Genomic DNA, 68,788 nt, shown 5'->3' with positions numbered 1-68,788 from the left:
AGACAGTCACTCTCTCAGCAGGCAACCTCGGCCAGTCACTTACTTCACCTCTCTGTGCCCCAGCCTCCGAGGACGGTAACAGTAGGACCTACCTCCTAGGGTCTTGAGCTGATGGGGGAACACTGCCCACACACAGAAGGGGCTTGGCGGTAACCCTGGCCACTGGTCCTTCCCTTCAGACCCTGAACTTTCAATGGCTCCCATCCCAGCTCCTTAGGCTGGCCCTCTGGCTTCTCCTGCCACCGTGTCTCATGCCCAGCCACCCTCTTTTCAGCCCCAGCAAGCCAAGTATACTCGGCAGGGCCTGTCCCGGGCGCTGCTGGGACTGGGCTTTCTCGCCCTGGTGGAGAGGTCCATCCCCCAGTCTAGTCTCCACCTCCCCAAGGTCAGCCAGGTGGTCTGCACGTCCTCCAGGTTCTCCCTCACAGCTTGGGGGGCATCCCAGGCCTGGTGCTCAGGCACGAGGTGCTTAGACTTGAGGTTTCTTAAGTGGGGTACCAGATTTGCCCCAGCGGCGGGAAAGGGGAGAGGTCCCGGATGGAGAGGGTGAGAAGGGCTGCCTGGGGCTGCTCACCTTTGAACAGGGGGCAGATATTCCACACGTTGATGCTGCCGGCCTTCATGAACTGGCCCAGCGAGATCTCCAAGAAGAAAATGGGGATTCCTCCGACCAGGGCGATCAGGATGTAGGGAATAAGGAACACACCTGGGGGATGAAGCTCAAGGTGGCCACTTGCACAGGGTGGCCCCTTAGCCAGGTGGGGACTTGACCCAAACTCCTCAGCCAGGCCAGGCCAGCCAGCCTGGCTTTCAGAAGCCCTGGGAGGTGGGTGGAGCCCCAGCTTCAGGCTCCGCCCGGGCCCCATCATAACTTCCCACTGAGTGAATCAGTGCAAGGGGTGGCTGCTGACTCAGGGGCCCAAGGTGAACAGTCTTGGGGAGGTGGAGTGTCGAGGGGCCTACGGCAGCCTCTGGGCCCTTAGAGCCCTGTTTCCTGGGCTGGGGGTCCCCTACAAGGCTTCTGCCCCTACTCACCTACGGTGACCTAACTAATGGGCACGGAGGACACACTCACTTGTGGACACAAGCCACTCCGTGGCCGGCGCTCAGGCCCGGAGACCTGACGAGCTTGGGTGAGGGGAGGGGAGCCCTGGCCTATCCCGGCACCCAGGCTCTTGCCTGCAAGTGTGAAGGTCCAGGGGAGAGGGTGGGTGGGTAGGTGGGTAGCAGTCGTCTGCTAGTAGGAGTGGAGTGGAGGGTGTCTGAAAGGGCATGTGAGCAAGGACAGAAGGAGACAAGGTTGGGGGAGGCTGGCAGGGACCTCAGGCTGGGGGTGGGGGAGTCCTTCTCCTCTCCAGGCCCCCTACCCTTGCCCCCGCTTGGCACTCTCCACTACTCAAAAGCTAAGCTTGGTTGCAGCTTGCTTGGCTTCTGGTCTCAGCATCCTTCTTGCTTGTGACCTTGGGCAAAGGCCTTCTCTCTGGGCCTCAGTTTCCCACCCGTCATCTAGTCACTGCGGCTTCCCACCAACCCTGGTGCTGCTTTGCAGTCACAGGACACACGCGTGCCCATCGCTGTTGCTAAGCTGGGCTGGGGCGGGCGGGCAGGCGGGCATGGGGTGTGCATGCAGTGTGTCCAGCGGCGGCGCCAGGCGGCCCAGGCTGCAGGCTTCCCAAGCCTGGCTCAGACACCCAGTGTTCCAGGCCCAGGCTAGAGGGGAGGGAGGGGAGGGGAGGGAAGGGGAGAGAGGGGAAGAGAAGAGAGGAGGGAAGGGAGGGGAAAGCAGAGGGAGGGACAGAGTGGCCCATTGTGTGTGTGTTCGTGTGTGCACACGTGGGGGGCCCACACAATGTGCCACTTGTGTGCCTGACCTGCGGGGGCAGCCAGGGCTCCTCACCTCTGGAAGCCCCCCCCCCCAAGGGGGAGGCCTCTCCTTGCCACCTCGGTGGCCAATCACTTCGGGGCCCAGAGTCTGTGGGGGCAGCTCGGCGGCTTCGGCAGGAGGCTCGCCGGCCCCCTCCCCCCACACGCTGCCAGGCACATGACCGGCGGGGGGGGGGGGGCGGAGACCGCCCGGCTGGGCCACCGCGCGGCGACGGCGGGCGAGGGGCAGCCCCCGGCCGTCCCGGGGGGGCCTCCCCACCCCCTGGACTTCGCACGGGCGCCCCGGCGGGGCCGGCGGCAGGCGGGGGAGGGGCCCGCGCTCACCTCCGCCGTTCTTGTAGCACAGGTAGGGGAAGCGCCACACGTTGCCCAGGCCCACGGCGAAGCCCACGCAGGACATGATGAAGTCCATCTGGCGCGTCCAGGTCTCGCGTGGCGGCACGGCCAGGTGGCCGCCGGGCGCCCCCAGGCCCGCGGGGCCGTCGGCCTTGGCCGGGGCCCCGTCGGGCCCGGGCACGATCAGGGGGCCCTTCTTCTCGTCGCCGGACACGCTGTAGATGCCGTTCTTGGCGCTCTTCTTCGCCATGGCCGGGGGCGCGGCGCCCCGCGGGAGCGGGCGGGCGGCGGGGGCGCTGGCGGCACTGGGGGGGAGGCCCGAAGGCGCGGGCCCGCCGGGGGCCGGGGGCGGCCGGACCGGGGGTCGGGGCGGCGGGCGGGCGGCGGGCGGGGTGCGGGACGGCGGGGGCGGCGCGGTCAGAAGCAGTCCACGAAGCACTTGAAAGTGAGCCTGAAGAATCTCATGTGTGTCGGGGGCCTGGGGGCGCGCGGGCGGCGGCGGGGCCCGGCCGGGCGGCGGCGGCGGCTCCCGAGGCTCCTGCCCGCAGCTCCCGCGGCGGCGGCGGCGGCGGCGGCTCGGCCGGCCCGAGGCTCAGCCTAGCGGGGCGCGGGTGGCACCTGGAGCCCACCGGAGCCCACTGTCTGCAAGCGGCGGCCGGAGCAGGGGCCTGCGGCCCGCGCCCCCCGCCCCGGCCCGGACCCGCGCGGCTGCTCGGCTCGCCCGCGGATCCCCCGGCGGCGGCCTAGGCGCGCTCGCCCCTCCTTCCCGGCGGCGGCGGCGGCGGCGGCTCCAGCCGCTCTGGGGGCCGCGGCGGGCTCAGCGACTCACCACTGCGCTGCGATCCTGCCTCTCCTCCCCGGCCCGACCGGCTGCCGCTTAAGAACCGACTCCGGGATGATGTCACTGTCGCCCCACCCCCACGACTGGACTGCTCCCCTCCCCCTCCTCCGTCCCTCCCTCCCGCCTGCCCTCCCCGTCACTCCGCCCACCTCCTCCCGCCCTCCTCCCGAGGAGGCGACGCCGCTCCAGCGGGAAGCTGGATGGCTGCTACCTGGGGCGCCGGCCAGCACCTCCTTCCCAGGGGCCGAACCGCCCCTGACCCCAGGTTCACCTGGGCCTGGTTCACGTCGACCCTCCTAACCTGCCCTTCCTGGTTCTAGGCCAGCCACTACCCTGGCTGCCTTCTCGACATCCTTGGCCCCCCTCTTCCCTCCTCCTTCCAGCCTGTCCCATCTCGGGCCCTTCTCTGACTCCCAGCTGCGGCTTGGGCCACTGTTGGGTACCAAGGCCTACAGCTTCCCGGCTTCCCTGGACCAGAGGGGGTGCAGGGTGCTTCCGCCTCCTGCAGGGCTGGGCCCAGCTGGCCAAATCGGGGAACGGCTGGGGCGGGGGTGTGGGTATGCCTCCAGGTGTGTGCTGTGGGGCTTTGCCAAGACCCTGTCTCCTGCCATTCGGCCCTCCATGGCCTCCCTGAGGGACACAGCCCTGGTAGCTGGGGGTCAGGGTCCCAGCTCTTGGAGTGACAGGTCTCTGTGAGTTTCCTAAGCAGACAGAGGGGAGCCTGCCCAACCGAGGGACAATGCTACACCTTGTCACCAAAGTGGAGGGTGGTAGGGATTCCTGCCGCCCCTACCCCTGCCTGACGTGCGTGAGACTCTGGCAGGAGTAGGGTAAGGCTGCCCCCTGGTGCTTGGTAGGTGCACAGACCCTCCCCCAGAGGCCTCCGCTAAGAGGCCCCAGCTCCGCACCCTCTATGCTTCTCTCCCCAGGGACCTGCAGGCCTCCCCAGCAAGGGCAAGGTTGTTCAGCTGCTTCCCCATCAGCAGCTGAGCAGCCTGTTCGGAATTTTCCAGGGCCAAGAGCAGCCATAGGATGGGGAAGGAAGGGGTCATTATCCTGGCTGGAGATGTGAAGTGTGCCCACCCCCACCCCTGCCCCCAGTCCCAGGCTCCCCAGTCGCCACGCTGCAGTCCCCAGATGGCTCATCCCGTTAAGCTAAACCCTGAGCCATCCGGGCGGCTTTAGGAAGAAAAGCAGTTCCGGCCTGAGCCAGCTTGAACCTGTTAGGTGAGGGAGGGGCAGCATCTGCACCCAGGCTTGCTGGAGGAGCCTTAACGGGCCTGTGTGGGAGACAGGCGGGGTCTCCAGTGTTTAGGCGGGGCGGGGGCACTGGAGGCTCGGGGACCCTCGAGGGGGCGGAGTCCCAGTGCTCCTCAGGAGACCCAATCTCGAGTCTTCCCTGGCCCAGCCTACGAGTGACCCATAGATGGCCTGGGGCAGCAGGGGCCACCCTCAGGGCGAGGACTGAGGGGGAAGGGGGCCGGCCCAGTGAACCGCAGGCACCCCTATGCAGTCTGAGAGGGGAAAGAGGATCCGGTGGAGTAAGCGGAGGGGAAGGGGCAGGGCGTGCTTGCGGCCGAGGGTGTGACGCCTGCGAGGGGAGGGCGTTCGTTAGCTGGCGGTGAGCTGGGTGAGGGCTGCTTCGATGGAGAGGCCGGATGGCGCCAGGGGAAGCTCAGGGAAGTGAGGCCGTGGCTGGGGGCAGGAGGCTCAAGAATTTAAGAACTTGCTTGTCCGAGGAGCTTGGTGGGGAGAGAAGGCAAGGGCTGGAGAAGGATGTGGTGAGCTAACTGCACTTTGGGAATGGCACTTCTGAAGAGGGCAGAGGGTGAACCGAGCAAGGCCGAGGGAGCCTGAGAAGCGTGGCCAGAACCAAGGGTGGGGACCTCGGCTGCCGTGCCCACACGGGACGTGTTCCAAGGCCAGTGGCAGGACCGGGAGGGAGCTGCCACCTGCGGCTGCCATTGTCTCTGTGGGGTCAGAGGCTGCTAAGAGCGAGGTGGCTGCGCCGGAGGTGGGACCGCCACCAGCCACTCGGAGCACGGGGCTCCGCATCTGGGGGGTGCAACAGGCCCCCAGACCACACTTGACAGGGACACACCCTCGCTCCCTGCCCCTCGCCAGTCTTCCTCAGTGGGCAATGAGACCACCCCCTGCCTCCCCAGACCCCAGGTGGTCTCCTCCTGTGGCCCGTGCACCACGTGCTTCTCTCAGCAGCACAGATCTGACCGGTCCCTCCCCATGCGCTCTTCCCTGTGCTTTCCCCTATGCTGAAGATCAACCTACATTCTCCTCCGAGGCGTGCGAGATCGGGCACAAGCTGGCCCACGGGCTCTCCAGAGCTGGAGGGCGCTGCGCCTCCCCGGGGCACCTCCTTCCGATCCTGCGGGATTCAGCTCAGCTGCCACCTGGCCCAGGAGGCTAAAGAGGGAGACTCGGGAGCCCTCGACCCCTGCACACAGCTGCACCGCCTCCCGTGTCGAGACGGGGTGAACTGGGCTTTGGAGATGCATGAGGTTCACGAACCCATCCTCGCCTCTGGCGGGATGATCAGGCAGGAGTTTCTCAAAGTGGGAGCTGGGGTCGGAACTCTGGCCTCTGATGTGTTGACCCGAGCAGTCCTTAGGAATGTCTCAACTGATAGGGATGTGTACAGTGTTAGAGCAGAGGCAGCGGGGGGGGGGTGTGGGGGGGTGTTTCCAGCCCTCGGTGGGTTCTCAGGGCTTCGCAAAGGTGTATTTGCCAACACCCCCTCCCCCTGCGGCAGAGCCTCAGCTGAGGGCAGGAGGCTGCCCCCCGCCGGGCCCTGGTATTGATGGCCCTTCGAGGCTGGTTCCCAAGCACGTGCACGAGGGGGTGGGTGTGCCCTGCCACTGCTCCCGGGTGAGAAGCAAAGCATTGCCCGGGCAGAAGCCACAGTTAGGCTGGGGGTGAGAGTAGGAGCTCATGAGGAAGGGGAGGGGAGGAGGGGAGAGCTGGAAGGGGGGCGGGGGAGGGAGGGCGAGCCGGAGGGCTCCCATTGTCCAGGGAGGCCTGGGGATTCGGGCTGGGGATTGGACCCAGTGCCTGCAGCGACCGTGGACCTCGGAGTGGGCGGGGTGGGAGGGCGTCCGGCCCCGGGTCGACTGGTTATGCCTAGAGGACCTCGCAGCTGGAGATGGGTGGGGGGCCCTCCTCTTTGGAGGCTGCCGGGCACGGGGAGCTTTGCAATTAGAATTAGCTGGGAACAAAGGGACGGCTGGAGTCTACCTTGAAGGGCTTTGTGCTTCCAACCGCTGGGAAGGGGAGAAAGGCACAGGCTGCCCGGGAGGCTGGGGGGAGGGCAACCTGAGAGGCCCGGGGCCTGCTCACCCCCGCCCCTGCACAGCACCCCTGGTCCGCCAGCTGTGTTCATCCACGCAGAACCCCCAACAGGGTTTCTGAAATTGGTTTCTATGTTTTTCTTTTTTAAGATTTTTTTTTTGATTCGGACCATTTTAAAGTTTTTATTGAATTTATTACAATATTGCTTCTGGTTTTTGTTTTTTATGTTCTTTTATGTTTTGGTTTTTTAGCCACAAGGCGTGTGGGATCTTAGCAACCCGATCAGGGATCGAAGCCGCACCCCCTGCATTGGAAGCGCGGAGTCTTGACCACTGGACCGCCAGGGAAGTCCCCATTTTTATGTTTTAAATAAACTTTTTCTAACAGAATAGCTTTAGATGCACAAACTGCAGAGATAGGAGTGAGAGTTCCCACACACCCGTGCCCAGCTTCCCCTGTTACTAACACTCTCCATTGTGTGGTCCGTTTGTTAAAATAATCAACCAATATTGTACATTGTCACCAGCTAAAATCCAGAGTCTTTTTTTTTTTTTTTTTTTTTTTTTTGCCCTGTGTCCTGGAGCTTGGAAGCTGCCAGAGTCCTTACATGGACCAAGGCCGCACGCCTGATCCCTGTCAACAAAAGGAGGGTTAAAGTCCAGAGTCTCATTCACATGTCCTTGACTTTTCCCTCACCTCTTTTTTCTGCCCCAGGATCCCACACTGCATCGGCGTTGTGTCTTCTTAGGCTCCTCTGGGCTGTGACTGTCCTCGTTTTTGGTGTCGTGGCGGAGGTCCTGCAGGACCCCTCGGGGTTTTTCTGGTGTTTTCTGTCATGAGTAGACAGGGTGATGGTTACTGAGAGGAGGACCATGGAGGTGAAGTGCCCTTCTCATCACATCCCAGCAAGACTCCATGCTTTGAACACGACTCCCACTGTCCGTGTCGACCTGGGTCACCTGGCTGAGGTCCTGTTTGCTCATCAGGTGTCTCCACTTTGAATTTAATCTTCCCCCTTTCCATCCTGTCCTCTTGGAAACAAAGTCACTATCCATGGCCCACACCTGAGGAGTGGTGGTTATGCTCCTGAGACCAGGCGGCAAAAGGCACAACACTTAAAGAAGGACGCAGCCATTGAGAAAAACGGGATATGACAAAAACTGGTTAGAACCAATTAGGCCCAAGATGGTGGAAGATTTGACTTCCAGTAGACCTTGAGCCTCACTGTAATGCATTAACATGCTAAATGACACACCCACAGGTGCCACGACAGTTCCCAGGCTGACCATAAAAGGCCAAAAAGAGGGTGATGGCCCAGTTCCTGTTGCTCTCCACCCCTTCTCCAAAATAGTTGGGATAATCCTCCCAAAGAACTCCCCACTAAGACGCACATTAGATAATTGGGGAAAATTTAGACAGGATGGTTTAAGAAAAAAAATTAATTTTCTTTTGCAATACTGCATGGCCCCAGTACAAACTAGGGGACCAAAAGATCTGGCCAGAAAATGGGTCACTGAATTACGATACCATCTTGTAGCTGGACCTGTTCTGTAAAAGGAAAGGTAGATGGGGTGGGAGTCCCATATGTTCAAATGTTCATGACCCTATTCTACGATCCAGGTCTAAAGAACTCCTGCCAGGTGTGCCTGGCTCACATCCCTTCAAAGTGCCTTCTTCCCCCCACAGGAGCCTGATGTTTTAGACGATCCCCTTATGAGTCCACCTCCCCGAGGTCCACAACCGGGAACTCCTACCCACCCCACACCCACCAATTCTGAGGAGGAGTAGTCTTCCGGCCTGTTTACCCCTAACGCCACATCTGGGCAGCTATGGGACCCCAAACACCCCTGAATCAGCCCACGGATTTGGCCTTTGGAGTATTCAACAATAGAGATAAGGTTGAAGAGGTAAAAAGGATTCAGGGACAACAGCAGAAAGCACAGTTACTGGCGGCAGCCCTAACCCCTGCACCACCTCAGGGTTACCCTCCCTTACAAAAGCCCATGGCGGGGACAGGATCCAGGAAGCCTGGATCAGAGCCACTGTCTCGCCAGGAAAGGATCTGTTTTAAGTGTGGCCAAGAGGTCCACTGAAAGGACAAATGCTCCCTGTATGGGAAAAGTCCACTGGGATCCTGCCTAACATGCAAACGAGAGGGCCACTGGAAGAGGGACCGCCCCCAGTCCCGATGGGGACTCCGGGCCCCCAAACCGATGATGGCCAAGAAGACCCAAGACTGATGGGACCTGGGACCCTCCCTGGCTCCCCAGGGATACCTGGTCCTTTCTCCGGAGGAGCTGAAACCGAGTGGACCCTGTGGGGCTCCCGGGCATGGAGGCCCTTTTGTCCCCCGTTTCCTGTAGGCAAGACTCCAGCCTCCATGACCTCCCCTGGGTTCCAAAGGGCAGAGCTGAACAGCTGATCAAGGGAGGAGCGGCCAAGAAACCACCTGAGATGAGATTACAGGGACCAGAGAAGCTCCTCAAGATCAGGACGCGACTACCTGAGGCGAGATTAAGGGAGTGGAAGCCCTACACGCACCCCAATCTTGTCAGGAACCCCGACTTTGAACCGTTGTTTTAAAAGCCTTCTTCAAATCCTCCCGGGCAGGGGACACATAGTTTTTCGAGGCAGGAGCCCGCTGTGCCCCCCTTTGTCTGGCAGAGCAATAAAGCTATTCTTTTCTACTTCCCCCAAAACTCTGTCTCCAAGATTTGATTGGGCACCGGTGCACAGAGGCCGAGCTTTCGGTAAAGAGCCTCTGGTAACCCTTGATACGGCCGGTAGGAAGGCTGTTTTCTTACCAGCTATGGGAGCCGCCTAGTCTGTGCTGACTGATGCCTCAGGCCCGGCGTCCTCCCAGTCGTGTATGATAAGACCAAGCAGTTCAGCGCCCCTCCCCGCAGCTGCTTGCTAGGAAGTTGGGCCTTCAGACATCAGTTCTGCTCATGCCTGAGTGCCCCATCCCCTTGCTGGGAGGGGACTTGCTCACTAAATTCCAGACAACAGTCCAAGCCGGAGACCCTCGCGGAGAAGGCAGCCGCCAAGAAAAATGATTGCTCTTCCCCGTGGGAGCCGGCCTCAATCCCAAGCCAGAGGGGGTCTCCCCTCCACCCCAGGTTGTTTCTCAAGTGAACCCCGCTGCCTGGGACACAGAGGTCCCTGGCGGAGCTGCTATCGTCAGGCTACCTTTAGAAATGGGACCACGTGAGGCTGTAGGCCAGCCTCGAGGGCCATGATCAGAAAGCTTCTTCAACCCAGGGAGGATCCTCCAAAGTGTTTATAAATAAATTACCAGGATGGGAGGCCACCGGTCTGACTAAACTAACCATCGCTGATAGGAATTTGGGGTGAGGGAGGCCTTCCCCCCTAAGCTAGATGAGGGCAAGGAAAACATTCCAACATAGGTGAATGAGGTGAATGAGTGTGTCCGTCTTTTGATATCATTGAGGTGGCCACCCAATTCTTTGAGGAAAAAAAACCCTCTTTGTTTTATAAATCTAGTCTCTACAGGATCAGAGGTGTGGCTCCAGAAATAATCCACATCCCACCAATCCTTTACCACTCCTCAAACCTCCCCTACTTACCTTAAGAGGCTTGTAAGTATGGCGGGAAAGCAATTTTTTCTTCTGGCCTTAAGGGAACAAAGTCATCCTAGAAGGAACCTGCCTTGCTCCTCACGCCTTTGAGATACAAATGCTCTACCTGCCCTTCTCCAGGAGCCCATAGCTCTGCCATCTTTTTAAAATGCACATTTTGAGCAGCAGAAACGAACACATTCACCTAATGAAGGACACCTTGGTTGCTTCCAGTTTTTGCCCATTCTGAATAAAGCTGCTATGAACATTTGGTGCTGGTTTTTCTGTGGACATAAATTTTCAAATCCTTTGAGTAGAATACCAAGGAGTGCGGTTGCTGGATTGTATGGTAAGAGTATGTTTAGTTTTGTAGAAACTGCCAAACTGGCTTCCAAACTGGCTACACCATTTTGCATTCCCTCCAGCAATGAATGAGAGTTCCCGGCGCTCCACATTCTTGCCAGTATTTGGTGTTGTCAGTGGTCCAGATTTTGGCCATTCTCAGAGGCGTGTAGTGGTGTCTCATCGTTGTTTTAATTTGCAATTCCCTAATGACATATGATGTTAAACATCTTTTCATATGCTTATTTGCTCTCTGTATTTCTTCTTTGATCAGGTATCTGTTCAGATCTTTGGCCCCCCCTTTTTTAATTTTTGAATTTTATTTTACTTATATTTTTATACAGCAGGTTCTTATTAGTTATCCATTTTATACATATTAGTGCGTATATGTCAATCCCAATCACCCAGTTCATCCCACGACTACCACCCCTCCGCCACTTTCACGCCTTGGTGTCCGTACATTTGTTCTCTACATCTGTGTCTCTATTTCTGCCCTGCAAACCAGTTCATCTGTACCATTTTCTAGGTTCCACATATATGCGTTAATATATGATATTTGTTTCTCTCTTTCTGACTTGCTTCACTCTGTATGACAGTCTCTAGATCCACGTCTCTAAAAATGACCCAATTTTGTTCCTTTGTATGGCCGAGTAACATTCCATTGTATATATGTACCACATCATCTTTATCCATTGGTCTGTCGTTGGGCATTTAGGTTGCTTCCATGACCTGGCTATTGTAAATAGTGCTGCAATGAACACTGGGGTGCATGTGTCTTTTTGAATTATGGCTTTCTCTGGGTATATGCCCAGTAGTGGGATTGCCAGGTCATATGGTAATTCTATTTTTAGTTTTTTAAGGAACCTCCATACTGTTCTCCATAGTGGCTGTATCAATTTACATATCCACCAACAGTGCAAGAGGGTTCCCTTTTCTCCACACCCTCTCCAGCATTTGTTGTTTGTAGATTTTCTGATGATGCCCATTCTAACTGGTGTGAGGCGACACCTCATTGTAGTTTTGATTTGCATTTCTCTAATAATTAGTGATGTTGAGCAGCTTTTCATGTGCTTCTTGGCCACCTGTAAGTCTTCTTTGGAGAAATGTCTGTTTAGGTCTTCTGCCCGTTTTTGGATTGGGTTGTTTGTTTTTTTAATATGGAGCTGCATGAGCTGTTTTTATATTTTGGAGATTGATCCTTTGTTGGTTGACTCATTTGCAAATATTTTCTCCCATTCTGAGGGTTGTCTTTTCGTCTTGTTTGTAGTTTCCTTTGCTTTGCAAAAGCTTTGAAGTTTCATTAGGTCCCATTTGTTTATTTTTGTCTTTATTTCCATTACTCTAGGAGGTGGATCAAAAAAGGTCTTGCTGTGATTTATGTCGTAGAGTGTTCTGCCCGTGTTTTCCTCTAAGAGTTTTATAGTGTCCGGTCTTAAATTTAGGTCTTTAATCCATTTTGAGTGTATTTTTGTTCATGGTGTTAGAGAGTGTTCTAATTTCATTCTTTTACATGTAGCTGTCCAGTTTTCCCAGCACCACTTATTGAAGAGGCTGTCTTTTCTCCATTGTATATTCTTGCCTCCTTTATCAAAGGTAAGGTGACCATATGTGCGTGGGTTTATCTCTGGGCTTTCTATCCTGTTCCATTGATCTATATTTCTGTGTTTGTGCCAGTACCATATTGTCTTGATTACTGTAGCTTTTTAGTATAGTCTGAAGTCAGGGAGTCTGATTCCTCTAGCTCCGTTTTTTTCCCTCAAGACTGCTTTGGCTATTTGGGGTCTTTTTTGTCTCCATACAAATTTTAAGATATTTTGTTCTAGTTCTGTAAAAAATGCCACTGGTAATTTGATAGGGATTGCATGAAATCTGTAGATTGCTTTGGGTAGTATAGTCATTTTCAAAATATTGATTCTTCCAATCCAAGAACATGGTATATCTCTCCATCTGTTTGTGTCATCTTTGATTTCTTTCACCAGTGTCTTATAGTTTTCTGCATACAGATCTTTTACCTCCTTAGGTAGGTTTATTCCAAGGTATTTTATTCTTTTTGTTGCAATGGTGAATGGGATTGTTTCCTTAATTTCTCTTTCTGATCTTTTGTTGTTAGTGTATAGGAATGCTAGAGATTTCTGTGCATTAATTTTGTATCCTGCAACTTTACCAAATTCATTGATTAGCTCTAGTAGTTTTCTGGTGGCATCTTTAGGATTCTCTATGTATAGTATCCTGTCATCTGCAAACAGTGACAGTTTTACTTCTTCTTTTCCAATTTGTATTCCTTTTATTTCTTTTTCTTCTCTGATTGCTTTGGCCCATTTTTAAATTCGGTTGTTTGTGTTGTTATTGAGTTTTAGGAATTCCTTATATATCTTAGATGCCAGTCCTATATCAGATATGTGTTTTGCAAAGATTTTCCCCCAAGCTGTGGCTTGTCTTCTCATTCTCTCTCATTTTTTCTCATTCTCTTAACAGTGTTGTTTACAGAGCTAACATGTCACATTGTGATGCAGTTCAATTTATCATTTCTTCTTTAATGGACCATGCTTTTCATATTGCATCCCCAAACTCATCACCAAGCCCAAGGTAAGACAGATTTTCTCCTATGTTTTCTTCTAGAAGTTTGGCATTTTACATTTAGGTCTCTGATCCACTTTGCGTTCATTTTTCTGTAAGGCATCCCCTGAAAGGATTTTGAAAAGCTCTGTATCCACCACCATCTAACACACACACATGTGTTTTTCGAAGTTGACATCTACAGTATCTCAATGGATGTTTCAACAGTCGGCAAGGGTGTCATTTCCAGTGTATTGTAAATACTGATTTAAAACAAAAACTGTGAGATCACTTTTTACACTTCCACTTCCTAATTTTGATGCCACAGGCTCACTTTGGAAGTGGATCCTTTTCCTCCTGCCTCCACTTTCCATCTGCTGCCCCCCAGAGCAGTCTCCTTTGCTGTCCTTCTCCACGTGGGAAGCCTTTTATTACTCATGCATCATCGTACTTCTCTAAAACACCAATTACCTTTCTTGTTAGGACCTGTAACCACAGGGCAGTGGATTAGACATGTGGATGCATAATTATGAAACAAGCAAGTAAGATGGGGCTTTGGTTTATGTCAATTTGTCCAAGTGTCCATAAACAAATAGGACTTACTGCCGGCATGAGATGGGGTTCACTGTCAGTTCCATTCCTATTTTTTTTTCTCTTTTAGATGTAGAATCTAGGAAACCCTGTTCACAGATTTGAGCAGTTGGGAGTGGGGCCCATGCTTCCGAGTGCTGAGGCCCCTGGAGCCTTCTCGAGGGAAGTGGGAGGGGCGGTTGGGAAAGGGAACCTGAGGGGGCCTTCTCAGACCCGCAATTTTGAACAGACGACATGTAGGAGCTGAGGTCTGGAGAGATGATTTTTAAAAACCTTTGCCTGCCCCGTGGACACTCTTGAAGACTTTGTGTCAGACCGGGGGCCTATAGACCCCTGCAAAGATAGATTCAGCAGGTTACTCCCGGGCCCTGAGATTCCATGGAGCCCCTACAACAATGGCCTGTGTGGATGTGCTCTTGGCAACAGCCAGGACACCTGTTGCCCCCATCCTTGGTGGGACCTAGACCCCCTGGGAGGGGCGCCAGAACCGAGATGAGACTGGATGGGACAAATCCACTAATCGTTGGATGAAGGATTGGATTCATTCACCAAGCACTTATTTCCTGAGTGATTCTCCTGGGCCAGGTTGACAGAGACACTCTCTGGGAGTGGATGCTTTGCTGAGGAAGACAAGCCAAAGAAGGTGATTTTGCAGAGATGCATGCTCTTCAGACAGGGCAGGTGGGGTGATTACTATATAGAATGTGTTGGAGGGGGACAGCTGAGGCCTCTTTGAGGAGGTGACATTTGAGCTGAGACCTGATGGAGTGAGGGAGCAAGCCAAACAGTTACCTGAGTGAAGAGTGTTCCAGGCAGAGAGGCAGCGAGTGCAAAGGCCCTGGGGCGGGTGCATGTGTGGTGTGCTTGAGGACCAGTTAAGAAGCCAGTGTGGCTGGAGCTGCTTGAGCAAGGGGTGGGGGGGAGTGGGTGGAGAGGGGCCAAAGCAGTGATGGGGAAGAGAGACCAATCACGCAGAGCTCTTAGGCTCCTGTAAGGACTCATGCTTTGGTTTGGAGTGACATGAAGAGCCGTGGGAGGGTTTGGAGCTCAGGGGTGACATGATATCAATAAAAGGAATGCTCTGGCTGCTCGGTGGGGAAGAAGCTGCCGGTTGGAGAGGTTAAGGGTGCAGGCAGAGGGCAGGGGGAGCCCAGCAAGGAGGCTGTTGCTGTCCTCCAAGTGATTGCTGATGGGGGCTCAGGCCAAGGTGGCAGAAGTGGCAGTGGCAGGGCTGGGGCTAGGGAAGGAGACTGTTTTAGGTCAAGTGGCCTGGATGCCCTGTCTGCGGAGAGGACATTAGAGCAGAGACCCGAAGGCACCCAGAGAGCCAGGTCAACATGTGGGTGGAGACTTCTGTGTGGAGGACACTGGTGGTGCAAAGGCCCTGGGGCCGGCCCAGTCAGGCTGCCGGGCGGAGCCGGAGCCGGGGGGAACCCGCACGAATGACAAAGGAGGGAGGCGGGGGCGGCAGGCGCCATCCGATTGCCTTACAAGGCGCCCTGCAGTGCCGCGGCCGCGCTCGGCCACCGCGTGCTCGGCCGCCAGCGGGCGGCGGGGGCGCGCGCGGAGGGGGGCGGGGCCGCCGGGGCGAGGGCGGGGGGCTCGGCGCGGTGGTTACTGCGCTAGGCGACGCTGCGGCTTCGCTTCGGCTCCAGGTCCGCACCCGGCGCTCCGGGGCGCGGGCGCGCGCTGGCGGGGGCGTGCAGTGTCCCGGGCCACAGCAGGCCCCGCGCACACCTGTCACGCCCGGCGCGCCCCCGGCCGGCACGCACGCGGCCCACGCAGCTCGGGACGCGGGAGGCCCGGGCTGCCGAGTCCCTCCCGCCGCGAGGCGCCGAGGGCTGCGCTGAGCCGGGTGGCCGCGTGGGTGGCCGTGGCGGGCGGCTGTGCGCGGGGGTCGCAGGTGCATCTCGGGCGGGTCGGTGGCCTGGGGGGCGCGTGCCTGTGGGCGCTGGGCCGTGGGTGGCAGGTCTAGGCTTGGGGGCGGCCGGGGGCGCCTCTGGGCGCTGCGGATGTGGGTGAGCCTGGAGGGGCCCGGGGGGGGGGGCACGGAGCCTTCTGGAAGGCGGCCAATCGCGGCTGACTAGGTTGTGTGGGGGCGGAGAGGGGGTCTCTGGGCGCTGATCGTCGTCGGGGTGCCAGGTTGCGGGGCGTCGGATCGTGGCCGTATCTGGGAGGGGGAGGAGTTTATGCGGCGGCCTCGCTGGAGGTGTCCACCTGGGAGTGCGGACCTGGACAGTGGGGGAGGGGCGAGATATAACGGGCTGGGGGAGGGTGTGTGGGACCTGTGTTCCTGAGTGGGGCTGTGGCTGAGGGTGGCTGAGGCACTGCCGGATCTGGGCTTTGGGGGACGGGGCTGCCCCTCGCCCAGGGAGCTTCCCTCCACCTCTCCCTGCACCCCCAGACATGCTGCTGCTCAAGAAGCAGACGGAGGACATCAGCAGCGTCTATGAGATCCGGGAGAAGCTCGGCTCGTGAGTGCGTGTGTGTGTGTGCGTGTGTGTGTGTGTGTGTGTGCGCACGCGCGTGAGTGAGAGTGAGTGTGTGTATTTGTGTGGGGGGATGGGTGGCATGGGACGGGGAGGGCTTCCCCATCTCCTTCGGCTAAGGGGGCCCTTCTCCCTCCCCGCCTCTGCTCTCGCGCCCCGCCCTCCTCCTCACCTTTCTCCTCCCTTCCTGCCTCCCCCTCTGCCGCAGGGGCGCTTTCTCCGAGGTGGTGCTGGCCCAGGAGCGGGGCTCCTCACACCTTGTCGCCCTCAAGTGCATCCCCAAGAAGGCCCTTCGAGGCAAGGAGGCCCTGGTGGAGAACGAGATCGCGGTGCTCCGCAGGTGTGCGCCCCGCACTGGCTGGGAGCCTCCTGGGGTGGAGCGCCCTGCCTCCTCCGTGTCCCCAGAAAGGCCTGGCCGGGGCTCTGCCTTGCTGGACCGGCAGGGGCGGCCCGTGGTAGGGTAGGGGGCAGGGGCGGGAGGAAGAGAAGAGGGTGAAGGGCTTCCCTGGGGGTCCAGAGGGGGCCGTGGCGGCCCGTAAGGGGCTTTTTCTTGCTGTTGCAGGGTCAGCCACCCCAACATCGTGGCTCTGGAGGACGTCCACGAGAGCCCTTCCCACCTCTATCTGGCCATGGAGCTGTGAGGAGGGCGGGGTCAGGCGGGGGTGGGTGGGGCCGGGGGCCGGGTCAGCTGAGCCCCTGCTCCCCCCAGGGTGACAGGGGGCGAGCTGTTCGATCGCATCATGGAGCGCGGCTCGTACACGGAAAAGGACGCCAGCCACCTGGTGGGCCAGGTCCTTGGTGCGGTCTCCTACCTGCACAGCCTGGGCATCGTGCACCGAGACCTCAAGGTACCTGCCCTCCTGCCCGCCCACCCAGGCCTTGCCCCGAGTCCCTATGCACCACGGGTCTGGGGGGCTTGAGGGCGCCCAGCCCCGGGGACCACGCCAGGGCTGACCCGGTGTTCTCTCTGGCACCTGTGTGTCACAGCCTGAAAACCTCCTCTATGCCACGCCCTTCGAGGACTCCAAGATCATGGTCTCTGACTTTGGCCTCTCCAAAATCCAGGCTGGCAACATGCTAGGCACCGCCTGTGGGACCCCGGGCTATGTGGGTAAGTGAGGGGGGTGCCCCGAGGCTCGCCGGGGGCCTGGGGGCCGGGGGACCCTGTGGGAGCCGAGGTGCCAGGGGCAGGGCAGGCGGTGGGCCGCTCCTGGGGTACACTAGGCTGAGCCCGGCAGCACTGAAGGCGTGGTGTGCGTGTGCGCGGGTGTGCGTCTGTCTGTCTCTGGCCCCCAGCCCCGGAGCTCTTGGAGCAGAAACCCTACGGGAAGGCCGTAGATGTGTGGGCCCTGGGTGTCATCTCCTACATCCTGTGAGTGACCACTGGGAAGGCTCTTCTTCTGCCTGCCTGCCCCCTGCTGGGTTGGGGAGGTTTGGACAGCCGGGTGATTCATCTGTGGGTGCCAGGCTGTGTGGGTACCCCCCCTTCTACGATGAGAGCGACCCCGAACTCTTCAGCCAGATCCTGAGGGCCAGCTACGAGTTTGACTCTCCCTTTTGGGATGACATCTCAGAATCAGGTGAACTTGAGGCTGACCCCAAGCTCAGGGAGTGGGGAGGGACGCGGGGCCGTGGGGATAGGGCGGGCTGACCTGGTTTCCCTGTCCCAGCCAAAGACTTCATCCGGCACCTTTTGGAGCGAGATCCCCAGAAAAGGTTCACCTGCCAGCAGGCCTTACAGCATCTTTGGTGAGCGGGACCCCTGCTGAGCTGTCCTCGGACCAGAGGGTCCACACCCTCAGAGACCCCCACCCCTCACTGACCTTTGGCCTCGCCCTAGGATCTCCGGGGATACAGCCTTTGACAAGGACATCCTGGGCTCAGTCAGTGAGCAGATCCAGAAGAATTTTGCCCGGACCCACTGGAAGGTCAGTGTGGGGAGGGGCCTGGGGACCCGGCTCAAGGCTGCCCGCCCCGTCCGTCAGCCTCAGGAGGATGGTCTGGGCCGCCGGTGGTCTTTATGGTCCTTGAAGTCTTGGGACCAGGGTCGGGACATGGCCTGACACCCCTCTCTCCCTGCAGCGAGCGTTCAATGCCACCTCCTTCCTGCGCCACATCCGCAAGCTGGGGCAGAGCCCGGAGGGTGAGGACGCCTCGGGACGGAGGGTGTTGAGCCACAGCCACCCGGGCCTCCACACTGGCCAGCCCCCCAAGTGGTGACACCCAGGTGTGTGGGGGTGAGCCCTGCACCCACTGGGAGCTGGCTCCTTGCTGAGCTCAGGGGGTGGCAGGCCCCATGTGGCCAAGATCTCAGCAGGGTGGACCCCACAGAGTAGCGGGCTGAGGGCAGAGAGCACAGACAGAGGGGAGGAGCCGGGGTCCCCAAGAAGTGGATGAGACAGAGAGGTGGGGGGCAGGCCGTGCCGCTGGCAGGGACCGTGAGGGTTCTCGAGGGGCCTGGTGCCAAGACCCAGTGAGCACCTCTGCTGAGAGCCTGGGCTGGGAGCAGGGGGCGCAGGGCAGGCCAGGGGCGCCTCCTGACTGCCCCCTTCCCTGTGCTTCTCTCTTCTTCTCCACCCCAGGCTGAGCGCACGGACCCTCAGACTCCCTTCCAATGGACCCTTTCAGCCCTCCCCCACCTCCCCCTCCCGCCCCGGGGCACCTCTGCGGTAGAGCTTGAGCCCTGTGGGTGTGGAGCAGGGTACTGGGGTGGGCACTGTTGGGGCGCGTCCACAGACTTCCCTCCCCGTCCCTGCCACACCCCGTCTAGAAACCAAGAGGCCCAGGGGCTGTCCTTCCCGTGCTGTTCTGTGCTTTGCTGACTGTGGGTGGTCCTGCTTGTGTCGTGGCCCTCCAGCCTCCCTCCAGCCTTCCCCAAATCAATAAAGACAGACAGAGCAATGGGCAGTGGTGAGCTGGGGCGAGGGATGAGGGCTGGGAAGGAAACCAAGGAGGCAGGCCACCTCGCCCGTCACCACCCGAACTTCTGCTCCCCCCATCACAGCAGACAAGCTCCGGGTTGTCCAAGAACTTCCTGTCCCCACTCCCCGACGTGCCGGCAAGAGGCAGCCGAGCCGGCCAGCTCTGCCACCCTCGAGGTTGGCCTGCATGTGGCTCTGGGGCCCTGGGCCGGGCTCAGGGGCAAGTGGAGGCCCGGGTGCTGTAGCCGGGAGGGCAACCAGAGTTCCGGGCTGTCTTCACCCCCCCTCCCCCCCTCCCCCGGCCCCGTCTCCCTTCCTTCCCCTGCTTCCCCTGGCCGTGGCCGGACAGAGCATTCCCGGGGCACGCCTTGCACCGGAAGGCTCTGCAGCCCCTGTCTCTGAGGCTGGAGGAGGGGCCCCTCGGCCAGGAGAGGGCGCTGCTGGAGCCTCAACCCCTGTGCTGGGTCCTGGCTTTGGCACCGCTGGGCTCCAGGCCCTGGGGCACCTGGGCTGGGTGGGTCGTGGCTTCCGGTGTGAAGAACGGTGGCTGGTCTTCTGGTCTGTGCAGCCCCTGCCCCTCACACCCCCATTCTGGATCGGGTAGGGCTCCAGAGCCCGGCCTTGCTGGGCCCCAGGCCTTTACTGGCTCCGCTCGGCCTTTGTCCCGCGCCCATGAGGGGAAGGCTCCCAGTCAGGGCAGAAGGAGCACCCTCAGGGTTCTGGCTGAGCTGGCCACCCCTTTGTCCCACCGTCAACCCTGCCCACTGGCCCCTGCCAGCCTGCATCGCAGAGCCTGCTGGAGAAGACACTTCTCCACGTCGACCTTTGGGAGCTGAAGGGAGACGGCGAGGCCCAGAGCAGGGCTGGCCTGGGTCTCGGGGGTGGGGCTGGAGCAGGGGCCGGGCTTCCACCGAGGAGGGTAGCCACGCACAAGTCCCTCTCTGGAGTTCTCCTCCTCCCAGCATCCTCCCACCCCCTTCCATGCACAGCCGCGCAGGCCCCTGAGCCCGGGGCAAGTCCCGAGGGGTAGGCAGCTTCCCCCTCTGTCCCCACGGCCAATTCTAGGCCATCCTTTGCTCTAGGCTTTTGTGTCATACAATGCGGTCCCACCACGCCAGCTCCCCTTTCTCTGTCCATAGCCCTGGGGACCTCAGGCTGCCATAACCTTGGCCGGGTCTCTACAGCTTGGCCTCTTCACCTCCAATGACCTGTCCTGCCTCCCCTTAGCCCCCCACTTGGGGCCTTGTCATCTCCTGTCCTGCCACCTCAGACGTCCCCTTCTCTGGCTCTCCTCCCCTCTTTTGGTTGTTCACGTTGGCCTCCCAGCACACTCACGTTTTCTCGCTTTGCCATCAAGACTGATTGGGCCTCTACTCTGTGCCAGGCGCTGAGCCCAGCGGCCAAGGTGCCCACCGTCATGGAGGAAGTCCTGCAGTGGAGGCAGTGGGCTTACTCAGGTGGCGGGAACGATCCGCCCGGGGAAGGTAGCAGCTGGCTGCTCAGGGAGGCCTGAGCAGGAGCACCAGAGCCAGCCTTCCAGAAGGAATCACACTCCTTTGGAGACAGCCAGCTCTTCCAGCCCAGGCTGCAGCCACATCCTCGCTGCGGAGTCAGAGTCGGGCCCCAGCTCCAGCCGCAGTGACACAGGGTGCAATTTGACCTTCCGCCAGCAGGAGGCGCCACAGTCACATTTTTCCACGTCCCTCAGCCACCTGTTGATCCTTCAGCACCTGGGGCAGCTGCTCAAAACCATTTCTCCTCCACCCCCCCACCCAAAATCTTGCCCCAGGGAGAGGCCTACCCTGCCCATCTGGGAGCAGGGAGACGGGGGACCCCCAGGTCGGGCAGTGGCGTCACCGTTCATCCCTCTGAGCCCTTCCCATCTGGGGGCGGGGGCAGTTTGCGAGAAGAAAGCTTTGGGTGACCCAGGCCGTGGGAGCATTTCGGGCTCAGGGAAGAGCAGGTGCTCAGGTACTGAGGCTGCCCTGGAGGGACGGGTCAGACTGGAGCCCGGTGAGGTGAGAGCTGGGCCTTAGTCTCTGAGCTGCGATGAGCCGCTGGTGGGGTGGGAGCCCGAGAGCGCCCTTGTCCGGGCTGGGGAGGTGCTGAGCTGCTGTGAGTCTGGAGCCGGGGCCAGAGGACTGGCCTTCCCAGGTGTCAGGGACCAGACTGGATTTGAGGGGGGAGCCCCTGTGGGCGTCACGAGACGAAGCTGTCTCTCTCATTCTGGGCCACACAGGGTGGGTCACACGCTCTGTCCTGGAGCGAATCTGTGGGTGTCAGAAGGGTTAGCTCAGTGGTGAGTCTTTTTAAAAATGTTTTGGCTGCGCCGCCTGGCATGCAGAATCTTAGTTCCCAGACCATGGATTGAAACCCTGCCCCCTGCAGTGGAAGCTCGGAGTCTTAACCACTGCACCGCCAGGGAAGTCCCAGTGGTGAGTCTTTATTGAGCACTTACTGTGTGCCAGGCACCCGTATTAACTCCAACCTCGACTATGAGGTAGCGACTCTCATCATCATCATCCCCACTTTGGATACTGGGAGGCGGGGGCATAGAGGCCGCATAACTGAGCAGCCTTGGGCTCTACCTCCTGCCGGTCTCTGTGTAAGTGAGGAGGGCTCACTGGGAACATGAAGGTCATGTGGGGACTTGGGGAGAAGGCAGGGGAGCTCTTCTCCACCCTTCTCTTGGTGAGCGCAAACTGGGCTGGGTGAGGGGCACCCTGGATTTGAGTTTCAGCCTTGCAGGTGGTTTTGTAGCCTTTAACACTCCCTGTGCCTCTAGCTCATTGAGTCAATTCCCTGTGAAATGGGAACCTGGGTGATGGGGCAAACCCCTCTGGAGTTCAGTGTGAGGGCCTGGGCTGACAACAGGGGCACGTCTGGGGGCCATGTCGGAGGGCAAGGTGAGAGAGATGTGCTGACGGAGGGAGCTGAAGAGGGACTGGAAGGATGGACGTTGGTCATGGTGGACTGAGCAGGGGGGCTGTGAGGGAGTCTAGGAGAGAAGCAGGCCTATTCAGGGCCCATGGCAGCCATGTTCTCCACCCAACCCCACCTCTGCCCAGGCACCCCTGTCTCCATCCCCGTCTCTTCAGGTGGGCAAGACACGAAGTACGGAGTGTTTGGGAAAAAACCGAATAACCCGATTTGGTTGACTGAAGGTTGTTGGGACAAGTGGTTAGAGATTGCCCAGAAAAATGAACTTTCTCAACAGGGCACTGAGGAGCCACTGGAGGGCTGTAGGGAGGATGGTGGCAAGATGAGATTTTTGCTTTAAGACAGTTTTCAAGAATTTTTCAACCCTATCTGGCCCCTCTTGATAAATATAAAAATCTCATCTCTAGATGCCGCCCCACCCAAGCCCCATGGAGATTTCAATAGTTCCCCTCATGCCAGGGAGCCCAGCCTGCCTCAAGTGATGTCCTGAGTAGAGGCCCAGTTGTTTTTTTCTCAGTTTATCCTTCTAGTTCTTTCAATTATTGCCTTATGTATTTTTAAGTTAGGTTATTAAGTGAAGATGAGTTTAGGATTGCTACGTATTTCGTATGTTGCACATTTGGTCAAAATGGAGCAACATGCATTAATACTAGTAATGCTTTTGCCTTACAGTCGACTTATACAGTGACAGTAGCATAGCAACTATATCTTTCTTTTGGTGAATACTTGTCTGGCATATCTTGTTCAATTCTTCTTTCAAACTTAAATTTTTTTACTGAGATATAATTCACACGCCATAAACCTCACCCTTTAAAATGTACAATTTATTGTTGTTTTGGTATACAGGTGTCCCTGACTTACAATGGTTTGACTTACGATTTTTCGACTTTTACGATGGTGCGAAAGCAATACGCATTCAGTAGAAACTGTGCTTCGGATTTTGATCTTTTTCCGGGTTAGCAATATGTGGTGCAGCCCTCTCTCATGATGCTGGGCAGTGGCAGCCACCCGAAGCTCCCACTCAGCCACTTGATCACGAGGGTAAACAATGGATACACTTATGACCATTCTATACCCAGACAGCCATTTTGTTTTTCACTTTCAGTACAGTATTCAAGTACATGACATATTCAACACTTTATTATAAAATAGGCTTTGTGTTAGATGATTTTGTCAAACTGTAGGCTAATATGACTGTTCTGAGCATACTGAAGGTAGGCTAAGCTAAGCTATGATGTTTGGTAAGTTAAGTGTATTACATGCATTTTCGACTTAGGATATTTTCAACTTATGATGGGTTTATTGGGATGTAACCCCATCAGAAGTTGAGGAAGATCTGTGTTTACAGTTTATGTCATCACGATCTAATTCCAGAATATTTTCATCACCCCAAAGGAAAACCCTGTACCCGTTAGCGGTAACTCCCCATCCGGCCTCCATCCTGCAGCCCCTGGCAACCACTAATCTACCTTCTGTCTCTGTGGACTTCCCTATTCTGCTATTTTACATAAATGGAATCACAATATGTGGCTCTTTGTGTTTGGCTTATTTCATTAAGCATAATGTTTTCAAGGTTCATCCATGTTGTAGCATGTATCAGTACTTCATTTTTATAGCTGAACAATGTTCCATTGTATGCATAGACCATGTTCTATCTATCCATGCATCCATTGATGGACATTTGGGTTGTTTCCACCTTTTGGCTATTGTGAATAATGCTGCTATGATTATTTCTGTGCAAGTTTTTGTGTGGACATACGTTTTCAGTTGCATTATTTGATAGAATTCACCAGTGAAGACTTCTGGGTTTGGATTTTCTTTGTGGGAAGATTTTCAATTACTAATTCAACCTATTTGCTTGTCATAAGTCTGTTCAGATTTTCTATTTCTTTTAAAGTCAATTGTGGTCATTTTTGTCTTTCCAGGAGTTTGTCCATTTCATCTGAATTGTCTAATTTGTTGGCATAAACTTGTTCAAAACATTGCCTTATAACCCTTAACATTTTTATTTTATTTTTATTTTTTTTTATTTTTATTTTTTTAATTTTTTTTTTGCGGTATGCGGGCCTCTCACTGTTGTGGCCTCTCCCGTTGCAGAGCACAGGCTCCGGACGTGCAGGCTCAGCGGCCATGGCTCACGGGCCCAGCCTCTCCGCGGCATGTGGGATCTTCCTGGACCGGGGCACAAACCCGTGTCCCCCGCATCGGCAGGCGGACTCCCAACCACTGCGCCACCAGGGAAGCCCAACCCTTAACATTTTTATAGGTCAGTAGTAATGTCCCTCTTTTCATTCTTTTTTTAAAAAAATAAATTTATTTATTTATGGCTGCGTTGGGTCTTTGTTGCTGTGCGCGGGCTTCCTCTAGTTGTGGCGAGAGGAGCCTACTCTTCGTTGCGGTGCGCGGGCTTCTCATTGCGGTGGCTTCTCTTGTTGTGGAGCACGGGCTCTAGGCACTCGGGCTCAGTAGTTGTGACTTGCGGGCTCTAGAATGCAGGTTCAGTAGTTGTGGCGCACGGGCTTAGTTGCTCCGCAGTATGTGGGATCTTCCCGGACCAGGGCTCGAACCTGTGTCCCCTGCATTGGCAGACGGATTCTTAACCACTGCACAACCAAGGAAGTCCCCTCATTTCATTCTTGATCTTGGTAATCTTTTTTTTTTTTTTGACCGTGCTGTGCAGCTTGTGGGGTCTTAGTTCCCCAGCCAGGGATTGAACCCGGGCCCATGTCAGTGAAAGCACTGAGTCCTAACCACTGGACCGCCAGAGAATTCCCAGGTAATCTTTTTTTCTTTCTTTTGTTTTTTTTTTTTTACAGTATTATTATTTTTAAATTTTATTTATTTATTTATTTATTTACTTACTTACTTATTTTTGCGTTACGCGGGCCTCTCACTGTTGTGGCCTCTCCCGTTGCGGAGCACAGGCTCCGGCCGTGCAGGCTCAGTGGCCATGGCTCACGGGCCCAGCTGCTCCGCGGCATGTGGGATCCTCCCGGACTGGGGCATGAACCCGCGTACCCTGCATCGGCAGGCGGACTCTCAACCACTGAGCCACCAGGGAAGCCCTATTTTATTTATTTATTTTTGGCTGCGTTGGGTCTTTGTTGCTGTACGAGGGCTTTCTCTAGGTGTGGCGAGTGGGGGCTACCCTTCGTTGCGGTGCGCGGGCTTCTCACTGTGGTGGTGTCTCTTGTTGTGGAGCACGGGCTCTAGGCCTGCGGGCTCAGTAGTTGTGGCTTGTGGGCTCTAGAGCACAGGCTCAGTAGTTGTGGTGCATGGGCTTAGTTGCTCCACGGCATGTGGGATCTTCCTGGACCAGGGCTCGAACCTGTGTCCCTTGCATTGGCAGGTGGATTCTTAACCACTGTAGTGCCACCAGGGAAGTCCCCTCTTTTCATTCTTGATCTTGGTAATCTTTTTTTTTGGCTGTGTTGTGCAGTTTGTGGAGTCTTAGTTCCTGTACCAGGGATTGAGCCTTGGCCCACGGCAGTGAAAGCACTGAGTCCCAACCACTGGACCGCCAGGGAAAAGAACAGGTAATCTTTTTTTCTTGATCAGTCTAAGTAAGATCAACTTTGCTGGTCTTTTCAAAGAACCAACTTTTCACTGATCTTCTGTATTCGTTTTCTGTTTTCTATTTCATTCATTTCTGCACTAATCTTCCATCTGCTTGCTTTGCATTTAGTTTGCTTTTCTTTTTCTAGTTTATTAAGGTATATCATTTGGCCATTGATTTGAGACCTTTCCTTGTTGTTGTTGGTATAGGCACTTAAAGATAAATTTCTCTTGTAAACAATATATAGTTAGCTGAATCTTGCTTTTTTGAATCTCTGATTTTTGATTGGGGTGCTTAGACCCTGCATATTTAATGTAGTGATTGATATGGTTGGATTTACATTTGCCATTTTGCTCTTGGTTTCTCTATATTGCCTGTCTTTTTGTTCCTCTCTTCCTCCTTGACTGCCTTCTCTTGTGTTAAATATTTTTTAGTGTACCATTTTATTTCTGCTGCTGATTTTTTAACTATATATTTTTGAATTACAGTTGCATTACAGGGACTCCCCTGGCGGTCTAGTGGTAAAGAATCCTCCTTCCAATGCAGGGGACGCGGGTTCGATCTCTGGTCGGGGAGCTAAGATCCCACATACCGCAGGGCAACTAAGCCCGCACACCACAACTACTGAGCTAACACGCCTCAACGAGAGAGCCCACGTGCCACAATTACAGAGCCCACGCGCCCTGGAGCCCATGCACCACAACTAGAGAGAGAAAACCCACAGGCCACAACTAGAGAGAAGCCCGAGCAGACTGTGCGCTGTAACGAAAAAGATCTCGCATCCCTCAACAAAGATCCTGTGTGCAGCAAGTAAGACCTGATGCAGCCAAAAAAAAATAAGGAAAATAAATAAATAAAATAAATATTTAAAAAACCCACAAAGAACAATTGCATTACAATATGGATCTTAACTAATCACAATCTACTTCATATTAATACTCATTTAATTTTTGGTAAAATGTAGAAACTTTGCTCCAGTATAGCTCCATTCCTTCCTTCCTCTTTTGTGCTATTAATGTCATGTATATTACATCTATATATGTTATAATATAAACTCAAATGTACAGTGTTATAGCTATTGCTTTATACAATAAAGCAAAGTAAGATTTATACAATCTTATGCCTTCTAAAGAAGTTAAGAGAAGAAATAAGGAAAAATATATTAAGAGAGACATTTATATTAACCCAGATATTAATCATTTTTGCTGCTCTTCATTTCTTCTTGTGAATTCAAGTTACTAACTGGTGTCAGCCTGAAGGACTTCTTTTAGTATTTCTTGTAAAGAAGTATACTAGCAATGAATTCTCCTAGTCTTTGTTTATCTGGAAATGTCTTTTTTAAACCTTCAGTTTTTTTAAAGGATAGTTTTGCTAGATATAGAATTTTTGATGGACAGTGTCTTTTTCTTTCAGCTCTTTGATTATGTCATTTCACTGTCTTTTGGCCTTCATTGTTTCTGATGTTAATTTTATTGTGGTTTTCTTCTACGTGGGTCATTTTTCTCCTATTGCTTTCAAAATTTTGTATCTTTGGCTTTCAACAATTTGACTGTGAAGTGTCTATGACTAACTCTCTTTGTTTTTATCTTATTTGGGGCTCATTGAACTTCTTGGACCTGATTAATGTTTCTCATAAAAGTTTGGACATTTCTGTCGTTGTTTCTTCAAATATTTATTCTGAGCCTTTCTGTCCTCTTCTTCAAAACCTCCCATTACACATATTTTAGAATGTTTGATGTTGTTCCACAGGTCTCTGAAGCTCAATCATTTTTCTCTCTTTTCTCCAGATTGGATAATTTATATTATTGATCTATTTTCAAGTTCAGTAATAATTTCTTATGACATCTTGAACCTACTCTTTAATACTTCTAGAGTTTTCATTTCAGTTATTGTACTCTTTAAATCCATTGTTTCCATTTAGTTATCGTTTCATAATTTCTGTATCCCTATTGAGAATCTCTATTTGTTGATTCTTTGTTGTCCTACTTTCCTTTAACTCTTTAAAAAATATTTATTTATTTTCTTTATTTTTTTGGCTGCATCAGGTCTTAGTTGCGGCATGTGGTATCTTTGTTGAGGCATGCAGGATCTTTCATTGTGGCACAGGCTCTGCATTGGGGCGTGCGGGCTTCTCTCTAGTTGTGGCGTGCAGGTTTTCTCTCTCTAGTTGTGGAGCATGGGCTCCAGGGTGTGTGGGCTCTATAGTTTGCAGCACGCGGGCTCTCTTGTTGAGGCGCACTAGCTCAGTAGTTGTGGCACGTGGGCTTAGTTGCCCCGCGGCATGTGGGATCTTAGTTCCCTGACCAGGGATCGAACCCATGTCCCCTGCATTGGGAGGCAGATTCTTTACCACTGGACCACCAGGGAAATCCCATTTTCCTTTAACTCTTTAAACATGGTTTCTGTTAGTACTTTGAACATATTTATAATAAGTGCTTTGAAGTTTTCATCTGTTAATTCCAACATCTGGGAACACTCAGAGACAGTTTCTTTTCTTTCTTTTTTAAAAAAAAAAATTATTTATTTATTTATTTGGCTGTGCCAGGTCTTAGCTGTGGCACGCAGGATCTTTGTTGCTACGTGCAGGATCTTCTTTGCGGCATGCAGGATCTTTAGTTGCAGCGTGTGGGATCTAGTTCCCTGACCAGGGATTGAACCCGGGCCCCCTGTATTGGGAGCGTGGAGTCTTAGCCACTGGACCACCAAGGAAGTCCCCAGAGACAAACAGTTTCTGTTGACTGTTTTCCCTAATGTGGGTCACACTTTGCTGTTTCTTTGCATGTCTTGTAATTTTGTTTTGCTGAAAACTGAACATTTTATTTTATTTTTATTTTTTAAAAACCATTTCATAGTTTTTAAAAATTAATTAATGAATTAATTTATTTTTGGCTGCGTTGGGTCTTTGTTGCTGCATGCGGGCTTTCTCTAGTTGTGGCGAGCGGGGGCTACTCTTTGTTGTGGTGCGCAGGCTTCTCATTGCAGTGGCTTCTCTTGTTGTGGAGCGCGGGCTCTAGGTGCGGGGGCTTCAGTAGTTGTAGCTCGCGGGATCTAGAGTGAAGGCTCAGTAGTTGTGGCGCGTGGGCTTAGCAGCTCTGCGGCCTGTGGGATCTTCCCAAACCGGGGCTCGAACCCGTGTCCCCTGCATTGGCAGGCGGATTCTTAACCACTGCGCCACCAGGGAAGTCCGAAAATTGAACATTTTAGATACTATTTTTCATCAGCTCTGGATTCTGATATTCCCTTTCCCCCTAGAAGTAGTTGTTTTGGCGTGTGTGTGTGTGTGTTTTAACTTGTTTCTTTGTTGTGTGGCTTTTCTGGACTAAGTCTGTGAAATCTGTCCCCTCCCCGCCCCACAGTGTGCAGTCAGTGGTGTCTCTGCTGAGTTAAAAAAGAAATAGTCCAGTTTAAAATTTAAGCCTGGTTTTCTAGGGGCTGCCCCTGTATCTGCCTAGCTTAGTGGCCAGACAATGATGGGACAGAAACTGTGCTCAAACATCTCAAGCCACTAAGGCTTGTATGCTCTGCTGATGGATCTGTGTGTGGGAAGGGGAGTTCTTTCAATGTTCAGGCTATTTTCAGGCCTTCCCAGGGTTTTCTTTCCACTGACCCTTTTGAGTCTCCTACATACATGTGCACAGCCTCAAGGTAGTCAGGAGAGCGTGGATGGCTTGGGACCTCTCCCCTCTCCAGCTAGGCAGGAATATGCTTGCCCCAACGAACCACTTTCACAACCTGTCTAGTAGAACTGAGCTGTTGGCCCTTCCCTGCTGTCTGTCCCTGAGAAGTTACTTCAATTGACAATGCCCCCTGGTGTGGATATTACCCACCACTCCAAATTGACTTAGCCACCTGCAAACCTGGGCAGAGAAGCTGCTGGCCTTCATGAGCTGCCTTGTCCTGGCAGAACCTCCACGCAGTGTAGTATCTTCAAATCTCTCTGGCTCCGACCCCTGTGTCCATCACCACATCTCATCTCACTCTCCCGCCTCTCTCTTTCCCTTATAAAGATGCATATGATGGCATTTAGGGCCCACCTGGAGAATCCAGGACTATTTCCCCATCTCAAGTATCCTCATTGTTTCTGACCTTGGAGACTTTCTCTTATTTTCCCACGAACTCAGCCATTCATTCAAAAATGTTTTTAGACTTCATCCTACGTTTTAGAGGTTCTGGACCAGGAGGGTTGCTCTGGACACGTGGTCCACATTGCTCACAAAGCCTCCACTGCCTTCTCACACTGCGCTTGTTTCCACCCACCGTCCAGCTTCCTGTCACTTCCTGCCGTGTCTCCATCACCGGGAATCATGGCTTTAGAATGACCGCTCCGGCTACAGTGTGCAGAAGGCACTGGGGGCAGCCGGAGCTGAGGCTGGGAGGCCAGAAGGAGCAAGTCCCTGCTGTCACTTCAGGTGGCCCAGTGGCCTCCGCAGGCTCTCCCTGCCCCCAACCCAGGCCTTCGGAGGCCAAATTCCACAGTGTCAGCCAGAGGGACACATGCTTGGATGTGCAGTTTTCCTGTGTCCCTCACCAGCTCGGGACCTTCTGCAGCTCCACCTCCTCATACTGGGGCTTGGGTTGGACTCTGCGCTGAGTCTCAGGGCTCAGCTACCGACCCCCCGTGGTCACTTCTGGGTCCCTGCTCCCCTCTCTGCCACACCGGATACCCGGCGTCATTTGCTGCTTCACAGGGTCCTGGTCCTGAGCCATGGGGCACAGAGTAGGAGCTCAATGGGTGGTGAGTGAATGGGCGGCTCAGCCAGAGGTTGGGCTGACCGGCAGTGTGGATGCCAGATGGGAAGTGACATGGGGGCGGGTGGTGTGCGAGTGCCTGAGCAGCCCAGCACACCCCCTCCCCAGGTCTCCCTCCCTGCCTTCTCCCCCAAACTCTCCAAGGTGCTCAGGAAGCTGCTTCCCTCTGTTTAGGATCTTACAGAAACCATTTATTCAGGAACAATGAAAGAAAGCAGCCGTGGTGTGGATTCCCAAGAGTGAGATGGCTCTGCTGCGGGGACTGCTGGCCCTGGGCCGGGTCCGTAAGCGGGCTGGTGTGTGTGTGAGTGTTGACACATGGACACACACACACGCACACACACGCACACACGCTGCCCATGAGGGGTATGTACTGCAATGAATGACCGTGTGTGTGTGCAGCTCGGCCCCTTCCCCGCCCCCCAAACTAACCACGGCTGTGTGGGACCCACAGCAGCAAAACCCAGGCCTTCCTCTTCCCCTCCCCCTCCCCCAGCTCCTCCGGCGGCAGTCTGACCACCTCAGTCACAAAGAGCCCCAGTGATCCTGTCAAGACATCTGGGGGAAGAGGAAAAAAAGCATCTTTTCAAATGTCAAGTGGATAAACAGTCAGGGCGCCAGATGTGCGGCCGGGAACCGCCCAGCGGCTCCCAGGCCGGCGCCCTCCCCTCTAGCGCTGCCCAGCAAGGAGCCACCCGGAAACGGGCTGTCCCTGCGGACGCTGGGTGGCCGCTGCGCCTCCAAGGCCATGTCCCCGGGGAGGCCCCCAGTCCCAGGAGGCCCAAGCCCTCTGCGGAGGAGCAGGGGGTGACTATGCTGGTGGCGGCGGTGCAACCCTCCCCATAAGTAGCCATTTGGGAAGAGGGATGGGACTGGGAGCAGGTCCCTGTGGCAGATGAGGTGGCCAGAACAGGCCCACGGCCCTCCTGAAAGGGGAAGCCGCAGGGGGCTTGGCGCCCGGCCCAGCTGGCCGAGCGCACACGGCCTGGGCCCTGGGAACCGGCAGCCACCTGGAAGGGTCTCGGGATGGGAACCCCCACCCCTGGCCCCGCCCCCGAAGGAAAAAGTAACAGTCGCAGAAGAGGCAGGTTCTGGAGCGGGGTTCCGCCCACAAGCAGCGCGGGTCAGGCCGGCGGCCCCAGGCCCGGCCCATAGGCACGTTTAATAGGATTCCCGTGGATGTTTCAAGTGGGTAGGACAGGTCTGTCCCCACCGCCACCCTGGAGGGGCTCCCGGCTCCTGCCTCGTCCCACAGCTCCACATGAGGTATTGTGCTCTCCCCTCCACCCCCAGGCCGAGCCCCCTCCCGCCTCTTCCCCAGCTCGCGGGTGGCTGGGCTGGGCGCACCCGCTGGGGGGCGGCCCGGGGCCCTATGTGGCGTCCAGCTCAAAGACGCCGTCGCTGGTGGGCGTGGTGAAGAAGGAGGGCGGGTCGGAGGCGGCCGACTCCTGCCCCCCGCTGCCCCCATCCCGGGCGCGCCGCTCCTCCAGCCGCAGGCTGCGCTCGAAGTCCAGCAGCTGCCCCATGAAGTTGAAATTGGGCGAGATGTTGGACTTCTTCCGCTTGACCAGGTCGTAGGCGTCGTTGAGCGAGAGGTGGAGCTTCTGCATGAGGTAGGCCACGGTGACGGTGACGGAGCGGCTGACGCCCGCCAGGCAGTGAACGAGCACCCCGCAGTTCTGGGACAAGGCCTCATCTAGGTGGGGGCAGAGGGGGGCCCGCGTGAGGTGCGGGTGGTGCCTTCCGGGGGGTCCCTGGCAGTCCCCGGCTCGCCCTCCGAGCTGGGGAGCTGCTCCAGTGGTGCCCGGCCCCCGCAGGGCCATCCCGGCTCGGGGCCCTGGGGAGGCAGCTGAGCCTGGAGGAGGAGCCCAGGTGAGGGACAGGGAAGACGTGGGAGAGGCCAGCAGCCAGGCCCGGGGCTGGGGAGGGAGGGGAGTGCAGAGCGGACTCACCAATGAACGCGATGGCCTCCGGAAAGAACTGGGACAAGTTCTGGCTCCAGTGGTCCGAGATGGGGATCTGCTTGTAGTGAAAGTCGCCGTTCTTCTCGAATAGGTTAGGCAGGTTTGGGGTGACATTGAGGATGTAGCGGATGCCCAGCTTGGCCAAGCTCTCCACATTGGCCGAATCCCGGGCACTGCCAAGGTAGAGGTTGGGCAGGATCTGGACGGGGAAGGACGGCAGCAGCCCCGTTGGGGGGGGCGTGGCACCCTCCGAATCCAGGCCACAGCTCATGGAGTCACGGTCGGGCTCGGATTCCGCGTCGGAGCAGTCGGAGCCCAGGCACAGGCCGCCCAGCCCCACCACTGGGCTGGGCACCGGGGCTGTGCTTGGGCCCCCACGGCTGTCAAGGCTGGTCTCACATAGGTGAGGGCACTCGGCCTGGAATCTGCTGAAGCCACCTGGGAGGAGACAAGGGGAGGATCCCATTGATCTGGTCTCCTGGGTAGCCGAGTGCCCTGGCTGGGGATAGGGACCCCGACCCTGGACAATCCCGATGCCTGAGGGGGCTGGCAGACGTCTCCAAAGGGAACTCGAAAGCCAGCAGTCTGAACTATACTGGTCTCCCGTGTGGTGTGCTCAGCACTGGTGGCTGCTCCTCCGAACGGCAAGTGCCCACTGCAGCTGCAAGACGCCAGGCTGGGGCAGAGCTACCCAAAGAGGATCTTACACCCCCCCAGGGCCAAGCCAAGGCAGGCACGAGGACTCAGCAGAGTTTAGATGTATTGCCAGCCTTGGGGAGGACAGCGGCCATCAGTTAAAAGAGAGGAAAGGTTCAGATGTGAGTTCTCTGCCTGGGTGTCTCCCGATCCAGGTCGACCAGGAGCACCCCGAGGTCAGGGGCCAGGTCACAGCCATGTCTGCGCTCTCTTCAGGGATGAGGTAGACCCCAAGAGGCAGACAGCCTGGGAGAGAGTGCAGCATTCCACCTGGATGGTCCCAAAGTCCCAAGAAGTGAACATCTCCATCTACAAACAACTACTATTTCCCTGGGGATGGGGGTGGGGGCCTGGAAATTTGACATTTTATGTATTTCTGTGTCCCTGTGCATTCAGAATGGAGCAAGGGACGACAGGCCAATGACCCTCCTGGATGGGGAGGTGGGGACAGCTGGCTCTGTAGGTTCATGGGAATCTTGTCTCTACCCTGGATCTCTGGGGGTGTTTGGCTTGGCAAGGAGCCAACATGCCTGTATCAGCCCATCTCCCCTCCACCCCCAAGCCCTGCCATGACCATGGCAGGCGGGGGAGCGGGGGAGGTCTCTGCCTCCTCCTGCCTTCACTGCTTCTCTCCCTCTCTCTTCCCCTCCCCCTTCCAGACCCTTTGCTGAGCCGGATTTGTCCTCTTGTGGCTCCAGCCTCCTTCACCCATGGCTGAGCAGCTGGGGGAGGGGGTGATATGATGGGATGGGGGCTGGGAGCCCGAACTGGGTATTCCATTCTTGAGCATCCAGGGAGCCAGGTCAGGGCACATTCTCCCCATTTTCCAGACACAGAAACTGGGGCTCCCAAGACTGAAGGACTTCCCCAAGGTCATGCTCAGGGGAGGGGAATCTCACCTCCACTTTAGACAAAATGAGGCCAGGCTTGCCCAAGGTCAAATGAATCATGAATGTCCTCAGAAGGTGGGTCCCGGCCCTCCCTGGGCTGGGGTCCTCCCCAGGCTGGTGCCCACGGGCCACCACCCGCACCTACCCTGTAGGTAGTAGGCCAGGTAGCCTTCCTCCCGCAGCTTCTGGAGCAGGGTGCCCAGCACCGACTCGGCCTCCCACTCCTCGGCCTCGGCCTCGGCCTCCCCGCGCCGGTGCCGGCCCCCGCCCTGGTCGTACAGGAGCACCGGGGCGGGCGGGGGCGGCTGCAGCGGCGGCCCAGGCAGGAGCGCGCGCACCGACAGGCTCCCCCGCCGCAGGCGGCGCAGCAGCAGCGCGGGCAGGGCCACGCTCAGCGCCCCGCCGATGCGCGCCGACTCGTACAGCTCGCGGCTGCGGCAGTCCAGGAGCAGCAGCCGCGGCCGCGGGGGCGACAGCTCCCGGCGCAGCCACAGGCACGAGCGGCCCAGACCCTCCATGGGCTCGCGGCTCCTGGCACGTCGGGCCCCGAGAGCTGCAGAGAGAGGGAAGGCGCGCGACGTGAGCCCGCGTCCTTCGCGCCCGGCCGCCAACGGGCGCGGGCCCGGGGGCCAAGACGGGAAGCCAGGCCCGGGTCCTGAAGGCGGGTGCCGAGGGTCCCGCAGGGACGCCCCTCTACTGCCTGATTCTCTTCTCGTACCCCTCCTACAGTAAGGATATGCAGAAAGGCGCCCCTTGCGCCCCAAGAAAAACGCCCCAGGCAGCCACTCGGCGTTGCTTCCCGTCCTGGGAAGGGAAGTGTGAGAGGTTCCCCAGAAGAGGAAGGCTGGGGGTCCAACGGCCCCTTCGAGAGCCGCCGTGGGTCCCTTCCCGGCCCCTCCTGGGGACCCAAGGCCGCGGCGATCTCCCCCCACACCCCCTTTCTGCATCCGTCTCTCACTCTACCTGCCCGCAGTCACTCCCCACGTTCGAGCCTCCGACTTGGGGGGCGTGTGCGCGTGAGAGGGGTTCCAGGCCGAGATCTCCCCCATGGCCAGGCGGGCCCGGGTAATAGAGGTGGTGCCGAGGTGCTGGACCTCGGCCGGCCGGACCTCTCGGAGCTGCCCTCCTCCCCCCGTAGAAAACAAAAGGAGAGAGACCTGGAGAGTGATCCCGCGGCGAGCGGCCGCGCGCGGACGTCCCAGCCACGGCCACGGCGGGACGAGGCGCGCCGTCCGCGGGCAGGGAGTCCCCGAGCCCGGCCACCGGGAAGAGGGCGGGGCAGCGGAGCAGGCGCGCACGTGGAGGCCGAGTCCACTGCCGCCCGCGCACCGGCCGCTTCCTGGCAGTGAGACCCAGCTTCCACCTTGGAAGCTGCTGCCTTTGGACGTGGAGTTGCCGTTTGGAGGGGCGGGGCGGCGGGGGCGGGCTCAGGGGGGCCAGCGAGCCAACGGGTGCCCTCGAAAGCAGTTGAGTGGGCCCTGCAAGTGGCGCGCTGAGCCGGGGCTTCCACCGAAGCGGGACTGGGCCAGGGCAGAGGCCAAGGGCAGGTCAGGGGCCCAGCAGGGGACCAGCTGCAGCTCCCCTGGCCGGCGCCAGTCAGGCCCCTGGAGGCAGGGGGAGGGGTGGGGACAAGAGCCCAGTGGCCCTGCCCGAGAGGCTGCCTCCAGCCTTACTCATTTGGGGTGACCATCGCGTCCCCTGACTGGACTTCAGTGGCCCCATCTATATAACAGGCCCCTCATAGCCACCGCCTTGGCTACCATGGGATGCCGGTGAAATCGTGGAGGGGAGAGGGAAGCAGAACCAGAAACCCGCTGCTGCCTTCTGGCCAGAACTCTGCCCAAGGCTAGCTGGAGGGCTGGGCAGGCAGAGGGCAGCTTCTGGGCACCGCAATGGCTTCCTTCGTACAGGCCAGGCCAAAGGCCCCGGGAGCTCTGTGCTCTCAGCCCTGAAGTGGGGTGCTCTGCTCTTACCACATTACTGATCCTGGGAGCCACGCCTGGCTCCTCGTTTTGTCAAGAGCCAAGTCATTTCCACTTAAATGTCTCTCACATCTGGACATTCCCCTCCACCCCCTGCACCGGCCTGGGTCACCATCATAGCTTCCAAAGGCCTCTCCCTACCTCCAGGACTGTCTGCCTCAACCCCCCTCAGCCCTGCCCTGCAGCAAAGGCCCACGGTGTCCTCCATACCTTCCATGGACACAGGATGGTGACCAGGCAGGACACACTGGGCCGCTGCTTGCACGGCACTCCCAGGCCTGCAGGACAGGTCAGTAATAAACCGAGGGACCGAACAAGATAATACCAGGTGTGATAAGTGCTGAGACAATGAAACGAGGTGGGGGAGGTTTCTGAAAAGTCTGGTCTGTGTCCCTTCTCTGCTTAGAGCCCATCTAAACCAAATAGCAGAGTTGAAGGAAAATGTACAGCAGATAAGATAAAGCTCATACAGCTTAATCAAAAGGTTAAGACTCCTATAGATAAATGGGCAAGGAACCAGAAAAGACTGCATGAAGGAGGAAATGCAACCGGTCCAAGGCGCTTGGGGGAAGGTTCAACCTCAGGCATGGAAGGAAAGTAAATTTAAAAAAACAAGGTAACAACGACAGAAAACAAGGTAACACTTCCCACCTGTCACATTAGTAAAATGTTCTCAAAATGAGAGCTCCCAGGGCTGTGAAACTGGCCTGCTGCTCTATTGCTGGTTGCTAGAGGGTTCTCTGTTGGGATGGCCCTTTTGGAAATTAACTTGGTAATATGCATCCAGAGCTGAGAAGAACACCACACCCTCTGGCCACTTTTGGGAATCTACCCCAAGGAACTAAGTAAAAGAAGGCAGAGCTATGCACACAGCATGGGCACCACAAGACAGGTAACTAAGGAGTGAAGCGTGCAAAGCCACCGGAGGGCCACTGTTTAGGACGGTTCAGTCCAGTGTGGCTGCCAAAGACTCCTCTCACGGACCACAAAGTAAGATGAGAAAACTTGGGAGGTAATGCTGGGGAGAGGGCAGCTTACAGAGAGCCAGGTTGCCTCGAAGGGGCCTCCAGTTGCCCCCTTCCTCCCTCCCTCCTTCCCTCCCTCCCTTCCGGGCCCAGCGGGCCACCAGCCTGGGACATGTCTAGGTCTCTGGGCTGAGCCCCACCACATGCATCCAGGGGCCTCAGGCAGCTGGGCTGGGTCCCCTTGCCCCTAGTCCCGGCCTCCTCCTCTGCAGTCTGTCCTGATTCTGTTCCTTCTTCAGCCATCCTCCCCCCCACCCGGCCCAAGGTTTCTGTTTCCCTCTTCTGTGCTCCAGGGCTCAGTTCCCCGAGGTTGCCAGCTGGGCCGGAGAGGAGTGGGGGGCATTTCCTTTCCCTCACAACCTAGCTCCCAGAGACAGAGGTTGGCTGCCCCCTGCCCATGGGCCCCAAGCCTGGGGGCTCCCTCCAGGCCTGCCGCAGCTCTGGGCAGGAGCCTGGGGTGGGCAGGGGTTGAAGGTACCAAGGGGTTCTGCAACGTGCCAGCCTGGGGTGTCTGGCTTGGCAGAGTCGTGGGCAGTGGGGGTGGCAGCACCCGACAGGGAGGTGGAGAGATACGTGTCCCCACCCGCCCTGTCCTGAGGGCTCAGCGTGGTTGGGGAGACAGGGCTCAGCGTGGTTGGGGAGACGGTCGCCAACCCCGTTGGAGGTAGGAGTTCCTGAGGTGCCTAGCCCTGCTTTCTGGAGAGGGCTCCCTGGGGGAGGTGACCGGAGCCGGGCTGGGAAGCTGAGGATGAGAAGGGAGGCAACTTCTGCAAGGGTGAGTGGAGAGGAAGCTAGGCTCCAAGAAACCCTAGCCCCCGCCCCCGGGCTGGGGTTCTGCGGGGCCTGCACCTCGCAACGCCCGAGGAAGGGCTCCCCTGCGCCTCGCTCCGGACCCCTGCCGGCCAGCCCTCCCGCCGGGAGAGAGCGCTCAGGAGGGGGATTCAATCTCGAAAGTGAGCGCTCGCTGCCCGGCGCCAGCAGCAGGACAGACTGGAACCTGTTGCCACCTCCGCACTGCAGGGCTGAAAGCAGCCAAGCCCCCCTCCCCCGACCCTCGCCCGGCCCGCCCGCGCTCGGGCCCCCGCAGCGCCGGCCCCGCCCCGCACCCTCTCCCCGGGCGCGCCGGGCAGGGGGAGGCAGCGCCGCGCGCCGGGGCCTCGGCAGGCCCCCTCCGGCGGGCGGAGTCAGGCCGCGCGCTTCCCGTAGGGTGGACGCTGCGCCCATCGCCCAGCTCCCGCCGGGCGCCCCCGGCCCCCGCCCGGCCCAGCCAGTGCCCCTCGGAGGCCGCGGAAACGCTGCTGCCCGTAGGCCTCGCGCGCGCCGCGTGCGCCTTCTGGTCCCTGGAGCCTCCCGAGAGCGGCGCCCCGCCTCCCCCTCCACCCCCCTCCCCCCCCCCCCGCCTCCCCGAAACACACGGTTCCCGCCGGGCCGAGTGGCAGAATTTCGGCTGTCGCGGCCGGGTCACATGGCCAGGAGCAGAACTCCCAGCGACAGCGTTCCTGCCAAATCCACTGTCTTTTCCACCAAATCCACTTTCCGCTGGGGATGGCTTTCTGCTTTTCCCGGTCGGTCTCCTCGCGGGACTGGGAGTTCCTCCAAGGCAGGAGCGGGTGTGTGCCCGGCCCCAAGCTGGCCCCAGCCCCCAGTGAAGGGCCTGGCACGCGGCGCTCACGGAAGAAATGCTCGTTAACAAAAGAAGGCATGAATGAATGAAACCAATTGTTGCGTGAGGGAGCCCAGGAGGGGACCGCTCCTGCTTTTTTTCTCAGCGGGTCACACACTCGCCCCCACCAGACACGCACGAGCATACGTGCGCACACGGCCCTCCCCCCACCGCACAGGCAGACGGGCACACGCGGCACTCCGACTCATGCCCCCAGGAAACCCACCTACTACGTGCGTGCCAGCAACTGGGGCCCCTTTGGTCCCAGCTGGGCCGCCTCCATTTCAGTGCCTGCCTCTCCCTTCCTCTTCCCCGCCCCCCTCCCCCATCTAAGTACGGTACCTTGCACCCCAAGTGCCTTCCTTATCTCTTAGGGAAGAGGCCAAGCCAGTCGCTGGGGAGCCTCAAGGTCTGTTTAGGGAGGCACCTGGGGGGTCTCAGGATGGTGAGCTGCTGCTGCGAAGGCGAGCCAGAGGCGCCTGGCAGAGATGCCACCAAATGCTGCAGCCTCTAGAGCCCGCGTGCCAGGTGTTGGGGGGTGGTGGTGGGAGGGACTGGGGATGTGCTGGGGGATGTTGAGGGCTCTTTGCGGTGGGGGCGGGGCAGGGTGCTGGAGAGCATGAATCCAGCAGGTGTGCATACATGTTGGGGTGTATGGGAGTGCGTGCTGGGGATGCTAGAGGTGTGTGCCTGGGGAGCGGGCATGGCTTCAGGGAGTGGGGAGGGTCGGCCTCTGGGGTGGGGGTTAGTGTTGGGGTTTGTTCAGGGCTGGGCGGACTGCAGTGTCTCTGGGCTGGGAACGTGGGTGGGGTGTCTGTAATGAGCATATGGGGAGTTGGAGATGGTGGGGCACGGTGAGGAGAGCTATGGTAGTGCAGACATCGCAGGGATGTGTTTGGCGTGTGTGTATGTGTGTGTGTGTGTGTGAACGCGCGCGCGCTCGCGCGCCTGGGTGTGTACTGAGGCGTGGCAGCGTCTGGGATGGGTGCTGGCCTGAGTTGGGGACAGTAGTGGATGGTGACTTAGCGGCTGCTGGTGTGTGCACTGCAGGGACCTGGGTCCGCGGTGCATGGTTTGTGCACGCGCGTGTGTCAGGGGGTGTGCGTGGCCATGGACACGGGAGGTGCACGGGCGGGATGCGGGGGGTGTGCGGTGGTAGCACTGAGTGGGTCTCCCAGGGGCGCGTGCGTTGGCCCTGTGGGGTGCGCTCTGGCAAGACTTTGGGGGTGCAGGGTGGAGGAGCGCACGTCGGGGGGCGGCCAGGCAGGGTGGGGGTGGGGTGGGTGCCCGGGCGCCGCGTGCTCCGCTCACCTCCGCTCACCTCCGCTCACCTCCGTTCAGCTCGGCTTCCTGCACCGGCTCCGCGCGTCGCGGCCGGGAAGTTTCCGAAGCCCGGGCGGCGGGAAGCGCCACAGCCTCTGCCGCCGAGCGCCACCGGAGCCTCGGGCGGCGGCCTCGCTTGGAGCCGAGGGGCCGCCGCCGCCACCGCCGCTGCGGAGGGAAACTCCAAATCCCGCCTCCGCCGCCGCCTCCTCCTCTCCCGTCGCCGTCTTCTCCGCCCCCTGCCCAGGAGGGGCAATGTCGCCGGCGGCGCGCAGGGAGGGAGCGGGGAGGGGCCGCGGCCTGCCCGGCGTCTCCCTCCACCTCCCCCGCCCGCCTTCCTCCCACCTGCAAGTCTCTGCCCGCTCTGCCCAATGTGGCCCCTCTCCGGGATGTCCCCTGCAGCCTCCGGCCCCCAACGGCCCCGCTGCCTGGGGTCTCCGAGCTTGGGGTGCCGGAGTGGGGAGGGGGGCCCTGACCTAGGTAGGGCCTGGGCTGGGAGACGGTTGTACCGAAGAGTCTCTGCTGGCACCCCTGCTACCCTCAAGAGAAGCGAAGGGACCCATCGAGGACCAGGCACAGCTTGGCCCCCAGAGCCACCTCCTGCTGCCACAGGGGATAGGGCATAAGGTCTAGCTGACGGCACTGCAAGTGCCCCCAACCACCGGTCCCCCTGGCACTGTCTTCTCCCTTTTTCATGTATTGGATTCTGGCTAATGGTCATAGCATTTGGGCTTCAGTGCCTGGAAGGGGTGGAGCCTGGACATTGGGGGTGGGGCTGGGAGGGGGTGCTGTCACCAGGCCCGGTTTGCTTTCCTCTGGACCCAAGGCCACCAGGACCTCATTTGGTCCTTATACCAGTCTGGGAGTCGGAGGAGACCGTTCCCATGCTATAAGTAGGGAAACCGAGGCAGTGGTTTCCTGGCGATCACACACTAGTGCAGTGACAGGGCCCGAGCGGGCTCAAGGCCGGGAGAACATGGAGAAGAAGGCAGGCAGAGCCGGGATGCCAGCCGCCCCACGGATGAGGGGCAGCCGAGGGAGGCCAGGCTGCCTGGCTAGTGTCTGCAGCAGCCTTGAATTCCCCTGAGTCAGCACCCCTGGAAAAGAGAGGAGAGGGGCCACTTTGTTTCCTAATCTGTACATTTGGGGAAAGGGGCAGACCTCATGATCTCCAAGGGCCCTCCTAATCTTTGCTGCAGTTTCTCTCCAGGTTGTGGGAGCTTGGCATGCCCACCCTGCCCTTTGCCCCCTTTCGGCCTCAGCAGATGCCCACCCTTACAACCCTCCCCCTGCTTGAGCCCCTGGGCCTTTCTGGGCTGCACCTGCTGGCAGGTGCATCTGACAGGCAGGCCTAAGGTGCCCTGGGCTGGGCTGACCTTTCACCTCCTCTTCAGCATCAGGGCCCCAGCGTCCAGCATGGAATTGACCTGCCAAAACGACACCACACGGGCGAGCAAACGAAACTGTGTGTGGGTCGTGCCGCTCGACGCCGTGCTTCTGTGACCCTCCACGGTGCCAGCTGTCCTGAAGTCAGGGGGCCTTTGCTAAGAAATCAACATGTGCCAAAAGCCGTGCCGTTTATCAATAGGACCATTTTATCTGTCAAAACGTGAAAATACATGGAAACCAAAAAAGATGGGGCTGGCTTCCCTGGTGATCCTCCCATTTGGGGAAGACATACGACAGCCGTGTCGTGGCCCTGGGCACTCAGTTGGCTGCCTGCAAAGGCTCGGTGAGCTGACTCACAGAGAAGTATCTGGAAAGGTTGACTAACCAGCCCCCTCCCCCCCGCAATCCTGCGCTTTAGTGACTCAGGGCTGAACGGCTGGAGGAGGAACATTTGGACTGAATGATGCTGCCCCCCACCCCTGCAAAGCTCCTGCCCCAGCCCTCCCACAGGGCCTCTGCTCTCTGGGCAACAAGACCCACCCAGCTCTGGAAGAGACGAAGACTAACACAAACGGCCAGGCCAGTCCTGGGAGCTCCCAAGGCACAGGTCTGCTCCGCCTCGGGAAACGGTGCCTCCCTCCTCGTCCCCAGGGACTTGTCTTAGGTAGCCAGGCCTGACCTGTTCCCTGTTGAGGAATAAAATGGAGAATCTTCTCGAAGAGCACTCGACTGAGAGGCCAACCGTGTTGGAATCGAGGTTGTTCTGAAGATGCAGCTGGGCCTCCGTCTCCGAAGCGGCCAAGCCCACGTGCTCAGATCCTGTCTGCTCCTAACAAAAATCTCGGGGTGGGCCGCCGGGCCAGCTCCAGCCCTCACCCTCTCCTCTGTGGCCCTGCCCCATCTCCCATCAGAATCTCCGCCGGCAGCCAGGCACTCAGCAGGAGCTGCCTGCGCAAGGCGGAGGGGCAGAAAGCTGGGCCGTGCTCCGAACCTGCCAGGGGTGTGTCACTGTGGGCCTTGGGCTGAAGGCGGCCCTAGCTGCGCAGGTGCAGCTTTTTCCGGTCTGATTCTGGCTCCCTTTCCAGGCAGCTGGATCTTTGAGGACAGGCGCACCCCACCTGGTCCTTGCATGGAGACCCTGCTCCCTCTGGGCACCGGCATTTGGGTGCACACACACGTGAGGTGTTATTTCTGGGCAACCATTGGGTCCCCCGTGAGAGCAATACCCGCCGCTGAGTCCGTGTGCTCACGTGACAACACCCCCCTGGCTGCCGGCGTCCCTCCACCACTGGGTAACAGGCCTCAGCTCTGCCCCTCCCCCATCAGAGGCGCTTTAGCCAGCATCTTTTAGACGCATCTCGCTACCAGTTGCCATGCCTTCAGGAACACATTCTAGGCCCTGTTCCGGAGCGCCCCACCTGCCTGCAGCAGCCCCTGACAGAACCGCATCCGGACATTTGAAACCAAATGGCCCAGTGGGTGCTCTCAGATCCGCACTTGCAGCCCAGGTGAAAGGGTGAGGGTGAGAGCCAGGCAGGGCCAGGAGGGAGCTGAGGGGAGAGGAGGGGGCAGGGCCAAGAGGCAGCTTGTGTAGCGCAGCAGCGATTGATTTCCGAGGGTCCGGGACCTCGGGAGCCATTAACAGCCCCATTCCGGGAGGGCTCAGGTTCAGGTTCAATAACCTGGTTATAAACCCCCTCCGGCCAGCTGCGCGGGCTCCCTCTCCTTGCCTTGTCCTCCCAAGAAGCAGCGCGCGTGTGTCTGGATATACATTACAGATGATATAATCCTTTTACCGGGAGAGAGCCAGACACCCACGCCCATTGGCTGGACAGGCAAAGGGAGGCGAGAGGGAAGAGGCGGGAGAGCGGTGGAAGGGGAGGAGAGAGAGGGCTGAACGGGGCCAGGAGAGGGGAGCCTCCACGGGTGGAAGGATAGGCCAGGAGGTTGGGAGCCGATCGCTCCAGTGAAGGCCTCTGTGAGTGGCCCACCCAGCTCCCTGGCCACATCTCTCCGTTCCCCCACCAGGAGTGTGCCTCCTGAGGCAGGCCATCTCGTCACAGGAAGGAATGCGTGAAACAGGCAGTGCGGCCAGACCAAGGCGGGGGCTCACTCCGGTTCCCTGGCCCTGGCTCAGTTGTCTTTGGGGGGCGGGGAGGGGGTTCTGGGGATGCTGAGGGTTTTTCTCGTCTCCATCCTCAGGGGTCGCCTCCCTGTATGACAGACTGAGCACCTTGCTTCCCGCTCCTCTTCCCAACACTGCAAGGCCCAGCCTGGGCCCCGCTGGCTCCTGGCGCGCAGACCAAGGCCTAACACCAGGCTGGCTGGGTCACTGCTACTCTGGGGTCAGGGCCACTGAGCACCTCTCTGCACCTCTCCTCCCACTGCAGGAGCTTTCCACCCTCTGGCCTGGTCTGGGAGCACTTCTGCAGGCCCAGCTCTGGGCCCGGAAGCCCTAGTCAGCCCCTGACAGTGACTGGGCTAAGGGAAGGCAGGAGGGAGACAAGGCCCAGGGCGGGGACTCGCCCACGGTCCTATGGCGGCGGCGGCGAAGCTGCAGGATGCAGGAACCACCGTCAAGGGCAGGCGGCCGCGGCACAGCAGGCACTGTGGGTGGACCCCCAGGGCCCAGGCCTCAGGAGCGTGCTGCTCAGGCCAGCTCACAGAGCCACTTGGCCGCTGGCAGGGAGACTCGGGTGGTGCCCCGCCACGTGAAGTCACACAGCCAACTTGCCGCCCTTTGAAGCCCTGCTGTCGCCGAAGTCTCCAGCTCACAGATCACAAAGTGTGGAGCCGTCCCTCCTTGCTCGCCAGGAAGGCTCCCTCGAGGGACACTTAAATAATGAAAACAGTAGCTCCTGGTCACCGTGCCAGGAACAAGGGCCACAAGCCTTCCGTATGAGGAAACCGAGGCACAGAGAGACGAGGCAGAGGACCCCAGCCGGGCCCCAGCCTCCAGAGGGGGCACTGCCTCTGCTGTCGGGGCTCGGGTCCAGGTCGCTCTTTCTTGTAGGTTTGGGGGCGGCAGGAGTGGGGCCAGCGACCCAGCCAGAGCAAGGAAGGACAAAGCTCCCAGTTGCAGAGGGGCCCTGGGGAGCCGTCCACACAGTCCAAGGTGGAGCCCCAGGCTGTGGCCCCAGGTTCGCCCCGGCCCAGGGGAGGACTTCTCTTCCATCAGTGTTCCTTGGCCTCAACGCTGTCTCCATGCAGCACCCCCTCCGTCGCCCCCTCCCAACTTTCACGCTTGAGAGACGTTCCACAAGGAAGGCGCAGGATACTTCTGCCAAGTCTGTGGGGATTTTCCCCCTCTAAATTTAGAGAGTAGCTATTACCCCTCAGTACCTGCTTCCCACAGAGAGGAGAGCACCCCCAGGCAGAGAGACGGGGAGAAGAGGGAGGGGAAGGCCAGGGCCCGGTGGCAGCAGAGCCAGAGGGATTGGTCTCCGCCCCGAGACGCCGCACGCAGGAAGGGGACAGCCACAGACCCGCACTTGATGCCGGGCCCCTTGGCCGGAGGCTGTGGGGAGTCAGGAGCTCCTTGCAGGGGTCCCCAGAGCTGTCTCCCTCCGTCACCATGTGCCTGGGTATTGTGGCGGTTCCCTTCTCCTGTGGGGCCTCGCCCGGTACCTAGCAGGTGCTTAGTGCTCAGTACCTGCCAGCTGGGTGCCCCCTCCCCCTGCCAGCGCCATTTCATTATTATGGAGAGAAGAGGCAGGGCCGGGGGGTGCACAGAGGGTCACGGCTCAGTACGAGTCACTCTGGGGTCCCATTTGTCTCTGCTGTTACAAACCTGGAGCAGTGGCCTGAGGCTGGCTTTCTAGCAGTGGCAGCCTCTCTTCACTGCACCTCCACTTTGGGGATGTCTGTTGGGGCTGGCATGGGCGGGGAACATGAGGGTAACACACAGCCCAATGTGTCAACCTACAAGGCTTGGCTCCTGGGACCTGGCCAGAGCCACAGGGACTGTGACTGTGACTTCGGCCTCCCCATGGCACCCCGGACCTGAGCTGCCTGTTCTCTGCAGCCCCAGAGGAGAAAGGGGGGATCAAAGATGGAGTCCCCAAGTCTATACGCCCTCCCAGTCATCAGAACGAAGTCAACAAGGCCCAGATGCAAACGTCCTGTGCTCCGGCTCTCAGTGACGGCCCCATTCACCATGGCAACAAGGGAGACAAGTGTCCAGAAGCTGTCTTTATCTTCAGGAACGGGCACATGGGGTGCTCGGAACGCTGTCTCCTTCTTAGCCTCACGGCTCCCATCACTGTGTCCTTTCAGCACCAGCCTTGCCTCTGCCCAAGTCCCTGAACAGCTCTCAAAAGTCCTTCCATAGGGGCTTCCCTGGTGGCGCAGTGGTTAAGAATCCACCTGCCAATGCAGGGGACATGGGTTCGAGCCCTGGTCCGGGAAGATCCCACATGCCGCGGAGCAACTAAGCCCGTGAGCCACAACTACTGAGCCCACGAGCCACAACTACTGAGCCTGCGCTCTAGGGCCCGTGTTCCGCAACAAGAGAAGCCACTGCAATGAGAAGCCCGCGCACCACAACGAAGAGTAGCCCCCGCTCGCCACAACTAGAGAAAGCCCATGTGCAGCAATGAAGACCCAACGCAGCAAAAAAAAAAAAAAAAAAGTCCTTCCATGATATTTTGTAATAACCTATAAGGGAAAAGAATCTGAAAAATAATATATATATAACTGAATCACTGTGCTGTACACATGAAGCTAACACAGCTAGTAAATCAACTATACTTCAATAAAATGAATGAATGAATAAATAAATGCTTTTAAAAAATTTATTTACTTTATTTTATTTATTTATTTTTGGCTGTGTTGGGTCTTTGTTGTGGTGCATGGGCTTCTCATTGCGGTGGCTTCTCTTGTTGCGGAGCACGGGCTCTAGGCGCATGGGCTTCAGTAGTTGCGGCACACGGGCTCAGGAGTTGTGGCTTGTGGGCTCTAGAGCACAGGCTCAGTAGCTGTGGCTCACGGGCTTAGTTGCTCCGTGGCATGGGGTATCTTCCCAGACCAGGGCTCGAACCCGTGTCCCCTGCATTGGCAGGCGGATTCTTAACCTCTGGGCCACCAGGGAAGTCCCTAAATGCTTTCTTAAATTAAAAAAAAAATCTGTGGCAAATAACACAAAATGTCAAAAAAAAAAAAATCCTTCCACGACGCTTTGTGCCTTCAGAGCGGAGACGCCCCTGCGTGCTCTCCCACACCCACTCCCGGAGCCCAAGGCCTCCTGGCATCACCTTGCCTCATAAGGTGGTGGCTTCTAGATGTGACTTGTCCACCTTCCTGTCAAACTCCAGGGGCTTCAAGGCTCTTCCTCTCAGCCACCCCACCTCTCACTCCCTGGTTTTGGATCCACTCCTGGGGCCTTGGGTCTGGGTGGCCCATTCGAACCCCTGCTTCTCAGTGCTTCTCTGGTGACCCCGGCCCCTTCTCCACTTGGTACCCTGCTTTCCACCTGTCGAATCCCTTACTCGCACCTGGCTACCTTCCTTCCCACGATACTCAGTGGACAGTCCCAAGCTCCATCGGTCTCCTGGAGCCCAGCTGAGGCCTCACCTTCCCAGCGGGTGCCTTTGCCGCCCAAGTGACCAAGCACATTCAGGCCAGTCAGGTGAGAGCTCCCTGGACTCCCTGCCCTTCCTGAGCCAAAGCCACCAACAGTTGTAGTCCCAGTCCCCTGGCGTCCAGGCTTAGAAGAGGTGGGGTCCTCTTCCCTCCCAAGTCAGCCCGCTGTCCCATCCCCTCAGCCACTGCTCCAGATGCCACCGGCCCAGGTGCCCTCTTGTCTTGCTCTCCCTCAGACCCTGGAAACCCGCCCCTCTCTGCCCTCCCGGTTTGCTTCCCACCACTCTGGCCATTTCCCTCAAGTCTGTCTCGGGCTCTGAGGTCGTCTTCTCCCTCTGTGTGTTCTCCCGGATGACCTCAGCTCCTCTCCTGGGTGAAGACTGTGACGTCAGTGTCTCCACTGCCACCTGGATGACCCATGGCCCCTCAGATGCATTGTGTGCCACAGGGAAACTCACTGTCTCCCCTCAGCTGTCCAAATCCTGGCCTCAGGGGTGGCACTCAATTCCCCTTTCTCTCCACCACCCCTTTGCATTGCTGGTTTCTGCTGAGTTTCCCTCCTGTCCCTGGCCAGGCCCTGCCCCCTCTTCACTGTCCACAGCCTCCGGGCTCAGTCCTCCGCTCGTCCCCCACATGGTCGACGTGGTGATTGTCCTAAAGCAGAGGCTATTGGCGCGCCTCCTCTCAGCACCCTTCGATGGCCCCGAGTGACCCTGAGGACAAAGTCCAAGCACTTCAGCCAGCTCGCATGGTCCTGTGTGACCAGCTCCTGCCGCCTCCCAGCCCCTCTCTCCCAGGACACTCCTCCAGCCCCATCGCACTACTGGCAGTCGCCAGAATGTACCAGCTGTCTCGTGCCCATTTGCCTTATTCAAGATAAGCTCACACCCTGAGACTCCCGTGCACACATTTTTCGGGGCCACTCTTCAGTCTGCTATGGCCGGCCTCCACTCCCAATTCACGTCAGCTCACGTGCAAAATACATTCCCGCCACCCTGCCATCCCCTAAAGTCTTCACCTGCCATGCCACCGCCACTTACTGTCACAGCCCACCATCTGCCTGGTGAGGTCACACCCTCTTTCTTCCCTTCGCTGGGACCACCTGGCACGGGTGGGCTGTGTACTCCCAGGCCTGGACCACTGCAGCCCTTGGACGGGAAGCCATCTCTTTGGGTTGACAGAACATTTGGAGGACAGGGACCACGTTGCGTTGGTGTCTCTGTCCAATGCTTACCACCCAGCCTGGCTCTGGGATGGAGCTCCAGTAATGTGTCTAGATCCCAGGAGCAAACAGATCCAAGAGCCTGGCTAGAATTGCTAGACAACTGAACAGGATCGCCAGACCCTCCTGATTAAGAAGCAGGGAAACAAAGCCGGCAACCAAGGGAGGGGCAGGGAGATGCAGGCGTCACTGCCGGCCATCTCCATCCCGGCCGCAGTGGACCTCAAAGCGCGGGGCTTTGGTCCTCGTGCTGTGCTTTGGAGTCACCACTCTGGCCGGCCCTGAATGAAGGTGGATGCCACCAGGCCGCTGCAAGCACTTCTTCCCGACTGGCCTGGGAGCGTCCTCAGCCCCCCTGACCACGGGACGCTGGTAATCCCGGCACGCCCGCGTCCTGACACAAACCCCAGACAGGGGAGCGGTGGTGGCCTCCCTGCCGAACGTCTGTGCACACGATCGCTGGGCACGATGGTGGCCACCGCGCAGGGAGGGCCCTTCTCCGCAAAAGGACCAGCCCCCGACCGCAAGCGCTGGGCGCCCTTGGTGGCAGTGGTGCACAGCGTGGAGAGGGCCAGGCGCCCGCTTCCCCGCTGTGAGCAGGCCTCCACCTGCCACGCCAGACCCGGGGGAACCTTCCCTGGCAGCCCCTCCCCACTTCCGGGCCTCAGCTCTGTCCCTCCTGGAAGAAGCTGGGCAAAGCGTCCCATCTTGGTTTGGAGCCAGGGGCCTGGGAGGGAGGCACGTGGCCCGGGGCCGGACGGTCCGGGCCCCTCGGTGCTGGGTTCCCGAGCGCTGCCCTGCGAGCGGGCGGCCCTGCCGCCGAGGGAGGCTCCCGCCTGATGTGGCTCAGTGCCCGCAGCAGGCACGGAGGGAGGGGCTGGGACACAGGCGCCGGCCATCCTGGGCGCCCCCCAGCCCACCTGATCCCTCCCTCCTGGGCCCCTGGCTGCACAGCCCGCAGAGCCATGGCCAGTGGCTGGGCTCTTTCTTGCGGACACCTCTGTCCCGGGGAGCGGAGCGGAGCGAGAGTCCCTCCGACCCTGCCATCCATCCGTGTGGCCACAGGGCTGCTGTCCGGGACCCCTGCCCTGGCGTCACCCAGAGGGGTCCACGTGGCTGCGCCTGCGGGTGGCACGGGGGCAGCACTTTCATCGCATTGCACGTGGCGGCAGGCCCGCGCCCCCATCTTATCCCCCATCGTCCCCCACCCCCTTCCTGGCTCTCGGCCTCACTGGGCATCTGGTCGTGAGCAGGCCAGGGAGGGGGTGCGGGGCACCAGGAAGGAGAGAGTTCGGGAGCCAGAGGAGGGGCCGGCCTGGGTCCCCGATGGGCTGTGGCGTGGGGCACATTGAGGGGGCCACTCAGGCCCTGCGTGTTGTCGCTGGGGCATTGCCCCCGCACGACCTGCACCCACCCCAAGCTGCCTCTTGGCTCAGGCATGCAACTCGGAGCACATCCCTCAGGTGTCAGCCGCCTGCCCTCACGCGTTGCAGGGCTTCCCTGTTTGTTGTCTCCTTCTGTGCCCGGCAGCTGGCGAGCCCAGTAACACTGAGGATGCCTCTGGGCTCCAACTCGCCTGGCATCGGGCCTGGGCACCGCAGGCACTCCACTGACGTCTCCTGAGTGGACGATGTCGAGTCAGGACAGCTGTGTAACCCCGCATGGACCTTCCAGGCACCGCACTGCGTTAGGGCACAGAGAGCACAGGGCCCTGGCCAGCCTCTGGGAGACCCCTGCCCACATCCTGGTGCCCCCGCACTGGCCCACAGCCGTCTGAGCACGCGGCGGGCTCCTCCTCCCTGCCCGGGATTGCCCTTCACTTTTGGCATATGCGTCGCACAGCCTCCAAATGAGAACTGTGAATTCCTGGGGCTGAGCTTGGATGACTGCCTCGATTCCTTCTGTGTGCTCAGGTGTACCCCACAGCCTGCAGGCACCGTCAGAGAGCCCCCCAGCCTTCTATCCCACTGCCCCTCACCTGCCCACCCATCCCTCAGAGGGCCGAGTGGGTGCCTTCCGAGGATGGGGCTGGCCATCCCTGCCCCGCTCCAAGGTGCTGGCTGGGCATACGCTGAAGAGGAAAGGTGGGCAGGATGGGAGGGGTACGAGCTGCCATGTCATCCCGCTGGCATTGCTGGGACACCTCTGCTGCAGGTTCCGTGACTGGTCAGCCACAGGCCTTGGTTACTGCAGAAACCAGAGCCTCGTGTGAGTGCTCGTCAGCAAGGGATGAGGGACAGGGTGCGCACGAGGCTGCACAGAATCCCACCCAGAGAATCCCCAAAGATGTGCACCCAGAGCGTGGCTGAGAAGGCTGGGTGCACCTGCTGGCTCCCTGCATCGGCGCTAAAACTTGCTCCATCAGCAGTGCTGTGGCAGTGCAGATCCAGACCTGGGGTAGCCACGTGTTGTCCACACGTGAATGCGCACGAGACTTCACGTGGCATAAATTCACCTCTCCAGCCATCCAGGCACATCGGCAGGGAGTCTGCCAAGGCTGAAGCACACGCTCACATGCACACACTCGTACATATCCAATTAAGATTTAATTGGACCACATAAGGTGTAGACAACAAAACGGACAATAATCATAAAGACCAAACTATTCTAATACAAGATTAGCATAGACGTGGTTATGGGTTGCATTGTCTTCCCCACCTGCCTCCCCACTCACGTGTTGAAGTCCTAACCCCCCTGTACTTGTGAACATGAACTTATTTGGAAATAGGGCCATTGTAGACGTGATTAAGATGAGGTCATACCGGAGGGGCTGAGCCTCTAATTCACCACGACTGGTGTCCTTATGAAAAGGGGACATTTATTTAGTTATTGGCCACACTGCGCGGCATGTGGGATCTTAGTTCCCCGACCAGGGATCGAACCCGCACCCCCTGCAGTGGAAGCACGGGGTCTTAAGCCCTGGACTGCCAGGGGAATCCCCAAAGGGGACATTTAGACACAGACACACACAGAATGCCACGTGAAGATGGAGGCAGACCTGTAAAACCAAGGACATCAAAGTCACATGGCAGAAGTCAGGGACGGCCCCTGGAGGATCTTTCCCTAGCGCCTTCAGAAGGAGCAGGACCCTGCAGGCAACTTGATCCAGGACTTCTGGCCTCCAGAGCTGTGACACAATAAAGGCCTGTTATTTTAAGCCACCTAGTTTGTGCTACTTTGTTATGGCAGCTCTCTCATCTGTTGTATCATTTAAAGCTAAAATATCCCTATGAGGTAGATAGTCCTAGCATTTCACAGATGAAGAGACTAAGATTCGGAACATTTGAATGACTTTCTCAGAGTAATTCAGTCAGTTTGAAGCAGACCCGGGGCTCAATGCAACTCATCTGGTTTAAAATCTATATCCAGTGAAACATAAGGCACTAAAGTCTCCCAGCTTCTTGATATAGTCAGGTTTTTAATTTTATTTTAAAGGGTATATTTCTGAAGCTTTGGGCCTGACAAATATTGTTGATTGAATGAGTCGAGGCAAATTGTCCATCCGTATACTCCTTTTTTTTTGGGTGCACTGCACGGCTTATGGGATCTTAGTTCCCTGACCAGGGATCGAACCCACTCCCCCTGCAGTGGAAGTGCGGAGTGTTAACCACTGGAGCGCCAGGGAAGTCCCCTTAGTTTATTCTTGATTAATGGCATTCCTTTAAACCCTGCTCTAAATTATAGCTTTTCCTAAATATGCATCCCAACCTAGTAATTGATAATTAGTTATGGTAGCTAAGAGCTTACCTTTAGGGAGGAAGCATAATTTAGTTGGCATCTAACAAATCTCTGTGGAATGAATGAATGAACCAATTTGATTGGTTTCCGGGGGTAATCTAGGTCTGGTAGTAGTTACTGAGATGGCAGCTGAGAACCCAGTAGGAAGTGGACTGCCTTCAACTAGTGGCCAACAAAATCCACAGATTGCGGAGGACCAAGGGAAAGTTCTGTAGAGGGTGGGCCCTGGAGCTGAGTCTTTTTTTTGTTTTTTAATAAATTTATTTATTTATGGCTGCATTGGGTCTTCGTTGCTGCACGGGGTCTTTCTCTACTTACAGTGAGCAGGGGCTAGTCTTCATTACGGTGTGTGGGCTTCTCATCACGGTGGCTTCTCTTGTTGCGGAGCATGGGCTCTAGAGCACAGGCTCAGTAGTTGTGGCACTCAGGCTCAGTAGTTGTGGCTCGTGGGCTCTAGAGCACAGGCTTAGTAGTTGTGGCGCACGGGCTTAGTTGTTCCACAGTATGTGGGATCTTCCCGGACCAGGGTTCGAACCCGTGTCCCCCTGCCCTGGCAGGAGGATTCTTAACCACTGCACCACCAGGGAAGTCCCTGGAGCTGAGTCTTGAAGTAGGACTTCACCAGGTGGAGCAGGGAAGAAAGTGGTACCATGCGGGCACAGCATGGGTGAGAGTGTGGAGTCATGAAAATGCTTCACCTCTTCAGGGACCCAGAAGGACCCCCTGTGGCACGTATGCATGTCTGTCTATTTGGGGTAAAAATGAAGCTGGAGGCGTAGAAGAACTGGACGTGCACAACCACACGGCTGCCTCATCAGGGGAGGGGGCTATGGGGAGGCCAATGGCCAAGGCTGCCCGCTTTGTTCAAGAGCCCAAGGGTGCTTCCCGGATGCCAGCTTGTCTTCCAGAGCCCCTGGGACACACACACACACACAAACAGCTCTTGGCCTCCGCCGAGTAGAGAGCAGCCATGGTTGCCCTTGGGGGTGCCCCTTTTAGCTGCCTCCGGCAGAGCCTCCCCTTCCCCCTCCTATGCCAGCTCCTGGTTCTCTGTACCCTCCCAGTGGTGGGTGAGGGGAGGCTGGGTGGGGCAGGGCAGGCCCAACAGGTCTGGTCTTGATGGAGTGGGAAAGGGTGGGCCTACTGGAGGGAGGGAGGCTTCCACGACCTACAGCAGTGCCTGCTGTGGCCCTGCCAGCTAAGTCTTCACCTGGGAAGCTCACCTCTGGGACCAGCCACCTTCCCGGGCCAAAAGGAAGGTGACCACTGGACAGACCCCTTGATGTGCCACTCTTCCAAGATCTGGCTGTGCAGAGAGCCCCGGGGCTGCAGGGCCCAGCCTCCTTGCCGGCCTGCCTGGGGGATCCAATGATTTTCACCCGTATGTGCAAGGCAAAGGCAGGTGTGTGTGCGTGCGTGTGTGTGTGTGAACCTTCACTCAGCCCCCTCAGAGGACTGCTGGAGGGGAAAGGGCCAGAGCCTTTCAGAACCCCCCAACAGCCTGTATTTGTACTAAAGGGAGCGAGCCTTTGGGGCACCATGGCCATCACCCAGCCTCCAGGCAGGAGGCCTGTGTGTATGCTCGTGGGTGGGTCTGGAAGGAAGAGAGGTGGACAGGCCAGGAAGATATCCGGGAGGAAGAAGCGATTGCACCTGGAGCTTCATCAGACATGGGGGCTGGGCGGTTGGGCCCATGGATCTGGGGCTTGGAGGCAAGCCTGGGCCAGGCACAGCAGGTCGCGGACAGGGCGGGGAGCGCCCCAGGCTCGGTGCACCTGGCCCCCTTCCTGCCCGCCCCTCGAGGCTCCAGCTCCGGTCACACCTGACCTTTGCACTGAGTTGACGCACATTCTCTCGATTCTGGTTATGACCTGTTTCCCCTTGACTCTCCCTGCTTGTGAGGGCAAACGCCTGGGGTGATTGCTGTCTGGGCCGCTCCCATCCCAGGACCCTGCTTTCCACGTGCAGCCCTGGCAGACACCTCCCACCCTCACCGGCTTTGTCCTGGTCCCACGCATGGGGCACCAGGGGCTGATTTGTGAACTCAGAGTTCCTGGGCCCCCCCACTCGACAGCTGGAGCCCAGCTTACGGCACCCCTGCGGGCCAGCCCCCTGCCCTGGCTGGCAAAGGCATGGGCCGAAGTTCTCAGGGGGTGCCGTCCCTGCCTGTCGCGGGTGAGGCCACCTCTCTCAGAGGCCACAATAAGGGGAGGCGGACGGAGCAGAGGTGGAGCAGGACAGCCCTGCATGGAGCTGGCTGGTGCATCCACGGACTTTTGGCAGTACCCCCACTCTCCTTCTACAGCCCAGCCCACGTGGCACCGACGGCCACTTCCTGCCCTCTGCAAAGTCGGCCCATGGCCTCCTTGGGCCTGGCCTCTCACTTCTGGCTCGGACTCTCCCTCCTTCCCAAGGGGCTGGCTCACTTCCCACTGATGGCTTGGCTTCACCCAGAACCCTTTCTGTAGGTTCCTTCCCCGCTGGGGTCCCGAGGACCTGCCCCCAGGAGGAAGCTGCGTCCGGTCCAGCCAGTGCCCCAAGCGCCCACACCCCCGTGCCTCAACTACCTGGACTGCCTGTCCTGGGCCAGCCTCAGACACGGGGAGGAGGATAGGGACAGTGCCAGCCAGGGGGCCAGGGGCAACCTTCCCCCCCAACCCCCGCCTCAGCTCCTTGTCACCACTGCTCCCTCCCTCCTTCAGGACCGCCGGCCTGTCGGGCCATGGCCCCTTGGCGCGTGGCCTCGGTGCCTGGTGAGCATTAGCTCAGAGGCCAGTGGCCTGGCAGGTAGCCAGAGAGCCTCCTGTGGGGAAGAGACCTGGATCCTGGGGCAGTGAGGACCTGGCACAGGGCTTTGGTGATGTGTCCCCAGGGGCCAGGCTGTGTGGTTTCGAGCAGGAGGCCCCTTGACCCTGGGGGTCCTGCTGGCCACGGCTCCGATCCCCAGGCCACCCCTCAAGGAGGGAGAGGACGCCGGCGCCCTTCCCGACGACAGTGGCCCATGGCGAGGCCTGCCCAGACCACCCTCTGCTCCCTGCTCTTGTAGGGAGTGATGGGCCTCTTCATTCATTGAAAAAATAGTGAAGCACTTCTGACATGTCACGTGCTGTGCTAGATGCTAGGAGAAGAGGGAACAAAGCCAAGTGACTGTTGTTAAGGTGCTGACATTCAAGCAGGGCAGCCGGATGGTTACCTGGATGAAAGTCACGTTTCCCAAAGCTCAGGGTGTACCTGTGGCAGGTCCCCTCTGGTGACTGGTGGGCCCTGGGTGGCCGTGGCCCAGCAGCTGTGAAGGGAGGGGACTGGGCTCAGGCTGGCACGCTGCCCCCGAAGCCACCGCCCCCGCGGGGGAACCTCTGGGGCTCTCCCCTCCTTTTGCCTCTGGTTGAATGAACATTCCGTCTCACTTGGGTACGACGTTCACTCCTGCCTGCGGTGCCGTCCCCGGGTCTCCCCAGTCTCCCCGTCTTGACACATAAACCCAAGGATGCCTCAGAGAACTGGCCTGTCAGGCTGTCCTGGGTCTCTACTGCTCCCCCCGCCCCCCGTCAAGGCCAGAGACCACGGAGCCAAAGCTGCAGACAGACAGATAGATGGGCCATCAGGCCTGCAGGGAGGATGGTCATTGCTGAAAGAAAGGAAAGGGCCGAGGCCAGTGGGTTTGGTGACATGGAGGGCCTTGGCCAGAGCAGTGTCAGAAGAGGGGTGGGTGGCCATTGAATGGGCAGACGCCTTGGAGCAAGGGGGTGGTGGCTGCAGGCGTTCCTGGGTGCTGACTCCCAGTCACCCAGCCTCGTGGTTGTGGGAGCGTACTGGGTGCCGCGCTGGGTCCAGGACCCTCACTGCTCAAAGGCTGCCGGCCTTGCCCCTCGGTTGGGAGCAGCACCCCGAGTGAAGCCCTGCTGGGCTTGCCGCGGCCAGCAGCTCTCACCCTCCGGTGCTTCGAGGGGCTCTTTCTCACACCCCTGTCTCTCCCAGAGGAGTGTCCTGGGGCTGTCCTCACAGGCACCACGTCGGGGTAACGACCTTCCTTCTGTTTCTCTTCTGTCACTTCTAAGGACTCTTGCCTTGAGATGTGGGCCCACCCTCATAATCCGGGATGATCTCATCTCTAGAGCCTTAACTTTATCACATCTGCAAAGACCCTTTGTCCTAATAAGGGCACAGTCACAGGGGCCAGGATGTGGACCTATCTTTTGGGGACTACTATTCACCCCGCCACACCCATGGTGTGTCGCACTCTCGGGCACCCAGCTTCTGAGGACAACGGCTTGTGGTGTTCCTGGGTGGCCCCAGCCAGGCCAGAGGGCAGGGGCCTCAGTGAGGCTGTGTTGCGCTCTACGGTGGGCTGTCACCTTGCCACTGTCCAGCACGTAGCCAGATGGGAGTTCAGCCCCCAGAGGGGCCTGGTGTGTCTGCAGCTGGGCACGTGCACAGTTTGCTGTCTGAGCGGTCTCAGCGTGTGACTGAGAGAAGGCCAGTGGGGAGGGGCCCGGTGCCCCGCGGAGGGGCTGACCTCACATGGGAGCAAGGTCAGGCCATCTGGAGGGACGGGAGGGAGTGAAGGGCAATATGGGTCACGGAGATGGCCAGGGTGGGGGAAGAGCAAGCCTTTTGGAAGAGGGACCAGCTACATCTTGAGAGCCTTCTCGTAGGCTTCCCGCCGTCCTGCCCCCAAACCTTTGCTCACGAGGTCGCCCGACCCCGAGGCCCTGCGCCCTTGCACCCCCTGCCTGCTTCAGGGCTTCTCTGCAGGACGAGGGCTCTGCTCTCCACCCCCCGCTCCAATCCCACCAGCCTTGAAAATTATGCGGCCACGTAAATGCCATTCACAGTTAAGCCAAGCAAGCCATGGTTACTTTTCTTCTCTACACAGCATTTTGTTTTCCCAGGAGTTAATAATTGTCCTCTGGCTGACTGTTTGCTTAGCTTCTCATGCACTTATCACTAATTCAACCCTAGACTCGTCCTGGTGTGTAAATGTTCCCTCAAGACGTTCAAACACACCACGCATTCAAGTGATTTCATCTTAAAGAAAATCTCTTGCGGCACAGCACCCTGGGTTTCCCTTTGCTGTCTCCTGGGAAGCCCCCCATGTTGCAGCCCTCAGTTTATGGTCAATTCCCTCCACCTTCCCTCTTTTTTTTTTTTTTAATAACAAGCGCGTGTTTATGTACTGCTTGTGTAAAGTTTAAAAAATAATATTTTAAAAGAGTGAGACTGGAGATCAGAAGCCCTGGCTTTGAGGCCTGCCCTCTGCGATCCCATGTGGCCTTGAGTAGGCCTCCCCGAGTCTTGCTTCCATGATCTATAGAACCGCAGGTTTTGACTGTGGTTATTCATTAATCCTTCATGTATTCATTCAACAGACATTGGTTTAGCAGTGACTCTTAAGAAAACTGTTTATTGCGGAAAATATCAGCCGTTAAGCAAAGGTGGAGAGAATCGTTAATGAGGCCCTGGGGACTGACCAGCCAGTGTCAACAGTTATCAACTGGCTTGTATTTTTCCTTTAGACCCTTCTTTTTTCATGGAGTATTTTGGGGACTTTATTATTTTGAAATAATTGGATTCACAGGAAGTCGCAAAGAAACGGACAGGAGGCCGGTGTCCCACTCCCCAGTTCTGTGTTGACTTCTGCTGTACAGCAAAGTGACTCAGTTATATGTGTGTGTGTGTATATATATATATATATATATATATATATATATTCTTTTTTATGTTCTTTTCCATTATGCTTTATCATAGGATATTGAATATAGTTCCCTGTGCTCTACAGCAGGACCTTGTTCATCCATTCTGTATATACTAGTTTGCATCTGCTAATCCCAAACTCCCACCCCATCCCTCCCCCACCCCTCTCCCCCTTGGCAACCACAGGTCTATTCTCTATGTCTGTGAGTTTGTTTCTTAGATAAGGTCATTTGTGTCATATTTTAGATTCCACACAGAAGTGATATCATATGGTATTTGTCTTTCTCTTTATGACTTACTTCACTTACTATGATAATCCCTGGTTGCATCCACGTTGCTGCGAATGGCGTTATTTCCTTCTTTTTATGGCTGAGTAATATTCCATTGTATATATGTACCACATCTTCTTTATCCATTCGTCTGTCGATGGACATTTAGGTTGCTTCCATGTCTTGGTCATTGTGAATACTGATGCTATGAACACTGGGGTGCATGTAGCTTTTTGAATTAGAGTTTTCTCCAAGTATATACCCAGGGGTCGGACTGCTGGGTCGTATGGTAGTTCTATTTTTAGTTTTTCAAGGAACCTCCATACTGCTCTCCATAGTGGCTGCACCAACTTACATTCCCACCAAAGGTGTAGGAGGGTTCCTCCAAAGTGAACTTTTGACTGTGGAATAATTTTACTTTTATGCAAAAGTTGCAAAGATAGTACAGAAGCTCCTGGGTGCCCTTCACTCAGCTTCACCTAATTTTGACACCTGGCCTTCCCAAGGTACGTTTGTCAAAACTGAGAAATGAACATTGGTACAATACCAGTAACTAAACTCCAGACTTCATTTAGATTTCGCCAGTTTTTCTACTCATGTCCATTTCTGTTCCAGGATCCCATCCAGGATCCTACATTGTTTTTAGTCCGGAGCATTTGAAAATAAATTGTAGGGCTTCCCTGGTGGTGCAATGGTTAAGATGTCACAGATGACATGATTTCGTATCCTAAAGACTCCTAAGGAATCCACTAAAAACCTGTTAGAACGAATAAATGAGTTGAGGAAGGTTGTAGGATACAAGGTCAAGGTACAAAAATCAACTGTGTTTCTATACACAGCAATAAACAATGGAAATGAAAGTAAGAAAACGTTTTATTTATAAATCACAAAAAAAGAATAAAATTTTTAGGAATAAATTTAACAAAAGAAGGGCAAAGCTTGTACAACAGTATTTTGTTGAAGGACACTAAAGAATATCGAAATAAGTAGAAAGACATCCTATGTTCATGGATCAAAGGACTGATATTAAAGTAGCAGTACTCTTTGAATTGATCTACAGATTCAATACAATGCTTATCACAATTCCAGCTGGGATTTTTGCAGAGATCGACAAGCTGACCCTAAAACTCACATGGAAATGCAAGGGATCCAGAACAGCCAAAACAAGCATCTTGAAAAAGAAGAACAAATTTAGAACGCTCACGCTTCCTTATTTCAAAACTTCTAACAAAGCTTCAGGAATCAAGACTGTATGGTACTGGCATAGGGATAGACTTATAAATTAATGTAATAGAATCAAGAGTCCAGAAATAAACCCTTATATTTATGGTGAATTAATTTTTCGACAAGGAAGCTAAGACAATTCAATGGGAGAAAAAAATGTGCTTACAACAAATGGCGCTAGGACAACTGGATATCCACCTGCCAAAAAATAAAGTTGGATTCCTACCTCACACCATACACAAAAAGTAACTCAAAATGGATCAGAGACCTGAATATGAGAGCCAAGACTATAAAACTCAGAAGAAAACATAGGTGTACATCTTCATGACCTTGGGTCAGGCAATGGTTCCTTAGACATGACACCAAAAGCAGGAGTGACAAAAGATAAAATACGTAAACTGGACTTCTTTTAAATAGTTGTGTGCTGCAAATGATACTATCGAGAAAGTGAAAGGACAATCCACAGAATGAGGGAAAATGTTTGCAAATCATATATTGGATAAAAGGGAGTGTAGCTCAGGGGAAGAGCATTTGACTGCATACATTGGATAAAGGACTTGTGTCTAGAATACAAAAAAATTTTACAACTCTACAATAAAAAGACAAATTACTCAAATCTAAAAATGGCAAAGAATTTGAATAGATATTTCTCCAGAGAAGATGTACAAGTGGCCAATGAGCACATGAAAGATGCTCAACATCATTAATCATCAGGGAAATGCAATTCAAAATCATCATGAGGGGCTTCCCTGGTGGTGCAGTGGTTGAGAGTCCGCCTGCCGATGCAGGGGACACGGGTTCGTGCCCCGGTCCTGGAAGATCCCACATGCCGCGGAGCGGCTGGGCCCGTGAGCCATGGTCGCTGAGCCTGCGCGTCCGGAGCCTGTGCTCCGCAACAGGAGAGGCCACAATAGTGAGAGGCCCGCGTACCACAAAACAAACAAACAAACAAACAAAATCATCATGAGATACCACTCCATACCCACTAGAATGTCTGGAATCAAAAAGATGAACAGGGGCTTCCCTGGTGGTCCAGTGGTTAAGATTCCTTGCTTCCAGTGCAGGGGGCACGGGTTCGATCCCTGGTCAGAGAACTAAGATCCCACATGCCGCGCAGTGCAGCCAAAAGAAAGAAAGAAAAGAGACGAACAAAACATGTTAGTGAGGGCTTCCCTGGTGGCGCAGTCGTTGAGAGTCCGCCTGCCAATGCAGGGGACACGGGTTCGTGCCCCGGTCCAGGAAGATCCCACATGTCGCGGAGAGGCTGGGCCCGTGAGCCATGGCCACTGAGCCTGCGCGTCCGGAGCCTGTGCTCCGTAATGGGAGAGGCCACAACAGTGAGAGGCCCGAGTACCACACACACAAAAAAAAAAATGTTAGTGAGAGAGTGGAGAAATTGAAATCCTCATACATTGCACTGCTGATGGAAAGGTAAAAGTTGTGCAGCTGCTTTGGAAGTTTGGCAGCTTCTCAAAATGTTGAACATAGAGTTACCATATGATCCAGCAATTCTACCCCAAAGTGTAGTCCCAATAGGTAACTTGTATGGCATGTGAATTATATCTCACTATAGCTGTTAAAAAAGAATAGTAGGTCTTCCCTGGTGGCACAATAGTTAAGAATCCACCTGCCAGTGCAGGGGACACGGGTTTGAGCCCTGGTCCGGGAAGATCCCACATGCCGCGGAGCAACTAAGCCCGTGCACCACAAACTACTGAGCCTGCGCTCTAGAGCCCGTGAACCACAACTACTGAGCCCGCGTGCCACAACTACCGAAGCCCACGTGCCTAGAGCCTGTGCTCCGCAACAAGAGAAGCCGCGCACGCACCGCAACAAAGAGTAGCCCTAGCTCACCACAACGAAAAAGCGCTGCAGGCAGCAACGAAGACCCAACGCAGACAAAAAAAAAAAAAAAAAAAAAAATAGTAGATAGATTTCTTCTATACCTTTTTTGTAGATTCCCCAAATGTTGACATTTTACTCTTTGCTTTATTCTTGTCTCTTACATCTACACACACACACACACATCCACACACACATTTTCTGAATCTTTCAAATCAGTTAAGACACGATGGTCCTTTATCTCTAAATACTTCAGTGTGTATTTCCTAAAAACAAGGAACATTCTCTAAGCACAGTACAATTATAAAAATCAGGAAATTAACATTGATACAACAATATAATCTTATCCTTGTCCAGAGTTTGCCAATTGTCCCAATAATGCCTTTTCTAGAAAAGGAGCATCTCTGATCATGAATTGCATTCTGTTGCCATATCCCTGGAGCAGTTCTTTGGTCCTTGTGTTTTATGGCATTGACATTTTTCAAGGGCGTAGGTCAATTATTTGGTAGAATATCCTCTGTTTTGGTTGGTCTGACGTTTCCTCATCATTAGATTTAGGTTTTGCACTTTTGCTAAATCTGGAGGCACACAGTGGTGGTTTGTCCCATTACTGGTGAAGGTAACTCTGATGACTTAGTTAAGGTGGTGTCTGCCAGGTTTCTCCCCTGGTGAGTTGCTATTATTTTCCATTTATGTGTGTGTGTGTGGGGGACATTTTGAGACTAAACATCCTGGTCCTTGTCAAACTCTCACCCACTAGTTTTTTCAGTCATTGATCATTCTTGCTTGAATCAATCATTACTATGATGGTTGCCAAATGGTGCCTTTCCAGTTCTATCATTCCTTCTACATTTATTCTTTGGCTTCTACTGCGAGGAAGAGCTTCCCTTCTCCCCATTTACTTATTTATTTATGTCAATGTGGACTCATGGATTCCTTACCTTCTGGAGGAACAAGGTGTTCTAAGCTCTTCCAGACCTTCCCTGGCCCCCATTCTTACAATCAGCCATTTATCCTAGGATCCTTAGTTCATTTTGAGTGGATAACTATTGCAATTAGAAACCTATTAGGAAATTAACACACACATACCCCATGTGCGTATAAGTGTATATGCACACATTCATGCATATATGTAGATGTATATCTATGGATATATGTACACTTCCACACATCTGTATTTATTATTTATCATCTATCATCATTTAATGTCTATCTATCTGTCTATCTCTCTATCAATTATCTATCTGTCTCTCTCTCTCTCTCTCTCTCTCTATGAGTTCATACTGACATCTCTAATTCCAGATTCATTCTAGCCTTCTTCTCACATGCTTACTTGTAACTTCTTTCTATCATTGAGAAAGCTGGCTCCCATCATCCACAATTCATTTATGTATTTGCTCAGCCCTTGAATACTCAGAAAGCAGTTTCAGAATTGTCAACTCATGTCTCTGCAAACAAGAAAACTACTCTCTGGAGTTCAATATTTGTTTCTAGTTCTTTGTCTTTAGCTTAAGGGCAGATAGGCCAAGGACTCCGTTCAAAGGTTACCTGGCTTAGTTCGTTTCTTCCCCTCTGGGGTGGTTATACATTGTTTGGTGTATGGTTTGGTTCATTGGTTTTTGTTTGTATTTCATTTTTAGGATATGTCCCCCCCTCCCCGTCCTTGTGATTTTATTTATTTTAGGCAATTTGAAGTTTGGATGCTGTCTGTCTTCTAGTTACGCTGAGGGCATGGGTTTTGTGTGGTTTTATTTGTTCTTGTTTTTTTAATTGATTTTTGTTTGGAAGCTATGCTGAGAGTTCCAGATATATGGACCCCTCTGCCATTATCTTGGCTACACAGAATGCTGCAAAAAAAAATCAATGTTTTGAATATGCCAGTCCTTTCCCATTTGATTTATAGATCGAATACAGTAGTAATCTAAATGCCATTAAAAAAATAAAAACTAAATGCTATTTTTAAAATGGAGCTTGACAAGGTAGTTCTTAAGAGCAAATGGCCAGGCAGAGCTGAGACGCTCCCGAGGAAGGAGGTGGAGGGAGCTGCCTTAGCAGATTCTGAGACGGATTCTAAAGGTACAGCGTTTAAGCCGCTGCGGTGTTAGCAAAAGGAAGGACAAACAGACCAAGGGGACAGAATAGAGAAAGTGGAAGCAGACGAGCCATGTGGAGAAATTCAATGTATGACACAGCTGGCATTGCAGGTCAGTGGAGAGAGGAGATGTTTTTCAATGAATAATCCTGGGACAATTGGCTGTCCACATGGAGAATAAAGTCTGACAACATTAGGTGTTGGCAAGGCTGGGGAGCCACGAGCAAAGTCAGATACTGCAGGTCGGCCTGGCAGTCGGTGCAAGCCTTGGGAATGCGATTTGTCCTTCCTTAGCAGAGTGGAGGACGCATGTGGCCTGTGGCCCAGGGGCCTCCACCTGCATGTCATCACCAGAGAAACTTGTGCTGAGCATGAGAACGCCTGTCCACAAATGTGCAGAGCAGCCCTGTTTGTAACAGCACGAAAGGTGGAATCAACGCCACCGTCCGTTAAGCTGATAATGGGACGCAACGGGCGGAGGTTAGTCCCGCAAGAGAGTGAGTACGCAGGGGCTGGTGGCATCGTTCTTCCTACTCACACATGTTTTGTCAATAATCTTTTGTGTCTTCTCTACATGTAATAGAAACCATTTTAAAGACTAAGAGTTCTAGGGCTTCCCTGGTGGTGCAGTGGTTGAGAGTCCGCCTGCCGTTGCAGGGGACGTGGGTTCGTGCCCCGGTCCGGGAAGATCCCACATGCCGCGGAGCGGCTGGGCCCGTGAGCCATGGCCGCTGAGCCTGTGCGTCCGGAGCCTGTGCTCCGCAGCGGGAGAGGCCACAGCAGTGAGAGGCCCGCGTACCGCAAAAAAAAAAAAAAAAAAAAAAAAAGACTAAGAGTTCTGCTGAATTACCTCTGGGGAGGCACCGGGATCCTGTCCTGGCTGGAAACCTCAGAAACCGCCCTCAGGCCCTGGCGTCTTCCCAGGGAGGGGGGCCCGGCGCTGTGACCCTGCAGTCCTGCTCACAGTAGCTGGAACCCCGGGTAAGGCGGTACCCGTGGTTAAAGTCCTGAAGGACTCCCTGCCTGCTGCCCCCCTGCCCCCATCTTGATCCTGTAACTGGCGCTTGTGCCCGACCCAGCAGAGGCCCCCTGAGACCCTGCTCTCGCCCTGCCCCCATGCCTGGGCGCCCCCCACTCCAGGTCGAGTGCGAGGAACATTGGAACCACCTCCTGGGGCCTCTGCTGTGCAAGGGCCCAGCACCCCTGCTCTGGGAGGAGGGAAGAGTCAAGGTTACCTCCGCCCACCGGATCCATTTGCCACCCTGTTCACAGCCAGTTTACCTAACGACCAGTTCACCAGTTCGCCTAATTACCAGGTCACCTCCAGGCCTGAATTTAAAATTCAAATGAAGGAATTTATTTCCACCTTTTATTCTAACAGTGGCTCCAGCTTAATCAGTTCTCTAATGATCAATTTGCCTAATTAAAAAAAATTAAGCGTTTTGAAACCAGTTCACCGACGGCCCTTCTGTCTCTGTGGTGTGTTTCCAAGGATTGCTTTGCACTGGGTTAGGGGTGACTGGCTCCCCTGGGGGCTCTTTTGCTTCTTCTTTCAAAAGTAGACGTGTCTAGCTGTAAAGCGTTTCCTAGAGCTGCCCGGCCTGGGTCTGTCCAGTGAAGGGGCAAGTGGGGTGGTGAGGTGCTGCCCCCGGCTGCCTGGTAACGTCTCACTATATCCAATCCACAAAAGAAAACAGGATCAGGAGACAGGAAGTGATGTACAAAATACCTTAATAAAATATACTTATTCCTAGAACAAAACAACTTTAGGGAAAGATCTTTATATCAAAAGGCAAAAAAGTCCTTAAAGTACTCCAGAGATAAGAAAAAAGGACCGATCTGGACCCAACGGCTCCACTGTCCCTGGCCCTTGACCCTGGGCAGGTCACACCAGCCTCCTCCATAAAATGGGGCAAGAATGGTGTGTCCTTCACACAGGTGAGGGGTTAATCCAGTCACTGTTTACCTGGAGATCCACTTTAACCGCTGTAGAAACACAGATTAACACAAGCTACTCTTAGAAGAATGCTTTGCTTTCTTTCCTTTTTGAAAATTCTTAAAATGCTAAAAATCTGGGAGAAAAGCAGGCCCGATAGCCGCACATGCAGCCTCACAGTAGCTTCCAAATGCAACCTCGCTGCCTCCCCACGACTTGTTTCTGCTTTTCCCTCAGCCTGAAGAGCTCCACCCAGGCCTCTAGTTCCTTCTCTCCATCAGCACCCTCCCCTGGAAGCCTTCCTTGAGTCGCCTGCTCCGCACCCCACCATGAGCCTCTGCCATCTTTGGAGGGCAGGGCCTGTGCCCCTCTTGCAGCCTCCCCCCTCCCTCACTCAGAAGCTGTTAATGGTCTAACGGTGGGAGGGGTAATCCCTAGTCCAGTGAGTGTCACCTGGGGAGAAGGATGCCCCTGCTCTTCCCAGCTGCCTTCCAAGCAGGAAGTGAGGTGTGGGGAGAGCTGGGTACGTGGCCCCGGGAATGGGGGTGAACACTGGACTCACAGCGGATACCTCTATCTCTCCACTGGGATTTCTGGAGGCAGGAGGCTGGCTGGAGGGGCACCCAGCTGGACCAGGAGGGACTGAGGGTGTGTGCTGAGAAGGAAAGGCTGGGTCACCTGTACCCCACTCTCTGCCTTGAGAGCAGGAAGCTTGGGGGCCAGAGGGCCGAGGTTGGGAGAGGAGGCTGGGCTGTGGACACGGGTGGGACCCCAAGAGGACAGGGCTGGCCGGCCCCAGAAGGTCCTTAGCAAGGAGGGGCTGAGCCCACCCTGGGAAAGGGGTGACCCCCTCGGCAGGAGCCACAGTCAGGGATGGAGCACCTTTCCCCGCTTGACCTTGGGCTGGTGGCACAAGACAAGGTTGGTTGGCCCCACCCTCAGGACGGGGGGTTAGGACGGGAAGGGAGGTCAGAGCACCCTTGTCTCCATTCCGGTCCGTTCCAGTCCTGGGGATGGGGAGCTTCAAATGGTATGTGAGTCTGGGCTGAATTTTAATTGCTCAAAAGGACCAGAAAAGTTAATGGTCAGGGGTGAGGGGCTGGGGGTGGGGGGAGGTGCCAGAACACACCATGAGTGACATAAACAAACCCTTATAGTGAGTTACACCAGTGGGGAAAGGTCTGCAATTGCCGGTGGAGACCCAGGAAGTGCCAGAGGGGCTGCAGGCCCAGGTGGGATTCCTGTTCCGGGCTCTGGGTGCCCAGCCCCAGGCCAGGCCTTGAGGTGGCCTCCTCCGCCTTCCCCTTAGATGGGGCCAGCCGGTGGGCCTCGGCTGGCGTTGGCACAGGGCAGAGCAGGGAGTAGCAGGCAGGATGGGAGCCTGGGGGCAGGATGGCAGCACCCCAACGGGCCCTCTAGTTTCTGAAAGCCGAGCCTGGTTGACCACGATCCCTTCCTACCCCAAGAGACCTTTCCCAGAACTGAGGCTATGGGGGCAGGGTGGGACCCCTGAGTAGTCTCAGAAAACTGAGTAGAGAGAGGGTCCCTGAGTCAGCACAGTGGCTGCCTGCAGGTTTGGGGACCAGAGGGGCTCAAATTCTTACCTATTTTCCTGAGAGGGTGGCGGGCTACCAGGGGTGGGCAGGCCTACAGGGCATCCTTGGGCCCGTGGAGAACAGACCGGGCCCAGCAGGGAAGCTGCAGCCCATGGGGCTCCCAACTCAGAGGTACTAGTGATTTCCTAGGTTCCAAACTGCAGGGTGCAGAGGAACGGGACCCCAGAGTCTGTTGTGCTGTGCAGGCTGTGTACCCCCAAGATGTCCCTCCGTGGGGAGGACAACCGAGGGGCTCTTCCCCTCACTGTGTTCTTCTGGCCAAAAGAGAAATGGGTTCCTCCATCCCAAGAACCCAGGCCCAGGGCCCAAACCAGCGGCGCCTTCTGCCCAAGCATGTGTTGGCTTTAGCATTTCTATTTTTTTCTGTGTACTCTTTTTCCAAGGCCCCTCGATCTGGGCGCTCAAGGAGTATATCATGCCCTGACGCTTACTCTCTGCCGCAGGGGGAGATCTCTGGGACTGGGTTTTTCTCGCCATCTCTCTCGCTTTTGGCTGCCACAGCTGCACACCCAGGCAGCACCAGTATCCCATTGCGGGAAATGGCTTCCACCGTACCCGCTGCCTGGTAGCCTGGTAGCCGAGTGGAAACCATGGCAACAGGAAGCAGGGAGGATCTTCCCGTCACCCTGTAGAAAGGGCAGCCTATTTCTGGGACCTGAGCCCAGTTATTCACTAGTTCTGCATTTTGATGTGCATTTCAATTCTCGAGAGCTGGCTTTGAGGGTGCTGGGCCTGAGTTTGGGGGGCTGGGTAAGTGACCTGCTCCCCTTCTTTCTCTGAAGGAGACTGAACTCCTGGCCCCCAACAGGGCCGTCTGTGCCGCCACAAGACTCCATCTGTAGCGTCCAATCGGATCCCTTCTTCTGCCTGAACAGGGGGAGATGGGTGCTTTGGGTGTGACTGGGGTGGAACCAGGACCCACTGAGGGGTCCCCTCACTGCATGACCTCTTCCTGTTCTGAGAGCCTGCTTCCCTGTTTCCAGCAGAGAGGAACTTTTGAATCTCCCTGGCAGCAGGCAGGAGGCTCCGACATGGTTGGGGAAGAGAGTCGAGTTTCTTCAACCCAGCAGTGAGCATGTGCCCAATACTCCTGCACACACACACACACACACACACACACACACACACACACACGCACGCACAAACGCACATGCACAAACGCACATGCACACTCCAGCGGTGTGGTCTTTGGTGCAGTCGACTCTGCCCCCTAGCGGCAGGCTGTGGCCAGCACACTGGGCTCGGGGGCGGGGCAGGCTGCCGCCCGACTCACTGGGATTCCTTCCAGCCTTGACTTAGGAGGGGGGTCTTTGGAGATGAAGGAGACAGAGAGGAGACTGGTCCTTTGATGCTAGGTTCGAGGAGAAAACTGCAGGCTACGGTTGGGGTGAGAGAACTTTCGAGACCATCCCAGGAGGGGATCGCAACTGGCCTCCACCAGGCCATTCTTTCCACCTGCCACCTGCCACCCTCTCCTTGGGTGATCACAGCCCCTCTCATGGCTGTCCAGGCCTTTCCCCTTGGGCTGTCCCGAACTGGGGACAGCTTCTTGATGGCTCCCTGCCTCCCCCCCAGTACCCAACTCCTCACCCATCCTGGGCGGTTACATCCCAAATAGATTTTAAATAATCCACTGCGATAGGCAGAATTTGGGCTTTTGTGACCTTGGTCCTCTGATGTCACGCCCATGAATATGTTACACTGCATGGCTGAGGGGACTTTGCAGATGCAATTAATGCTACTAACCAATTGACCCGAACATAGGGAGATTAGCCTGGATTATTGGCTGGGCCCAGTGTCATCACAGGAGCCCTTAACAAGCAGAGCTTCGCCAGCTAAGGCCAGAGGGGAGGCAGAAAGATTCAAAGATAATGAGAAGGACTCCACTCGCCACTGCCAGCTTGAAGATGAAGGGGCCACGAGTCAAGGAAGCAGTGAACTCCATCCTTCAGCCTCAAGGAGATGGATTCTGCCAACAACCTGAATGAACTTGGAAACAGCCTCCAGATCAGAGCCCAGCCCCATCGGACATCTTATTTTGAAATTATTATAGATTCACAGGAAGCTCCAAAGACAGTACAGGGAGGTCCTCCATACCTTTCCCCCAGCTTCCTCCATGCTGACATCTTACATAACTACAGTGCAGTAGCCAACTGGCTCCGAGGTCAGGGTCGGGGGTCTTCACTCAGGACAACCTCCTTTACTTTCCAGGCAGAGTTGCCCTAGGGCAGTAACAACTTCAGGGTTCTCTTCTGGCTTTCATTTTTTAAAAATACAGCTTTATTGAGATATAATTTACATACCAACTCACCCATTTAAAGTGTACAATTCAATGGTTTTAGAATCTTCACCACCATCACCATGTGGTTGTGCAAATATTACCACTGTCTTAGCCCACAACATTTTCATCACTCACAAAAGGAAGCCCACACTCACTGAGTAGTCACTTCCTAGTCCCTCTCCCCCCAGCCCCTGGCAGCCATGACTCTCCTTTCTGTCTCTATGGATTTGCCTATTCTGACCCTTCATATAAATGGAATCATACAGTATGTGACCT

General features: G+C 56.4%; 3 protein-coding genes across 6 annotated transcripts in view; 1 reads left to right on the top strand and 2 right to left on the bottom strand.

Moving 5' to 3' along the window:
* Positions 1 to 2,470, bottom strand: part of SLC6A8 (solute carrier family 6 member 8) — a gene marked incomplete at its 5' end in the record, with an annotated part of 8,913 nt that extends 6,443 nt beyond the window's left edge. For all 4 annotated transcript variants that reach the window (XM_079727061.1, XM_079727060.1, XM_079727062.1 and 1 more), the window contains 2 exons: positions 575 to 706; positions 2,209 to 2,470. In XM_079727061.1, coding sequence (XP_079583187.1) covers positions 575 to 706; positions 2,209 to 2,470 — 394 coding nt within the window. The remainder of the gene's footprint in view (positions 1 to 574; positions 707 to 2,208) is intronic.
* A 13,367-nt stretch (positions 2,471 to 15,837) lies between these two features.
* PNCK (pregnancy up-regulated nonubiquitous CaM kinase) lies at positions 15,838 to 18,140 on the top strand (the record flags this gene model as incomplete). The annotated part of the gene is made up of 10 exons (XM_079727442.1): positions 15,838 to 15,905; positions 16,129 to 16,260; positions 16,483 to 16,557; positions 16,630 to 16,768; positions 16,908 to 17,031; positions 17,217 to 17,292; positions 17,388 to 17,500; positions 17,591 to 17,669; positions 17,761 to 17,848; positions 18,003 to 18,140. 10 exons carry the CDS (start codon positions 15,838 to 15,840, stop codon positions 18,138 to 18,140), a joined length of 1,032 nt encoding a protein of 343 aa, XP_079583568.1.
* Positions 18,141 to 31,416: 13,276 nt separating this feature from the next.
* Positions 31,417 to 34,175, bottom strand: DUSP9 (dual specificity phosphatase 9). The gene is made up of 3 exons (XM_079727748.1): positions 33,782 to 34,175; positions 32,039 to 32,488; positions 31,417 to 31,782 (listed from the first exon to the last, which is right to left on the bottom strand). Exons 1-3 carry the CDS (start codon positions 34,152 to 34,154, stop codon positions 31,457 to 31,459), a joined length of 1,149 nt encoding a protein of 382 aa, XP_079583874.1. The 5' UTR covers positions 34,155 to 34,175; the 3' UTR covers positions 31,417 to 31,456.
* Positions 34,176 to 68,788: the final 34,613 nt, after the last annotated feature.

Source organism: Hyperoodon ampullatus, assembly GCF_949752795.1.
Source record: "Hyperoodon ampullatus genome assembly, chromosome: X".
Lineage (NCBI taxonomy): Eukaryota > Metazoa > Chordata > Mammalia > Artiodactyla > Ziphiidae > Hyperoodon > Hyperoodon ampullatus.
This window is presented reverse-complemented; position numbering and strand designations above follow the sequence as displayed.

Coding starts and splice junctions, on each gene's coding strand:
- DUSP9 (XM_079727748.1), bottom strand. CDS start 34,154: ATGGAGGGTCTGGGCCGCTCGTGCCTGTGGCTGCGCCGGGAGCTGTCG. Junction 32,489..33,781: donor CCTGGCCTACTACCTACAGG/GTAGGTGCGGGT, acceptor GTCTCCTCCCAG/GTGGCTTCAGCAGATTCCAG. Junction 31,783..32,038: donor GGAGGCCATCGCGTTCATTG/GTGAGTCCGCTC, acceptor GCCCCCACCTAG/ATGAGGCCTTGTCCCAGAAC.